Genomic DNA, 72089 nt, shown 5'->3' with positions numbered 1-72089 from the left:
GCTCGTCTCTCATTTAAAAAATCTGCACCTCTAATCAAATCTACAGTTAGTTTAGGTATAATTACGAAGTTAGCATGAATCTTTTCAACTTGACACGAAAGAGTTAACCTTGTTTGTCTCGTAACTTACGCAGCATTGTTTCTAATAGGACCTCTTACTTTAATCTTACGTGTTTTCAGAACTGGCAATTCCTCATTGGCATTACACTGTATGAATAAATTTTCTGAGATGGCAGTCAGTTCACTCCCGCTATCAATTGCAATATTGACTGGGATATACTTTACCATGACCTTCAAAATTGGTTGAATTTGAAAGGGTTGGTTCTGTTCTTCTATTTCTTACATCAACGAATCCTTCCTGCCGCGCCCAGTCTTATCAGTGACGTATATTGCTAGGCAGGCAGCTGCACGCTCATTTCACTCGAGGCAGCCGCACTCAGCACACAGCCATGCCGTGTAGGAGGAGAAGATATACAAGACGATCAAGATTGCCTGTTTACAAGACAGTGGATACATTTACTGTTACGCTTAATAATGTAGCACAAGAAGAGCTACTAAACGGACCTATAACTTTTGTTGAAGCTAAGATTCATTTTTCTTGTACAACTACAGAGGTTGTAACTGGTAATAGTTGGTTAACTATTGCAATTGTAAGGGGCAGTGATAAGCCTCTTTTCAGGACTTTCCCCTGTGAATTCGAACTTTCTGTAGGATAAGCTTCGACTGCTACTTCTCTCTCTTTTAATTCCTGTTCTCTATTTCATCCTTCATTTACGCTTTCTTCAACATCCTCTACTTTTCCCTCATCCTCGTCTATCTTCTCCTTCTTCGTCGCTACTTCCACATAATCGCATCTAAATGCACTAATTATCGCTTCATAACTTCCTTCATTATATACGTTGGGTTGTGTACCCACTAGTAACTTATTTTCAACTTCTGTCGACTGCGCACTATCCTCATTGAATTCGCTTTTCCTGGTTTCCATCTCAAATAGCTCTGCAATACTCATTACTTCGTCTTTTCCTCCTACATTCGTTGTGTATGCCTCTGGTAATTCATTTTCCTCGTCAGTATTCTCCCAATTAATTTCGTCCCAACACGATATTGTTATTTTCCTGTCCTCGTTTTCATCTGGTCCCTGCGGATTTGTTTCTTCCTTCTTCTCTTCTCGTGATAAAGTATTTACTTCTCTGTTCAAGGTGCTGCAATTGTCCCGGGTCGGTGCGTCATTCTCTTTGGCATGGGCGCTTAGCTGTCAGTTCGAACGTTTATCGGGGTTTGGTGGTCTTACCTCCACCTCTTCTATCTGTATTCACTTTTCTTGCTCCGCTTGCTGTTATTGGTTTCTTTATTGATAATTTGTCGGTCTATTGGCGCTCCAATACCCGTTCCGGTTGTCGTTATTCCCTCTGTAATAGTTGTTGCCGTTCCTGGGTGAATTATAGTTATTGCCATATTCTCTTCTAAATCCATAACCGGTTCTTTGTTGAAATTTATTGTCGTTTCTTGGTGCGAAGTTATCACATGGTTCGTAATTATTGTTTCTTCATACTGTGTCTTGTGGATTCCACTGCTTTTTGCTTTCGTTTTCACGTGTGCTTCGTCTTTTTCTTGCGTCATCTTCCGAAAATATGAACTCTAATTCCCTTAGAATACCTTTAAATGCTTCAACTCATTGCCTCCACGACCTACTAATGATTGCTGGTATTTCAATGGTATCTTCATCGCGCATAATTTAATCAAATCTCCGTCACTGTATGGTACATCTAAGCATTGATTTTTCTTTGCCATTAATTCGAAAAATTTCACGGGACTCTTCTCTCCGGAATTTTCAAAATATGGGTTCTGTAATAATTCGTACTTCACTCTGTTGTGTGCTTCGCTGGACCAATATCTTCGTACGATCGGCATGTCGCTGCAACATTCTGCATGGTTTCTGCGACTGTTCCTGACATGTGTGCACATATAAAGTCTAATTTGTGTGCTAGCGTCCAGTGTTCTGGTAATCCTACTACGTTTGTTCGTCAAGAATTTCGAAACGTGTTTGTTGCTGTGCAGGCTGTCTGATTTCACGTATGTTACTTTCCGCCTGTGATTGGAATCGAAAATGCATATCTTCGTTAATTGCTTGTTTTTCCGTTGCTGTTACAGATACGGATGTGGTTGTAGACTCTGTGCTTCTTCGGTCCTGTTCACTACGCTCTTCAATGGTTTGCAACAACTCTGTTCGCAATTTCTGAAATTGTCGCTTCGTTTGCGCTTCTATTTTGACTATAAGGTTATCGTATCTTTTCAGCGCTGCTTTTGTGATACGTTTGTGTAACACACTGTTTTCAACAATTTCACGCGCTGTACATGCTGCTTGTCTAGTAATTACGTTTATCTGTTTCTCTAGTTTCTTGACTTCTCCCTGGGTGTTGTTACGTAATGTTTTGATTTCGTCCTGAATGTCATCACGCAATGTTTGTACGTCCGCTTGTACCTTGTCAATATCTGTTCTCAATTGATTGTGACCTGTTACTAAGTTTCCTATCACATCTCGAGATTCTTTTACCTCGTCTTCAATATGACTTAGGTGTAACTGAATTTTTTTGTTTTGTTCTTTAACCTCGCGCGTTTGTCTCGTGGTTTCTGCAATTTGTTTCGTCGTTTCTGCACTCTGAATTTTAATTTGGTTCGCAATTTCTTTATTTTGTCTTGTCATGATTTCCGTCATTAATTGTAATAATTCTGCCAGATTGTTTGGTCCTATTGCGTTTTCTTCCGACGTCCTATGCTCTGTGTTTTCGCCCAATTGTTGGTTTGTAACCGATTGCATTGAACTGTGCGGTGACACGTTTCTGCTCGCATTCCTTGTACTCTGAGGTGAGGGAGCTCTGATTAATTGTACTATGGGTTCTACGTATTCAAGACGCAAGTTAGAATCCTCATCGGCTGTCTCTCTACTTTCCTGCTCCTCAGTCGTATGCTGACCTAGGTTTTCTGTGCCTTGGCGTACATTATCCTCGTTATGGTGCGTTATCTGTCCTATATCTCGTGATACTGCATCGTCTGTTGTACTGTCCTCTATTCTCTGCCCGTCTTCATGCTGGATCTCTACCTCAATTCGGTCAGTGTCTCGATCTGCCATTGCTAATCTTTCCGAATCCCTTATTTTCTGTTTTAAAAGCAATTCACTCGCCCTACTTCGAGTCAACATGCGCACATATGGTCTCACGCGTTTCATAAAGTTTTTGCACCCACGACTTGACAATCAATTCACTTACTTGTTGGGTCAGAACCAACTTGTCAACGATGTATCCGCCACCTGGGCGCTTGCATTGGAGAGAAAACTTAATTCGAAAAACATTAAAATTCATAACTTAATTATGCTATTGTCTGTGCCAGAATGTCTCACTTTCTATTGAATACTATCTTACTATCTATCGCTACAGCTACTGTTTTCGACTATTTATAACTTAAGGAAAAAGTTTTTTACTACGAAAATTTTTCAATAGGATATTTTTCTGACCTAGTTAGGCATCAATCATGGTGTTTTACCATCCTGGCAGGGTCGCCATTCTCTAACATTCTGTGTGATGTCTGTTTCCTCTAAGTCGTGTCTCCCTACCTTTTTCGCGCAACGACGATCTGAGCGTGTTTTTTAGGGAATTGACCAGTTTGAACCTGGGACCTGTTGTTGGTAAGGAGACGCCAGACCACACATGACATATAGACTTCAGAAGAGTTCAGTGAGACTAGCGATGATATAACCAAATACTTAATGATTTCAGCGTCAGCTCCACCGCACTCGCTGTACGACGTGCATTCAAGTTCTAAGGCCTCCGATTTTTTTCTGATTAACTACTCACCCGAAATCGATGAAACTGGCGTTACTTCTCGAGGTAATCGCCCTGTAGACGTACATATTTTTCGCAACGCTGACGCCATGATTCCATGGCAGCGGCGAAGGCTTCTTTAGGAGTCTGTTTTGACCACTGGAAAATCGCTGAGGTAATAGCAGCACGGCTGGTGAATGTGCGGCCATGGAGAGTGTCTTTCATTGTTGGAAAAAGCCAAAAGTCACTAGGAGCCAGGTCAGGTGAGTAGGGAGCATGAGGAATCACTTCAAAGTTGTTATCACGAAGAAACTGTTGCGTAACGTTAGCTCGATGTGGAGGTGCGTTGTCTTGGTGAAACAGCACACGCGCAGCCCTTCCCGGACGTTTTTGTTGCAGTGCAGGAAGGAATTTTTTCTTCAAAACATTTTCGTAGGATGCACCTGTGACCGTAGTGCCCTTTGGAGTGCAATGGGTAAGGATTACGCCCTCGCTGTCCCAGAACATGGACACCATCATTTTTTCAGCATTGGCGGTTACCCGAAATTTTTTGGTGGCGGTGAATCTGTGTGCTTCCATTGAGCTGACTGGCGCTTTGCTTCTGGTTTGAAAAATGGCATCCACGTGTCATCCATTGTCACAACCGACGAAAAGAAAGTCCCATTCATGCTGTCGTTGCGCGTCAACATTGCTTGGCAACATGCCACACGGGCAGCCATGTGGTCGTCTGTCAGCATTCCTGGCACCCACCTGGATGACACTTTTTTCATTTTCAGGTCGTCATGCAGGATTGTGTGCACAGAACCCACAGAAATGCTAACTCTGGAGGCGATCTGTTCAACAGTCATTCGGCAATCACCCAAAACAATTCTCTCCATTTTCTCGATCATGTCATCAGTCCGGCTTGTGCGAGCCCGAGGTTGTTTCGGTTTGTTGTCACACGATGTTCTGCCTTCATTAAAGTGTCGCACCCACAAACGCACTTTCGACACATCCATAACTCCATCACCACATGTCTCCTTCAACTATCGATGAATTTCAATTGGTTTCACACCACGCAAATTCAGAAAACGATTGATTGCACGCTATTCAAGTAAGGAAAACGTCGCCATTTTAACTATTTAAAACAGTTCTCATTCTCGCCACTGGCGGTAAAATTCCATCTGCCATATGGTGCTGCCATCTCGGGGACGTATTGACAATGAACGCGGCCTCATTTTAAAACAATGCGCATGTTTCTATTTCTTTCCAGTCCGGAGAAAAAAATCGGAGGCCTTAGAACTTGAATGCACCTCGTAAAAGAATCTTAATACTAACTAAATTTAGTGAAAGGGGTTCAAGGGTTTCCTATTTTTAGTTAGCTGGTAAAATAACGTCGAAAAAGCAGTTAAGTTTACCATTTGAAATTATATTCTACTCACTAAACATTGTTTATAAATTGCACTATTGATGAAAGGAAAAATTTTAATACATGATGATAAAAACCAACTGCGTTCAACAAAATGTGAACGAGTATTCCTTGAGTGGGTTTCCAAGTTCTACAATGGATCGAAGGATGACCTATGCCATATCACATCTATAATCTAGGTTTAAATTAAGTTTCACAAAAGAGAAAACTATCAAAATGGTCAACAGTGACCCTCAATTATCTTTAATTACTTGTCTAACTTGTCGTAAATTACAGTGGCTGATGTGGCTTCTCAATAATTATAGAACAGAAAAATCATCACGTTTCAGATCTTAACTTCATGTAGCAAATGTGAATACCATGAGATTTAATTGATGATCGAAACTAGTATTAGGTGAAAAGGGGATGTAACAGATGAGACTTCTGCAGTTCTGAGTGAAGCTTTATGCGCTCAAAAATGCGGCATCGCGTGCGTTCATTACCTTGTCTGCGTTCGTAAGGGGTGGCGGCCGGCGTAGCCATACCGCTCGCCGTCTCGGAAGCAACTATCTCTCCTCACTTCTCCTTACTACAATTTACCGAAGTTGGTTTAAAAAAAACTATCTGGCTGTGTTTTCATCTGACCAATCAGGGTCTCAATGTTAACCTTAAGCTCCGCCTACAAAAATTCTGTCCATCCAATGAGAAACGTTATACTTTTCGTGGTGGGGCAATGTTTTTAAAGTTTGCAACGTAACAGAGACGCGAAAAAGTCTCACGCTAAAACTTCCAGCTGGTGTGGCCCTTTTAGTGTTATCGTAAGATCTATACTGTTCTTCTGGAGGGCTCTATCTTTTAACGTTGGCTGGGGGGTGGTCTTGGTTACTTTTCGTGGCAGGGCAATGTTTTTAACGTTTGCAACGTAACAGAGACGCGAAAAAGCCTCACGCTAAAACTTGCGGCTGGTGTGGCCCTTTTAGTGTTATCATAAGATCTGTACTGTTCTTCTGTAGGGCTCTAGCATTTAACATGGGCTGGGGGGTGGTCCTGGTGGTTAGCTGGCAAAGTGGGTGTCCGTCCATTATCGTAGGGCCTTCTAGCTTAACACGGTTCTGCTCTCGGCTTCTGTTCTCGTTTCTCGCCTCTGAACTGCGTCTGTCTCACGGTGGGAAGGTATAACATGCATTTATGCATTCTTGTGTTAGTCTGTGGTATTCCATTTGCTCACTCGTTACTCGTATTACTTTGGTTAATTTAATGTCACGATTTATTCGGAGCTATGTGACATGGTACTGGATTTGCTTATCATGTCAGGGTTTTCATGGAAGGTGTTGGATTTGCCTGACGTCTTACATAGCATGGAGAGCTGCATTAAACCAGTCTCAGGACTGAAGACCACAACAACTAGTCGTTTGCAGACTGTATAGCAGCTTCCATCGTTTAGGTTAGTAATGATCATGTGCCTATTAGTGTTGTTTGCATGCTAAAAAGAGTCTGCACATCACATGGAAGGACGATACCAGAAAGCTTCATGGATCAGCATATGTACTACAGAGACTGCCTGCAGTACACTTGTCAGTCCTCTTCCATAGTGCTGCTGTATAGTATGGAATCTCTACTAGACAGACTTGATGGTTCCCTACAGAGAAGGATACAACAGATTTACCATCCCATCCTTACCTACTCCGCACTTGCAACCCTTTACTTTTTGCAATAGACAACATTCGATTCTCATTTTATAGTACGATTGATATGAAAGCAACTGCACGTTTTCAATAAAGGAAAAAGAATGAAGCAAAAACTGACGCATCCAAATCATCACGAATAAATAGATATTACAAAAATGTTTCAAGTGGCTCTGAGCACTAAGGGACTTAACATCTGAGGTTATCAATCCCCTAGAACTTTGAACTACTTAAACCTAACTAACCTAAGGACGTCGCAAAGATACATGCCCGAGGCAGGATTCGAACCTGCGACCGTAGCAGCTGCAAGGTTCTTGACTGAAGCGCCTAGGACCGCTCGGCCACCGCGGCCGGCAGATTATTACACGAAAAACGCATTTCAAAGTCTGAATCATTTCTCAAGACGCACCATGCAGTCCATATATAATAATAAAATCGTGACTGGTTATACAATAGAAGTTATTTTGTAACCAAGCTCATAATTTACATTACTGAACACGGAACAAAGTTTACTGCTAAATTAATTGAAGGATAGAGCCTGTAGGTGACAAATGCATAGAGTTTACGAGAGGTTATTTGCGCGCTGGTCTGACAGAGAATTGTTTTAGGTTGTTTCTGACATTCACTTACGCAGTTCCGGGGCTGGTTACTTATTCCTGCAGTAAACAGATTCCACGGAAGACAGACAATGTATTTCTCCAGAAACTCTATTTGGCAAGATTAGGGAGCGGTCGTTCGAAGTAGACTGCGTTACAATTCCACTGCAGGAATCGTATACCTTGCACAGAGATCATGGGAATATGGTAAGAGAGGTTAGAGTATGCAGGGGAATACAGTCACTATTCCGTTGCTTAATATGCATATATAGGAGAAAAACCGATAAAACAGCACACGTCATACAAAAGTTACTTTTCCTTAAGTTGTGCACATCTTTGCACGTCGGCGTCACTCCCTTTCTTCAAACTTTCATGCTCACCTTCAGTTATAGACTAGACTGATTACGGACTTTTGACTTGAATAAATTGTTCTAAAATGTTGTTTTTCCCACTGGTTCAGCCAATTAATTCCGTGGTAACCTCTTTGATCTGTGTAATATTGCCACGTTATGCATATTAGAAGCACACGTCGAAGTATTAAATAAATATTAAATCCATGTCTCATCCCATATTCTGTGCAAGGTACTGTAGATGTGGAAAAGTACCTGGTTCAAATATTAGCAATTTTTCTGCTCTACACATATACTGTGCAACAGAGTGACTGTTTGACTGCCTCAGCACGCACTCGTGTCTCTTTATCTCATTCACATGGTCCCTATGGAAGCTATGCTAGGGTGGCTGTAGAACTATCGCGCGGTCTATCGCCCGTTCTCTAAACAGAATTTACTCAGAACTACGTTGTCTGTGTTCCGGGGAATCCCATATAATACAGGGCTGAGAAACCAGCCCACGAACTGTATATTGTCAAGTATAGGCTCATGAAACGTCCGAACATCAACAACAGTGTTATTAAACACTCTAATTATTTTGCACCATATTTTGCTTCAAACATTTTACCCTAACCACATGACAGTCTTTTGCAGTTAACATATCATCCACTACAAAATAGATTTTCTCATAGACGGGGACAAATGTGATTAACATTACATGAGTCATTTTTGATTAATAATTTCGTTGCAATGGAAATGAACTGTGAAATTTCCTGGCAGATTAAAACTGTGTGCCCGACCGAGACTCGAACTCGGGACCTTTGCCTTTCGCGGGCAAGTGCTCTACCATCTGAGCTACCGAAGCATGACTCACGGCCGGTCCTCACAGCTTTACTTCTGCCAGTATCTCGTCTCCTACCTTCCCAACTTACAGAAGCTCTCCTGCGCACCTTGCAGAACTGTGTTATCACACACAGCTAAAGGCAACGTCTATTTTTAAATCTATCACTTATCGTTAACCACCGTATTATGCATCTGAATTATTATTACTCGAAGCAGTATTATGAAATTCATCACAAAGCACTGACGTTGTCAGTGGCCACATGAATTTTGTTTAAACCCATTAGTCCCATAATGACCGGAAGCTAAATGAAAATAATAATCAAATCAGGTACATACTTCTTTGGCACTTTACTCGTCACTCTTCCATGCTGGCATTCTTTCGTGAGTATAATACGTCACCATAGATCTTTTAATGTCTCCGCAGTTTTTCACCTTTCTCATTCTTGTCATTGTAGCCAGTCTTAATCAACTTCACACACTCTTCTTCGTTCTGATAACAACGCATATTCAAATAACTTATTTTCTACTTTCTTTTTCCCCAACATTCTTGAAGTACATCACTTCAGATATTTCCTCTGAATTTCCCTTATTAATTGTCCCAGCAGGATCATACTGTAGCCTAGGCAATCCGTCTGCAACACGATTGTCTACACACTTCACATGACAAATTTCACAACTGAATTGCTGCATGTATTGGCCTATGTTCTCAATGTACCGTGCAACAATCTACGGCTTTTTAAAAACGTCAAGAGTCTTATGGTCAGTACGCACTATAGCTTTGAGCCCCCATAAGAAACCTCTGAATTTTTTGAATCTCCATACGATAGCTATAGCTTCTTTTTCCGATACGGTATCATTTCAGTCGTATTTCGTCAAAGACCTACTAGCGAAAGTTATGCATTGACATTTCTTGTTTTCACTTTCCCCTGATTCTTGGAAAATGTGAACTGCGGTGCCATAGTCGCATGAACTGGTGCCCGTATGAAATGGCACTGCCAAATCTGGTCGTAGTAAAACTAGGTCTCTCATAAGTTCTTCTTTTAACTTTTCGAATGCTAGTTGACAATTCTCTTTCCTAACTCGCTATTCTTCTTCAGTAAATTACTAATCATCAAAAACTTGCTCCTTCGCATACCTGCGACAGAACTTACAAGGGAAATGAAACGCCTGCAACTGTTTTTCAGTTGTTCCGACAGTTTCTACTCGCCTCTAATTCCACATGTCTTTCGTTATTCCAGATGTAATAATATGGCATAAATACTTTTTTTTTACAAATTCAGATGATGTGAACATTTTTCTTTTTCTTTTCAATGTCCGTCCTCCGCGTGCTAATGCATGGAAAACCTCATTCAAACATTCACAATGCTACTCCCATGAAGAGGTCGCTATTACCAAATCGTCAACATAAATCTAGCACCAAAGTATTTCCCTGGTTCACTGTCCAGTGCTCAGATGAACACTGACACAGGCGTGTTCAATTCGAAAAAAATTACTTTGTACTAGTACATTTTCCTGCAAACAAGAATTCGGACAGTTATCGCGATTCTTGTTCGAGAGCGATCTGCCAGTAGCAAGTTCATCATACGGCACGATATGGAATTTGCGCTACAACGCGGCTAAAGACTCAGAACGATCTGTCTCACCCTATACAACCATGTTAAGATGGTGTGCATCAATCATGTTCCTAACGCTACTATCTTGATTCTTTACCAAAACGAGCGGTTTATTATATTGGCTCCTAGAGCGTTCTGTTATTCCCCATTCTACCATATGGTTCACTTCTTCTTGTACTGCTTCTTTCCTTGCTAATGGTACCTGACAGACTGGTCCAAAAAATGGCTCATGAGGTATCGTTTCCGTTTCGTACTCAATGTCATGTACCGACCGGGACTATCTGAAAATGCCTCTCCATTATTGATCAAAATGTTATACAAATCGTCCTTCTGTTCGGCAGATCTACCCGAAACACTTTCCACTATCATTGCAAATTCATCTTCGGAGAGAGATATCAAGTTCACATTTCTATCCAAGTAAGCCTCAGACCCTTCACTCAACCCTTCATTCATGGATAACATAATTAACTCAGTCTTGTATCCTCAAAATTTATTTCTAATTTATTTTCTGCTAGAAAACACGTCATTACTTACTTCTAGCAATCAACAGTTGCCGGAACGAAATTTTCACTCTAAAGCGTAGTGTGCGCTGATAGGGAACTTCCTGAAAGATTAAAACTGTGTGTTGGACCAAGACTCGAACTCGGGATCTTTGCCTTTCGCAGCTCGAGATCGAGTCTCGGTCGGACACAGTTTTAATCTGCCAGGAAGTTTCAGTCAACATTTACTTGACGTTTCATCATGCAGTACATACGAATGATGATTTCAGTACTGAACTGATACATCACTAAAAATTTATGCTCACACAAAATATATTTAGTATGAAATTGCAGGAATACTTGCTTCTTAATCGGCTAGCTATGGACACCAAAAGCATTCACAACTTTTACTCCCATAACAGGTATATATAAAATATGTATTACTCTTTTTATACAGGGTGTTACGAAAAGGTACGACCAAACGTTCATGAAACATACCTCACACACAAATAAAGAAAAGATGTTATTTGGACATGTGTCCGGAAACGCTTAATTTCCATGTTAGAGCTCATTTTAGTTTCGTCAGTATGTACTGTACTTCCTCGATTCACCGCCAGTTGGCCCAATTGAAGGAAGGTAATGTTGACTTCGGTGCTTGTGTTGACATGCGACTCATTGCTCTACAGTACTAGCATCAAGCACGTCAGTACGTAGCATCAACAGGTTAGTGTTCAGCACGAACGTGGTTTTGCAGTCAGTGCAATGTTTACAAATGCGGAGTTGGCAGATGCCCATTTAATGTATGGATCAGCACGGGGCAATAGCCGTGGCGCGGTACGTTTGTATCGAGACAGATTTCCAGAACGAAGGTGTCCCGACAGGAAGACGTTCGAAGCAATTGATCGGCGTCTTAGGAAGCACGGAACATTCCAGCCTATGACTCGCGACTGGGGAAGACCTAGAACGACGAGGACACCTGCAATGGACGAGGCAATTCTTCGTGCAGTTGACGATAACCCTAATGTCAGCGTCAGAGAAGTTGCTGCTGTACAAGGTAACGTTGACCACGTCACTGTATGGAAGGTACTACGGGAGAACCAGTTGTTTCCGCAGCATGTACAGCGTGTGCAGGCACTATCAGCAGCTGACTGGCCTCGACGGGTCCATTTCTGCGAAAGGTTCATTCAACAATGTGTCAATCCTCATTTCAGTGCAAATGTTCTCTTCACGGATGAGGATTCATTCCAACGTGATCAAATTTACAATTTTCACGATCAACATGTGTGTGCTGACGAGAATCCGCACGCAATTGTGCAATCACGTCATCAACACAGATTTTCCGTTAACGTTTGGGCAGGCATTCTTGGTGATGTCTTGATTGGGCCCCATGTTCTTCCACCTACGCTCAATGGAGCACTTTATCATGATTTCATACGGGATATTCTACCTGTGCTGCTAGAACATGTGCCTTTACAAGTACGACACAACATGTTCATGCACGATGGAGCTCCTGCACATTTCAGTCGAAGTGTTCGTACGCTTCTCAACAACAGATTCGGTGACCGATGCATTGGTAGAGGCGGACCAATTCCATGGCCTCCATGCTCTCCTGACCTCAACCCTCTTGATATCATTTATGGGGGCGTTTGAAAGCTCTTGTCTACGCAACCCTGGTACCAAATGTAGAGACTCTTCGTGCTCGTATTGTGGACGGCTGTGATACAATGCGCCATTCTCCATGGCTGCATCATCGCATCAGGGATTCCATGCGACGGAGGGTGGATGCATGTATCCTCGCTAACGGAGGACATTTTGAACATTGCCTGTAACAAAGTGTTTGAAGTCACGCTGGTACGTTCTGTTGCTGTGTGTTTCCATTCCATGATTAATGTGATTTGAAGAGAAGTAATAAAATGAGCTCTAACATGGAAAGTAAGCGTTTCCGGACACATGTCCACATAACATCTTTTCTTTCTTTGTGTGTGAGGAATGTTTCCTGAAAGTCTGGCCGTACCTTTTTGTAACACCCTGTACACTCATGAAATGATTGAGACATGACACGAATTTGGCCAAAACTCTCAATAAATTCTTTAGTTTCCATACTGTACACCTCAAAAGGGATCACAATCAGCTCATAACGCTTCGATTCGTTACCTTTATGTTCCCACAACAAGTCTTGCTTCACTTTCAGATCGTTCTATTAAACGTTATCTCTTGCAGCTATCTTATCCATTTTTTTTCCGTCTTCGCCTACCTCTTATCTCCTTTTAACACAAGGTATGTTCAACCATCGATGTATTAAAGTAATCAGCAGGTTCACTTTCGTTATCACTGTCATCTGAACGTATCACATCAACCTTGACTTCATACACATTGCAACCATCGGTTTCGCTTGCTAATTTCATTCGATCGTCAGACGCTACGTACTCTTGTCCTATATTATAGTTACCGGCTGTCTGGTTAAATCTGGGAGTGGAACGTCAATGGCATCTGCAAAATTCTTATCAGTCACACTTCACATGCCCCTCTTCCTCACTATATTTATTAATATCATCGACATTACTCATTACATACTTATTGATTTCATCTACATCGCACAACAAATCTCTGATAACTCCCCCCCCCCCCTTTCGCCTCACACACTCCATAATTACAACTACTCTTAATTATCTTCCCACAGATACTTATTTTCCTACTTCTGTTCCATTCTTCACATCATACATTTTACATAACTGCATTAGCCATTTCTTCTCCTTGCCTTCTGATTCGATCTGCTTAACAACGAAAATATGCTTTTTCGCCGTCAGACACTGATTCATTACCGGTGCCGCTGTACAGCTTGTACGTGCAAGACCCTATGTCGCTTCGACAACACCTCTGATTTCATTTACTCCCGTAATTGTTTTATTTTATCCTCGAAATTCATCACCCTTGCGTTGATATTCATGTGCATTATTTCTTACTTGAATCGGCTTGTATTTGCATTCTTTACTTCGTTGGTTACTGAGCAATATATTGTTATTGTTACAGTAACATTGTTTTCGACGGTGGGGCTGCGTACTGCTCCCCGCATCAGTGTACCTTATTACTGTTGCGGATTTCGTTTTACGAACAGTGAGTTCCGCGCGTTCGTCCATTCTGTTTTCCTCTTCTGCGGCAGCTACCTCTTCCTCTGTTTCTATCTCTTTCTACGTGACCACATCTCACCCCGTAATCATTGTTACGGCCGTTGCTCTGATTGTTGTGAATAAAGTTGTCCCAGTTTTGGTGATTATTGTCACCGTGGTACCGGTTTTCATTATCTTGGTACTAAGCATCAATGTCTCCTACTTTTTTCAGAAATGCTGTGTTGTCATTTTCGCTCATTAAGTAGCCTCGGACACTCCACGGTAATTTTCCGCGCTCCACCGTTAACATGCTCTTTTCTGATATCTGGCCATTTACGTACTCGACTGTTTTAAACAGTTCCTCGCAATACGATTTCGTGTTTGTTTGTTTCTTGCCTGGTCAGCATGGAGAAACTTGCATAAATTCCTGCAGTACTTCCTGTTTACTTACAGGCCAGTATTTGTCCTCAAACTTATTTAACTAAAGTCTGGCAAATGTCCGTATTGTTGACTACGCAGCTCCTCGAGTCCCAATTAATTTTGTTCATGCAGTTCTAATTCGATCCTCTTCAGGTAATACTGAAAGGATTATTTTCCTGTATGCGTCCATTAAAATAGCGGGTTGGACTCCTCCTTTTGCGACGAAGTTTACGATTTCAAAATTTACATGATTAGGGTAAGCACCTCTTACTATAAATGTAGCAGACGAATTATTCACATTCTCTAGTTTTTTTATTTGCTCTTTGATTTTATTATTTTCAGATCTGAAACTCTCTACTTCTTTATTTTAGAATTCCACTAGTTTGTGATACACGCTAACTTGTAACATCTGAGTTTCACCCTGCACATCAGTGGTAATAGCAGACACGATTTCTTGTCATCTGGTCTCTGTCTCGTTTCGAACTTTCACGATCTGTCCCTTCAAACATTTTACAGACCGATCTAGTGTGCTACGAATTTTTTCCTGTTCATTGTTTACAATTTTAATTTCCTGATCTACTTTCGTCTTTAAATCCACGATAATAGCATTAAGATCTTCAGCTTTTTTACTGCTAACTACATCCTACATTTCTCCTGCGTACTTTTAGATTTTATCGCTTACCAACTTCTTTCAAGCCTCCATCTTACTGTCACATTTACTGTCTAGCAGATTTATTTTCTTAGTTGTTTTATCGTTTGTTTAATGGGACAGTGCTCTTATCTGTTCATCAATTTTGGTTTCCAACGAGCTTATTTTATCATCCAATATCTGACTTGAAAGTATTTCATTTTTGAAATAATTGATCATCGTTGATTTCATTTGTGTTAATCCATTCAGAACTCCCTATTGCGCATCGTTCATTTAATTCAGTACAGTTTTTATTTCTGTTTTCGTTTCGATCCCATCTGCATGAGCTACGCCCTCTGAGAACATCTCTTCCGTGTTTTCCGGGTAAGAATCGTCGGTCTCCTGTTTTGTTGTCACGTTACTTAGATCTGCCATGTTTATTAAGTTACCCACTCCACCGTCATTAGGCAGCTGAACGTCAAAGATTTCCGACCTCAGCTCATGCTTTTGTTGCTGCCGCTGCGCCTGCAGTTTTGCTTTATCTAACGTTTGACAGAAATTTCCACTAACTAATATTATTTTCACAACTGAAATTTGCGAAGTTCGGCCACAGTAGAGTCCCAAGATTAAGAACAGTCCTATGACCAGGTCGCCACGTATAACGGACCTACAGTTTCGGATAATTGAAACAATTTATGACACAAGTTCCCAATGTCCTTTTCATTTGGGAAAGAGAATCGATTTCGAAGAACAAATTAAATAAAAATAATTTGTAGAATCAGTTATAACCGAATCGTTATTGCTCCACAGCTTTTACGCAATAAAGCTCGAAAAATTTTGTAAAATAAAAGAAAACTGCAATGTAGTTAGTGAAATTAATATTTTTAGTTTACATTGAAATGGTCATAGAAGATGTTCTCCACTTCACTTTCATTAAATAACTACTGATTAATTTTTGCATAACGCTGTTACATATTTTGTATACGAGAGCAGAAATTTTTGATAACACAGAGAAATTCAATATTCTGATCTACAGTAATCTTTAAAAACGCTCTGACATTACTTTGCGATAATAACTGAATATTAATACTGATTTTTAAAGAGAAGATTTCGCTGATCATAATGTTTAACTATGAGTCTTAATCATTTCTTTAGTTTTTCATAACTTTCACTTTTTTAAACAAATTATTAAAATTACATTATCTCAGAAATTTTAGTCTTATTGTTAACGATTGTGTCACTTGGTTGTAATTAATAATAGTAGGATGAGAACCTACTTGGTAACTGTTCGGGTTTAAGCACTTGTAACACAATGTTAACATTAAGCTGATTATCACCCACAAAATGGAACTACTAGCTTGGCTAGCCTTGATACACTTCTAAATATTAAAGATGGCCTCGTATTACTTCAGTGAGTGGCTGCTGGTGCTGCGTAAGGTGATAACAGCCGACAGGCTCATCTTAGAAACGATTTGCAGTAAACAATTTTGGTCCCTCAGTACTCGCCTTGCATATTAATTCGTCTTGATGATTTTTGCAGTGTGCCCAGTTAACACCGTAATTATGCCTGGCCTTAATGTACAGTTATTCCTGTTTGGTACCTTACACTGTGCTGCACTACTTGCCGCTAGGAACCATTACGCCTGAGCGCTTCTGTCACACTGCACTGCGCAAGACCTTGCGCCAAACTCAACTGCACTGTGCGCGTCCGCTCCCAGCGACAGTGTTCCCTACTTAAAATATATTCTTTGACTGTTCACAATAGCAGATCACTCTGACTAGATCAATGCGTTTACTACATGCTATTATGTAATTCATTTTAGATATTATATTTATATTACTTAATCATTAGAAAATATTTACAAAATAATGACATAATATATCGTATAGAAGATTAATCCGTTACTCAAAACTGCAACATTAATACTGGGTAAACTGTTATATTAGACACTGTAATGTTCTGTTGCAACACTAGATATCGAGCACCAGGCAACAATCTTCGGATTACACAACGGCTGTTCGAAGTACTGACGGAGATTTTCTGGTGCATAGTGACGCATGAACTGTGACTTTGCCTACGCTGACAGGCTAATCCTGGCTTCAGCTGAAGGAACGGAAGAATGAAGATGCAGAATTCCTTATTCCACTTCCCACAGAAGCCGTCGTCAGAAATCACAATCGAAAGTTCGTTTGGATGCTTTAACTCATGCACAGTAATAAATTTGTAAGAATGTAAGTCCTTTTTGATAATGTTTCCATTCAACAGACCCTATTAGCATTTGTGCAGATAAACAGCGTTGAGATTTCGTTGGATTTTTTCCAGGCCTTCCATCTCTCGAACAATGTTTTCTGTTGTTTGTTGAGCAAGTCAGTAACGCGCTGGTTCAGTTATTCGTTTTGGCATTGAGTGATTCAAAGAGTTGTTCGATGTCCTCCTGAGAGCTATGCTGCCAAATTCTGTTCAACTGGCGCGTTAGATCGTCAAAATCCCGATATGGTTGGGTTGCCCTGCCCGTAATCCTCCAAACGTACTCAGTTGGGGAGAGATCCGGAGACGTTGTTGGCCAAGGTGGGGTTTGATAAGCACGAAGACAAACAGTAGAAAGTCTCGCCTTGTGCGGGCGGGCATTATCTTGCTGAAATATAAGATCAGAATGTCTTGCTACGATGGGCAAAAGAAGAGGGTGAAGAATATTGTCAACGTACCGCTGTGCTGTAAGGGCACCGGGGACGACAACCGAAGGAGACCGTTAATGAAAAGATATGGCACACCATTTCTACTGGTTGTCTTCGTGCTTGAAAAACCATACCGGATCTCTCCCCAATTTAGAACGTCTGGAGCATTACGGGCACGGCCATCCAACCACCTCGCCAGTTTGACGATCTGTTGCACCAGCTGGATAGAATTTGGCACGATATGCCGCAGGAGGAGACCCAACAACTCTATCAATCAATGTCACGCCGAATATGGGACAGAGGTGGGCCAAAGCGGTAGTGACTCGTTCAATGTTTGAGTCTCTTTCTCTTGAATAAATCATTCAGTTTCTCTGAAGCTGTAATAATTTGTTTGTACATTTACGTCACATCTCATAGAGTGTATTTCGTATAGCACTCAACAACGAACACACGCTGTTTTATCCGAGCACCATTTTGCATGTATTCAACTACTCACTAAGTGCATCTCCCTCTGTCACTCACTCAAACATAATGACGTTGGGAAGTATTCCGGAAAGAGCATATGGTGTATGTTCTTGTCAGAGACGTGACAACAACTGATTAGTACATTGAAATAACAGTCTATTGTTCTCTGTCATGGACAGTTCTCCTACCCATTAACAATGGTCCGTTCCTTGTGTCTTACAAATATACTAGGGGCCACTCTTAGTTTGAACACCCTACAATTATTTTCTATTATCCTGATTGCTCGCTTTTTTTAATTTACATATATAGTTTTGCAGTACTTAACATTTTCTCAGAGCGGCACATCACAGTTCAACAGGTTACGCTATTCTGTATAGTGAACACACAGTACATCCGGAAGGGATGACCTTACATTCACAGGGGTCACTCTTGCCAGGGCAAGCAGAGAAACTGGATTATAGAATAACTCTTGACCTTCATTTGTTGTTTCCCCGCTTTATTCCTTTCAGACCTTAATTTTTTTTAGAGGAAGGAAAGTTTTTCTGTATGCTTTAATGCTCTCAGGTGATTTTTAATGGTTTTAGGTGCATGGTTTACACAAATACCGTGTGCACCCGTTTTCAATACAAACTTAGAATTTTTCGCGTCTTGTTATGGATTAAAATAAATAATTTTGAAATATTAATTGTTGTAATAAATAAACCAGTAACACGATAATAACCAGGTAAAATGAAAATAATAATATTCAGTTACAGAGACGAATATAATTAAGCGACAACCTACATGAATTCTGGCGTTCACAAGCTGCTGCGCATTGCTACAAGCACTTATTAATATTTTTACAGTGATGCCCAACAGGTGGGAACACTTGTGCATAATGAAAAGATCGAACCTTCACACAGGTGTACTTGAGAATTCCATTGAGTGAAAATATTTCTGTTGCAGTCAATACACGCAAATATAGCCAGAGTGTCTGAAAGGTTTAAGTCGCTGTACTAGAGTAAAATGTGACTCTTGTCGGAACTCGCGCTACCGCTGCGTGTAGTGCTCTTTGCAGCGGCACTAGAGCGTCGACGAACATACCCGCTGTCGGTCTTAATGAAGGCGTGTCGTCAACCTGCCATTCACCAACAGCTCCGCTATTAACGGTCGCCTTATCTACCTCTCTGGTCTTCCGTATCTTCTATCTCTCTCTCTCTCTCTCTCTCTCTCTCTCTCTCTCTCTCTCTCTCTGTGTGTGTGTGTGTGTGTGTGTGTGTGTGTAATACAGCGCCTGCTCGTTGAAAGGCCAAGGCTGGTGGTGGGAGAGCAAGCTGATCCAATCGCTTATTGTATTTAGCAGTACCCGCCGCAGCCACGGAGCACGATTCTGCGAGACCCTTCTTGTTGCACACCGAGGAAAGAGCATGCTACAAAATAAGAAGAAATGTAAAAAAAAATACAGTGAATCCAGCAGAGACAAGTATAAACGAGGAGAACGAGAACTATCCCAGCCGGGAGAGCGGTGGAAGGGGAGAACAGAGAAGAGGCAAGGTATGGAAGATAAATGAGGGGAAGCAGGACGAGGAAGGAGTGGATCAAAGTAAAACAAAAAAGGAACGGGCTGAGTAAGGAATAAAAAAGGTCTCAGTCGCACAGCATCTTTCCAAGGTTGCTGATACAAGATCTGCGAGAAATATATTAACCTTTAGCGAGCGAGTTATAGAGGCAGTGCGCCGCGTTCAGGGCCGAGGCGGGCACGCGCGCCCGTCACGCCTACGGCGGCCGCTGCCCGCTGCCCGCTGCCCGCCGCTCCTCGCTGCTGGCCGCTGCTCCCGGCGAGCGCCGCGCGACCTGCCACCGCGACTGTGTGACGTCAACGCCAAGACAGGTGGCCGCGTCTCTCACTGTCACGCGTGCTGCCTCGACTGAGCAGAAAATTAATTTGAGACACATGCAATGTTGAAGACAGGACACTCCTGTCTCTATGATGACTGAAAGGAGAGTAAGGCGCCAAGTCCCATCGATGTCGATATCATTACTAATTTATTCAAAACCTCGTAATGAAGGAAGATAGTCACAGCACTTGCTGTCCACCTGTTTAGCCGGGTGGTAATGTGCTTGCCTCCCATGCACTGGCCCCTGGTTGGATTTCTGAAGGGTTCTGATATCGAGAAGGCTATTTACACCTACAATGAAAATTTACTTAATTCATTAAATAACAAGTTACAAGCAGCAGGTATTTTCTGTGATTTGTCGAAGGCATTGGATTGTGTGAACCACAACATCCTTTTAAATAAATTAGAATTCTATGGTGTCATGGGCAGTGCTGCAAAATGGTTCAAGTCATACCTCGCTAACAGATTTGTCAAAGGCATTGGATTGTGTGAACCACAACATCCTTTTAAATAAATTAGAATTCTATGGTGTCATGGGCAGTGCTGCAAAATGGTTCAAGTCATACCTCGCTAACAGGAAACAAAGGGTGTCAGTGCAAGGGACTAGTGAATTAACTCATCAGTCATCATCAGAATGGTAAGAAATTACATGTGGTGTCCCACAAGGATCCATCTTAGTGCCATTGCTTTTTCTTGTGTACATTAATGATCTCTCATCAGTTACACTGCCAGAAGCAGAGTTCGTTTTGTTTGCAGATGACACAAGTATTGCAACAAATAGTATGTCACGTGTAGTTCTAGAAAGATCTGCTAATGATATTTTCATGGATATTGATAAATGGTTTAAAGCCAACTCACTGACATTAAACTTCGAAAAGACTCACTTATGAAATTCAGAACGTGTAAGAGGTTTCCACCCAGCATAAGCACAAAGTATGAAGAAGAGCAGATAGAAGAGGTTAACAGTCTTAAATTCCTGGGATTACAACTTGATAATAAATTCAGTTGGGAGGAGCACACCACAGAGCTGCATAAACGCCTTAACAAACCTATGTTTGCAATTCGAGTGTTAGCAGACATAGGTGACATAAAAATGAAAAAGCTTTCATACTTTGCCTACTTTCATTCCATAATGTCATATGGTATAATATTCTGGGGTAACTCTTCAAGTCAAACAAAACTTTTCACAGTCCAAAAGAGTGTAATACATATTATTTGTGGAGTAAATTCACAGACGTCCTGTAGAAATCTCTTCAAAGAATTGGATATACTAACTACTGCCTCTCAGTATATTTACTCCTTAATGAAATTTGTCCTAAATAATGTATCTATTTTTACAACAAACAGCTCAGTTCATACATACAATACCAGGAAAAAAATGATCTGCACAAGGACTTAAAAACACTTACTTTCGTTCAAAAAGGGGTCCACTACTCAGGAACACTCATCTCCAATAATTTGCCAGAAAACATAAAAAAATTGGTTACAAATAAACATCAGTTTAAAAGGAGCCTGAAGGACTTACTAGTGGCCAACTCTTTCTACTCCATTGACGAATTTTTTAATAGAAACAAATGATGTATTGAATGTATATTCATACTATTCTACTCCATTAACTAATTTTTTAATAGAAACAAATGATGTGTTGTATATATATATATTCATACTATTAGTATTGTTATTTCAGCTTTTTATAAAAAAATTTGACTTGTTCCACATCCACGAGGATCTCCTCAGCACGGATCTATGGAACGAAAAACTAATCTAATCTAATCCAATCTCCCGGCCGAGTTTGAGATTTTCTCCACTCGTGGACTGGGTTTTGTATTGTTCCTATCATTTTTTCCTCATCATCGGCCGCAAGTCGCCCAATGTGGCGCCAACTGAAATAAGAGTTGCACAAGGAGGCCGAACTCGAATGGAACCCCCCGGCCTACAACGCTGTACGATAATTTCCTGCCGGCCGGTGTGGCCGTGCGGCTCAAAGCGCGTCAGTTTGGAACCACGTGACCGCTACGGTCGCAGGTTCGAATCCTGCCTCGGGCATGGATGTGTGTGATGTCCTTAGGTTAGGTTTAAGTAGTTCTAAGTTCTAGGGGACTGATGGCCTCAGTAGTTAAGTCCCATAGTGCTCAGAGCCATTTTTTTTTTGATAATTTCATTTTTCCACAGCACTTGAAACAGTGCTTGGCCCAGAACTTCTTGATAAAGCTACAGTTTTCATAGATGATAAGCTAACTGCCACATCCACGTGTGAGGACGACCTTGAGAACCTAGGAAAGATACTGCAAAAGTCCACAGAAGAAGGTGTTATGGCGAATATTCGGCCAACAACAGACGGAGTTTCTAGGGTACATAATTTCACCTGCCTGATCCCTTTTTTGTCATCAGTCTTCCGACTGCTTTGAATTCCTCTCGTTGGTCAAACTTTTCATCTCGGAGCAGCAGTTGTTTGAATCTGTGTTGTTAGAACCTACGTACTCAATTATTTGCTGTATGTATTTCCACCTGTGTCTTCCTCTACAGTTTTCATCCACTACAGTTCCTTGTAGTACCATGGAAGTTATTCCCTGCTATCTTAACACGTGTCCTATCGTCCTGTTCCTTCTTCTTGTCAGTGTTTTCCGTAAATTCCTTTCCTCGCCAATTCCGCAGAGAACCTCCTCATTCCTCACTTCATCAGCCTACCTAATTTTGAACACTCGTCGGTAGTACCACATCTCGAATGCTTTGATTCTCTTTTTTTCCGGTTTTCCCACAATCCATATATCACTACCTTACAATGCTGTGCTCTAACGAACATTCTCAGAAATTTCCTCCTCATATTAGGACCTATGTATGACAGTAGCAGAATTCTTGGCTCAAATCGTTCAAACGGCTCTGAGTACTATGCGACTTAACTTCTGAGGTCATCAGTCGCCTAGAACTTAGAACTAATTAACCCCAAATAACCTAAGGACATCACACACAACCATGCCCGAGGCAGGATTCGAACCTGCGACCGTAGCGGTCGCTCGGCTCCAGACTGTAGCGCCTATAACCGCCAGGCCACTCCGGCCGGCCAGAAATCTCTTGGCCAGGAATTCCCTCTTTGCCCGTTAGTCTGCAACTTATATACTCCTTGCTCCATCCGTCAAGGGTTATTTGCTGCCTAGGTAGCAGGATTCCTTAACTTCATCTACATAATGATCACCATATCGGATGTTAAGTTTCTCGCTGTTCTCATTTCTGCTGCTTCTCATTACTTTCATCTTTCTGAGATTTACTCTCATTCCGTATTCTGTATCCATTAGACTGTTCCTTCCACTCAACATTCCGTAATTCTTCACTTTCGCTGAGGGTAGCAAATATCATCATCTTACCATTGAAATCCTTTCAACCTGAATTTTAATTCCACTCCTGAACCATTCTTTTTATTTCTGTCATCCCTTCTCTGATGTATAGAATGAACAGGAAGGAGCAAAGACTACATCTCCTTCTTACACCCTTATCCGGAACTTCGTTCTTGGTCTTCTACTCTCCTGTTACCCTCTCGGTTCTTGTACATATTTGCATATTATCTGTCTTTTCCTATGGCTTAACCCTATTTTTCTCAGAATTTCGAATATCTTGCGGCATTTGACACTGTCGAATGCTTTTCCTAGGTCGACAAATCCTATTAACTTGCCTGTATTTTTCTTTAGTCTTGCTTCCATTATCATCCGTAACGTCTGAATTCTCTCTCTAGTGCCTTTACCTTTCCTAAAACCAAACTGGTCGTCATCTAAGCTATAGATACGAAGCTTTTATTGTCTTGAGCACGGTGTCGTTACACTGAATTACTGGTTTCGACCAGACTAGGCTGCCATCCTCAGATCTGCAAGGTTACAAAAATTACAAAAATGTCACACTGTTGTACCTGTAATCGTGAATTTACGTAAGTTCTTTTTGACATACCCTCAGGAAATCATGCGATAAACCGCACGTGTCATAGTAACGAACAAAAAATAAGATTAACTTTGCACAGACATATACAAGTATAAAAAATAGTATTACCTCACGATGAAAAGCGAATCAAACATGAAAAATAGGAAAAATAGGAGAGACGGCAACGAATATGACACGTGAATTGTGGTAGCAATCATTAAAACAAAGGGGTTTTTCAGTGCGGAAGGATCTTGTTATGAAATTTCAGTCACCACCTTTCTCCTTAGAGTGTGAAAATATCTGATGACGCCCACCTACACAGGGAGGAATGATCATCATAGCTCGCACAGAAAAAATTAAGTGCTATTTTTTCCAGCGTACTGTTCGAGAGTAGAGAAATAGCTTGTAGGTGGTTCGACAAACCCTCTGCAGGTACTTAATTTGAACTGCAGAGTAATGATGTACATATTGATGTAATTGTAGATGTAACTCTATCCACACGGCAACACAAAGTCATTCAGGTGTGGCAGACCAAAAAGTGTCGCTTCTGTCTGAGTTGACTGCCGGCTATATACTGCTCTAGACCTCATATTATTTGAATGGATAAGAAAATTGTGTGAACTCATTTTGGAATACGTAATTGTCCACCTTAAATCAGTAACCTAGGCCTCGGTTTACATAACATGGAAAGACATGTTCGAAAGAGCAGACACCATATCCATATAAGTATGTAGTTCTGGCAGTACCGGCCATGACCTTCTTCTTTCTGCGGATGCACACATATTACCCGGACTCTTACGGGACATGATAAGAATGTCTGTCACGAGTAATGAGTGTGTTGGATAGGGACACTACGAATGTAGTGTGTGGACAGATACGGTGAGAATGTGGGTCTCGCAGGAGGCGTGCACGAGATACTCCCTGCAGTGACACTATAATCGGTGGCTCAGATGGATTCGAGTCCTCCCTCGGACATGGGGATGTGTGCGCTGTTCTTACCGTAGGTTACTTAAATAGCCGGCACGGTAGCTCAGCTTGTTCGGTCAGAGAGCTGGTTGGCCTCTGTCATAAAATAACTGAGTGAAAGGATCAACAACGAACTTAAACGGATGTCATGTGACGTCCGCAACGACCAAACACACACAAAAAAGGACAGAGCGTCTGCCCCGTAAGCAGGCGATCCCGGGTTCGAGTCCCGGTGAGAGCACATATTTTCTCCTGTCCCCGTTGATATATATCAATGCCCGTCAGCAGCTGAAGGTATTAATATATAATTCTAATTTCGTTCTAGACGGCTGCAGGTCATTACTTATACCCATATAAATACAAAATTTTCAACTGTCTTCTGTAGCACCACGTCTCAAATACTTCGTTCTGTTCCAGTTTCGCCGGCCGCGGCGGTCTAGCGGTTCTAGGCACTCAGTCCGGAACCGCGGGACTGCTACGGTCGCAGGTTCGAATCCTGCCTCGGGCATGGATGTGTGTGATGTCCTTAGGTGAGTTAGGTTTAAGTAGTTCTAAGTTCTAGGGGACTGATGACCTCAGATGTTAAGTCCCATAGTGCTCAGAGCCATTTGAACCATTTTTTTTGTTCCAGTTTTCTCACGGACCATGTTTCACTCGCATACAATGCTGTGCTCCACACGTACATTCTCATATATTTCATCCAAATATTTAGACCTATGTTTGATATTAGCAGACTTCTCTTGGCCAGGAATACCATTCTTTTGTCGGTACGAGTCTGCTGTTTATGTCCTCCTTGATCTGAGGACGTAAAAAGCCAACTAGTACTTGTAAAAAGGGCATTCCTGGCCAAGAAAAGTCATCCTAATTTTAGATAGTTGCCGAAAAACACATTTCACATCATATTTTCGCACATTACGACCAGTCCCTTCGAACATTCTGCCTGCGACAGGCAAAATATCCGTAGACACTGGTGCAGCCTCGGTATTATCATCAGCCAGCCAGTGCACTGTTGGTCGATCGCTCAAGGCACGTTCTATGTGTATTCCTCTATAACCATTCTGACGAAAGATTATCTCAAGATGGGCTAAATCAGCTGTCAGAGTCTGAAATGACATGGATCCCGTGAACCAAAGTAAAAGTACCCGTCCACTCTGAGACATATTGTGTCAACTTTACCAGCCTGAGTGTGACAAGGTTTCCCATAATAAACGCCATGTGCTAAATTACTATCAACTTTCCGTCTGACCAACATAAGGAAGACAAGGCAGCCGTCCTTTTTCACCGCCATCTTGAAAGAAATATTTGGGTGGATTGAATCCCGGTATTCATTCACACTGCCCCGAGATCAAAGAATGTTAGTTTTGAGAATGAGATTTTCACTTTGCAGCGGAGTGTGTGCTGATATGAAACTTACTGGCAGATTATAACTGTGTGTCGGACCGAGACACAAACTCGGAAGTTGGTGTCTCGGTCCGGCACACAGTCTTAGTCTGCCAGTAAGTTTCAGTGATAGTTTATGCCTTCTAATCTGAAAAAAAACACGCACGACTAAAATTCGCCAACCAAATGGATGTTCCGAAAAAAAAGAAGACATTAATAGGTGACGACAGGATTGCCATCGCAGCTCCATCTGCCTCCTGATAGTACTGGTCACTGAATAAGAAGTAAGTGAAAGTCAACACATGTAGAACTACGTTTACCAATTGAATACATAACCTAACATCAATTCGCGGTTACGAATCCGACAGATGTACGCGACTGGAGAAAGAGATCACATCAAAACTTACTAGATTGTCGTTCAGACACATTTCCTCGAATCGACGTAAGAAATTCGCCGAGTTCTTAATGCGATGCTCGCACCGACCTACTAGATTGCTCAGCAGAGTTCAAATGGTTCATACGGCTCTAATCACTATGGGATTTAACATATGAGGTCACTAGCCCACTAGAACTTAGAACTACTTAAACCTAACTAACCTAAGGACATCACACACATCCATGCCCAAGGCAGGATTCGAACCTGCGACCGTAGCAGCAGCGCGATTACAGACTGAGGCCCCTAGAGCCGCTCGGTCACAGCGGCCGGCTACTCAGCAGAGTAAGAAACCATTTTTTTACACGACTTGACGGAGCACCGATCTTAGCTACAACTGGCCTGAGATGAAGTCTTTCGTTGTGGACCTTCGGCGGATGTTATAACGTAGGGTGAACTGCACAATGAGATTTAAGAATCTTGATAGCCTACAGCCACAAAGAACGTATTCCTAGAAGGCTCTCAACACTTTTTGTGTCGTAAACACCGATCCCACAATAAGCTGAATCAGACAGTCAACTCTGCTTCTATAGAACAACTGTAGCATTGCTCCTGTCCGCAGGTAAAATAACTGTACCCGGGTCAGATCTAAATGAACGTAAGACACACCTTTCAGCTGCTGTTATAATAATGCTGGGTTCACGTGCCCCAATCAACACACGACATGCCTTCCTATTAGCCTCCGCTGCAATATCGGGTGGTAGCTTAAAAAGAGCCGAACTAATATTAATCAACCACTGGCAAAGCAACAAACACCCCACAGGTTACCACTTTCACATATAGATGTGTACATGATTCCAAAGAGTCATAATTAATGTGAAGATTTGTATGTGAAAGAATTAAGCTGTGATTTGTTTGTCACAGTCCTCTGAGTGGCGGACCACTAAACTGCGAACAAAATGATTCTGTTTCAACATACAGTCTCACTTAGACACGCAGTAAATGAAGTTAATCACACTTCAGATAATGCGCATTTAACTGGAATGCACCTAATGATGACAGAATGGTCTGAAACTCATCGTGCTAATTAAATATTAGTACAACCGTATCTGAAGGAGTAGAAATTATTTCGTAAATGCCATACTTAGTCTTCGCTTGCCACGATACGGTTTTTCTATGGACTCTGGTACCAATACGGCATGCTCTGCTCTATAGCAGTATTAAAACAGGTGCGTCTAGTGAAGATTGGGCAGTGCGGGGACTCAAACCAGGAATTAGGTTATTTTCCATTATGATATTATATGTGTGACGTATCACATTTCTAAAGTCATAGCCAGCCGCTGTGACCGAGTGGTTCTAAGCGCTTAAGTCCGGAACCGCGCTGCTGCTACGGTCGCAGGTTCGAATCCTGCCTCGGGCATGGATGTGTGTGATGTCCTTAGGTTGGTTAGGTTTAAGTAGTTCTAAATTGTAGGGAACTGTTGGCCTCAGATGTTAAGTTTCAAAGTGCTTAGAGCCAAATGAATCATTTTTTCCTAAAGTCATAGCTACTGATTTGTTATAGCAATGGCGTACAGTTGTTTGTAGATCCCTTACCTATTACTGATAAAGCACTGGAAGTGTGTAATGTTAGTTTCCTTAGAGTTGAATGCAATTTCATTGTCAACTCTTACGATGGAACCAACTAATATAGATCACAAGATCGTAGTTTGTAGCGAACTAGGTACATTGCTTGCTGTAAATGTAATATTCGTGCCGGCCGAGGTGGCCGAGCGATTCTAGGCGCTTCAGTCTGGAACCGTGCGACCGCTACGGCCGCAGGTTCGAATCCTGCCTCAGGCATGAATGTGTGTGATGTGATTAGGTTGGTTCGGTTAAAGTAGTTCCAATTTCTAGGGGACTGATGACCTCAGATGTTAAGTCCCATAGTGCTCAGAGCCATTTGATTTTGTAATATTCGTGTCATACATCACGTAACAGCTGAGCAGAATGATATACATAAAATATTTGCATCTGTTGCTAAGTCCTGGTAGTTTAAGGTGTGAAAAGGAATCATACTGTGTGTCTCGTTCACATATCGAGTCGCTAAACAATCTGATCTGCTGATTTTCTTCCAGCTGAATTTGGTCACAAACCGTATTAAATTTAAAGGTGTCTTCTTTAGCACAGATTATAATTTCAGTTCACAAAAAAGAGAGTATGTAGTAACGATAACGTATCTGGCTTAACAGGAATAGTGTAACTCACTCCGCTGAAACGGAGCACCAGTTGTATGCTCCGGGGATGGAGTCGATTGTCAACCAGAATGGAGGCGTCCCGTTGAGCGTCACCTGTGGCGGCGCGGCGTCGTGCGGTGCTGACCGGATCAATACACAGATTAACTGCGGGCTCGCATTGTCTGCGCTGGCAACGGTATCGGGCGGGAGTAAACACACGCGCGTTCGCATACGCACCTATGCAGCCGGCGCTGTCCGCAATTTCCTGCGACCGGTGCTTCCTGCGCTAATCAAAACACCTCACTCTGCGAGATGGTCCACATCAAACGTGGTGCAGCGCGGGTTCCGTGCAGGCGCTATTCGCGCACACAGGCGGTCGCTTTGAGTCTCCGCGTTTCGGATCGAGAGCCTACCGGAAATTACAGAGACGGCAAAGCGTGGATAAAGATACAGGCGCAGCGCGCAGAAACGCCGCCCGTGGATTAGCGAACAACACAACATGGACACATGTGACGTTTAGTAACACGTAATTGGACCAATGGGAGACATAGTAGTTTTCAAATATCAAGATCTAGGACACACAAAAAGAATTAATTACTTGTGTAATCATTTTTTATTTTGTAAAACTTGTTCGTGACTTGTTAAGAGAACCTAAGACCATCATTTGCTCCTCCACACAGCGAGGGCGTTAAGTAAGTAAGTCTCCCTGTTTCATAAAAAAAAATTACACAACATTTATGATGGTGAAGCAATTACATTGACATTGTAAAATTCTTCTGTTAGTTTTCCACATAGTTGCCATGTTTTCCAAGCATTATTGGTAAGGTGACGGAAGTTTCTTCAAACACGTATTGTAACAGGTCGGGTCCTATGTTTGCAACCTGTTGCTCACTGGTCGAGGTGACTTCGTCATCGGTTTGAAGTGCTTGCCTTCAGATGATCTTTGAGGGGATCACATACGAAAATCACATGGGGTAGGATCTGGTGAATTTTAAGGATGCGGGAACGATTCCAGGTTGAATCTTCCAAGCCCCGCCAGGGTCATTCGACCTGTATGAGGCCGAGCATTGCCATGAGGGAAGAGAACTTCATCTGACAGAAGTCCAGGAAGTTTTATTCTGATGGCAGTTCGCAAATTGCTCCAGGCATTACAGTAGCGCCCAGCATTCACTGTGGTGTTGCGAAGCAGGTAGTGAACGAGCAAAACTCTCGACAATCCCAAAAGACGGTTGTCGTAACTTCCCTGCCTCTTTTGGGGCAGTAGTGATCTTCGCCTCTTTTGGGGCACTTCCGCAAGTTTTCTTCCACACTGTGCCTTGACGTTTTGTCTGGAGAGTCGAGTGATGGACCCAGGTCTTAACTCCTCGTAGCAAACAGTTTGAGAATCAGATTTCCCTCTCTCTGACACATTTCCAGAAATATTCTGGCCGAATACATCCGTTGCTGCTTGCGGACTTCACTGAGGAAACGTGGCACGTACCTTGCACAGACTTCGCGGCAGTGTAGATGGTCTGTTAGAATCTCTCAGAAGATCGTCCAATTTCAGCCCCAGGAAGGTAGCCGCATTGGGTTGTTGTGAACGGTAACGGGATGATCTTCCTCCACAATACCTGCAGACTGCTACAGTGGCATTATCACACGTCGCTGTAGTTGCAATCCCTAAGTATTTAGTTGAATTTACAGCCTGTAAATTTGTATGATTTATCGTATAGCCGAAATTTAATATATTCTTTTTAGTACTCATGTGGATGAGTTCAGATTTTTCATTTATCAAGACTCACTTGCCACTTTTCGCACTGTATACATATCTTGTGAAAATTATTTTGCAATTTGTTGTGATCGTAAGGGCGGCTCAGATCGTCTGCTAAAACGTTTATGTTGATCAGGAACAGGAAACGGCCTGTAACATTTCCTTTGGGAACGCCAGATATTACTTCTGTTTTACTCTATGACTTTCCGTCAGTTACCACAAACTGTGACCAGTCGCACAACTGAGACAATATGCCGTAGGCACGCAATGTGATTAGAAGTGGCTTGTGAGGAACACTGTCAAAAGCCTTCTGGAAATTCAAGAATATGGAATCAGTTTGGCATCCCTTGTTGACAGCACTCATTACTTCGAAGAGAATAAATAGCTAACAGTGTACTGGCAAGATATTGCGGTATGCATCGTAAGCCAGTGTGAGCGTTGCTAACACCTACCAATCAAACTCGCCAGCCCTCATATGTCGGCGGCCACTGTGGCCGAGCGGTTCTAGGCGCTTCAGTCTGGAACCACACTGCTGGAATGGTCGCAGGTTCGAATCCTACCTCGGGTATGACTGTGTGTGATGTCTTTAGGTTAGTTAGGTTTAAGTAGTTCTAATTCTAGCGGACTGATGACCTCATGTTAAATCCCTTAGTGCTTAGAGCCATTTGAACCTCATATGTCACGTGCACAATTTATCTTGCAAACAAATATAAAAGAGCAACTTATTTATTGGACAACACTCGTACTTAATGATTGTGTTGGTCTTTGTAATGTCAAACTTTAGAACAGGTAAAATTTTGTTGGTCTTTGTAATGTCAAACTTTAGAACAGGTAAAATTTTGTCGGCTGCTAAATCTGGACAATTTTATTGTGTTCCTCTAACTTTCAGTGAGTTCCATGATTATCGACATTATCGACACATGGTATTGAAAACTACCGGGGGAATCACATAAGCAGTTCAAATATTTAAGAAAGCCAAATTATCCGAGGATATATAGCAATAGGAGTGTTGCATCTCTTCAAGTAATGTAATCCATAGACACGGAGGATAACCATCGTTAACAAATTAACAGCATTTTAAGAAGTTCTTACTTGTAGCAAATATCTACGAAGTGGCAAACAGCACAATAACGAAAGGGTGATTAGGGGTGGAGGTAAATCATTTGGGCACAAACTGTATGGAGTTCGTAAAATGTGTATCGGTCTTCCAAACTGAAAGCTCCCTCCGCAAGGATCATATCACCACAAATGGCAAACCTGTCACTTGTATTTAAAAAGAACTTATCGTAAAAAAAGAAATCTTAGACTCTTCCAGTCCAGATTTAAAGGCTAAAAAAAAGATAAATTAATTTTTCGCACTTCACGACAAGATTAAAATGAAATTACACTGCTGTTGGCTTCTCTGAACTCGATTGTACCTTCATCTACATTTTTACACAATTCGCAGCCGTACAATATGTAGCCGTGGGCACAGGGTATATTCGAATAAATTCCCTCTTTTCCCCAACCCCGCATCCCCTTTCCCTTCACTTCCCACGCTAGCTCCTTTTGCCAGTCGTGCCTGGTGATTGGAAGGACCTTTGTAAGTACAGTGTATTGTTGTAAAGGTACAAGTTTTAGCAATTTTACAATCGTTTTTCTTACGATTTATTCGTGTGTAAAATGGAGGAAATCATGTATCTGTTGACTCGTACTGCAACTGCGGTACTCTAGGAATTTTCTGAGTAGTGTTCCACACAATACGCAGTGCATTAAGGGTCTTGTACTGGAGTTCCTTGTTCTGACCCAAGAAAACTTACTCCGAGTCAGAGAGTACTTAGGAGGCATTAGGTGGATCACGGTCCGAGCTGTGGTGATGAAAACGAATAAACTATCGCTGCAGGCTTATTGCGACAAACAAGTGGGGCTTTGACGCGCACGGGCGACCTCGCTTCACCAGGGCTCAGAGGCGTACAGTACTGGTTTAACACTGTGTCTCCCAGCGAACTCAGAAGTGATTTTTGGCTTTGGGATAGATCAGTATTCTTACTTTTTTGTGTTTTAATCTCACGAGAACTGTAATATCTATAATACAACATGACGACTCCAGACGAAATAATTTTGTATTTACGTTTAGAGGACACAATATCTTCCTTAATTATCTCAATAACCTATTTGTGTTATTTACCACTCAAGACAAAAACAACAGTTGGGTCATATTATGGAATTTCGCGGAATTTCGATCGTTGGTGTTTCGTGGGCCCTGCACTTGAATACTTGAATCTTAATGCGACTCTTTTTCAGAAACACGTGGACGTCTTTTATTCCCGTACTTTTCTTTACGGCTTCGTACTTTCTCTCTCATATGTGTTTTCTCTTTGCATTTTGTAACTGTAATTGATGAATGGGGTCGTGAGACTCGTGCATTCAATAACATGTGGTCACGCATTGTGTGCCTTGGTATTTGGCCATATGTGTATCTACAATAACTGTAATTTGTAACTGCCATTTATTTTCATAATTTAATTTGCCATATAGTGTTTTATACCAGATCATTTGGCGGTTACTTTAAATGAATCCAGAATAGTTTTGTTCAAATTTGTGTAAAATCTTATGGGACTTAACTGCTAAGGTCATCAGTCCTTAAGCTTACGCGCTACTTAACCCAAATTATCCTCAAGACAAACACACACACCCATGCCCAAGGGAGGACTCGAACCTCCATCGGGATCTGAGTAGTATTCCGTAGCTTTATTCGCACGGCTCCACAAACATGTTTTACTCATGTTTGCGACAGTTACCGCTACGAACAGTGCAAGTGTAAGAATGACTTATGTTGCTTTTCAGCGTAACAGGTAGGTTCGTCGCTGTCCGAGTCCATGAAGCGTAAGCATAGGTCCAACAAACAAAAGCATTTAGCTACAGAGCATAATTCTGTCAGTAAATTAGTTTTAATGTCAAATTTTCACAAGGACTAAGTTCAGAGCATTCAGATAATGTCGAGTTCGGGTCTGATCTAAAACTAGCAAGGTCCCTTTCCGAGTGTTGCATTCTTTATTTTCAGGATCTGCAGTCAGACTTCGCTCAGACTGCCCTTAAATATTCACGTCCTCCTGCATTTCTTATCAGTTTTGTAAGGGCGGTCTGTGTAAAATTATAATTACTTATTTAGTTACAGGTTTCGTAGACCATCTGAACGATTCATTTATCGGAATGACGTGTAACGAGGCAGAGAGTTTTTCCACATCATTGCGTCGACGTATGCGAAATGGGTGTGAATACAGCCTCCGAGAGCTAAATCTATTGTTGGATACAACGTTTACATATGTTTAACGCTGAGTGTGTATCTCCAGTTTCCATTCTTGTCTCTGTGGACTTAACACATGAAAAGTATTCCAGCTCAGCAAGCAGTTGAGATATTCATGTTGAGAATTACTAGAAGAGAACGGAAACCAATCGAATGGATAAAGGAGAAAGGTGTGATAATGATTGAACTGAATGTGAAACGCAGATGGCCGGCCGGAGTGGCCGAACGGTTCTAGGTGCTACAATCTGGAACCGCGCGACCGCTACGGTCGCAAGTTCGAATCCTGCTTCGGGCATGGATGTGTGTGATGTCCTTAGGATAGTTAGGTTTAAGTAGTTCTAAGTTCTAGGGGACTGATGACCTCAGAAGTTAAGTGCCATAGGTGCTCAGAGCCATTTGAACCATTTGAAACGCAGATGGATGGGACATGAAGCCAGGGGAATGTTTTGTAGCAAAGGATGAAACAAAAATCGAACGACGAACTTCAAGGAGGTGTAGATGAATTCCTTAGAAATAAATTACAGACAGAAACCACGCCCGGAAATGTCATCCGACGACGCTACAGGGCGACGAGTTCAAAGGAGAGAATACCTGTCGCCAAGCCATCCCTTCGGCAGCAAACGTTGGTTTCTGCTACTCAACGTTCCTTAGGTCTGTTTGGTGACAGCATGTAAACGAAACTCCTAGAAATTGACTTGACGTCATTTGGAACATTAGATGGGGTCGAACAGCTCTTGGAAGCCAGAAAAATTCTGCTGAGTTCAATCAGTTATCTTTAAGTTCGACTATCTGCCCTGTACCCGTCCTGATTTCATTTTCACAGCAGTCGTAGCTGCAGCTTCCTCTCTATTTTGCTCCTTCATCTATTTTCCTTGTCTCTTTCAACAATACCCAGTTTGATTCTCTCCAATTATTGAGAAAAAAACCAACAGTTTCTCAATGATTTTAGCTGAATATCCATGTCTTACTGGCATACGTAAAAACTGGAAACACAGATTGAAATTGAACTTTTTGTTTCAGATACATGGGACACTTGTTTCACCGGCTAAGTGGCCGAGCGGTTCTAGGCGCTTCAGTCTAGAACCGCGCGACCGCTACGGTCGCAGTTTCGAATCCTGCCTCGGGCATAGATGTGTGTGATGTCCTTAGGTTTGTTAGGTTTAAGTAGTTCTAAGTTCTAGGGGACTGATGACTTCAGCTGTTAAGTCCCATAGTGCTCCGAGCAATTTGGACCGTTTGACATTTGTTTCCAAAATTCTATTTTGACTCGTAAGCACGCTCCAGGCCATTTTTATACTTCTGTTTAATTCCTGTCCCGTGAATTCAGCCGTTGTCTTCATCTGCGTTAACTGGTTTTCTGTCTTACTTTCAAACTTACTCTTTTCACTTCATTTCGTTAACATTTACGGTCCTAACACACTTTCATGGGATACATCAGACGCAGCTTTCGCTTACTATAACGTCGCTACACTCACAAGGGCTACATGAATTCTATTTGCTATGCTGTCTTTAGTCCAACAGTAAACCTCCTCCGATATTTCGTAAGCATGTACTTTGTTGTCTAGGAAATACTGCGAAAGGACGCAGAAGTAAAAGAAATAAAAAGAACACGGTGTCAATATAAGCTTCACTGTTTACAGCCTTCGACAGTGTATGGTCTTCACCATTACGCTAGTAATGTCGCGGAATCGAGACAGACCCGAGGTTAATAAAGAATACGACCTGTTGAAATAAGACGTGTACTTGTTAAGATGAGATTCAGAATATGCAGAGGTTAATAAAGAATACGACCTGTTGAAATAAGACGTGGACTTGTTAAGATGAGATTCAGAATATGCAGTACGGAATTTATAACAAATGTCAGTTGGTTACTGCTGCAGACTCATTGTGGCAGTTTAATCCATACGAGCCGAGCTTGTCACGTCTATTTCCATTCCACGTATAGAAGTCACGGACGCGAGTCCACCCTCCCTCTTTTGCATCGTAACAGTGAGACGCGCACGGGAAACGAAAACAGTCAGAGCGCACGCGAGAGTGGATACTGAAGCGCCGTTACTCACGGAAAACGTTACGAGTATTGCGGAACGTGAAATGTGAGGCTGCAGGAAAACGGGGAAGAAAGTGCCGGCCGGTGGAAGGGCGGGCAACATACGAGCTGTATAACAACTGGGCCATTCTCACGAAGCGGCGTCTGCCTGGTGGGCATACAAGACCAGCCCGGCGCGTTCCCAGGGCGATGCCTCGGCTGGCTGCAGAGCTACATCGGTTCTGCGTGACCACCTGCGGCCGACCCCGAGCACGGCAGCAACAAGCCACGCCAGTTCCGCGCCCCAGATTGGCGCTGCGTTAGTTGGGCAATGCTTGTTGCAGGCAACGTTTACGAAGTCCTGCCACCGAACGTGTCTCCGGCTGTCTTCCTTTATAAAAGGAAAAGTTGTTAAAACATTCGATTCGACTATTTGACTTTTGCGTGATTGATGAGCAAGTACTGTATGTCACACAAATTTAATAAGCAGTTTCGAGCATTGAGATATCTAAATCCAATCTGTTTAGCGCTAACACCCAGGGAGAAGCTTTAAGAACTTTAGAAAAAAACCTACGAACCATAGGATGTGGCAGGCGATTAAATGAAATGGAACTTCCTGGCAGATTAAACTGTGTGTGGACTGAGACTCGAACTCGGGACCTTTGCCTTTCGCGGGCAAGTGCTCTACCAACTGAGCTACCCAAGCGCTATTCACACCCCATCCTCACAACTCCATTTCTGCCAGTAACTTGTCTCCTACCTTCCAAACTTAAGCCATGTTTCCGCAATATCCTTTGTTTCAGGAGTGCTAGTTCTGCAAGGTTCGCAGGAAAGCTTCTGTGAAGTTTGGTAGGTAGGAGATGAGGTACTGGCAGAAGCAAAGCTGTGAGGACGGGGCGTGAGTCGTGCTTGGGTAGCTCAGTTGGTAGAGCACTTGCCCGCGAAAGGCAAAGGTCCCGAGTTCGAGTCTCGGTCCGGCACACAGTTTTAATCTGACAGGAAGTTTCATATCAGCCCACACTCCGCTGCAGAGTGAAAATCTCATTCTACAAATGGAATGGAGTTTGTTTATAGGTGGTAATGTGCACCTGCTTCCCAAAAATCACAGATTCAATCTTCTCCGTTCCAAGAATGTCTAATGTAACTAATGGTGTTTTCTAATACACTGATCAGCCAGAAAATTATGACCACATACCTAATGGCCAATATGTCTACCTTTGTCACCGGTGACAGCCGCGACGCGTCGACTCGTGGAAGAAATGAGGTGTTGGTGGACCTCTGGAGGGAGCTTGCAACACGTCTGCACACACAAGTCACGTAATTCCCGTAAATTCGGGGGAGGGGGGCGATGAGCTCTGACGCCACGTTCAGTCACATTCAAGATGTTTTCGGTCAGTTTCAGTTTTGCGAGCCCATCAATTGGAAATCGCCGCTGTGTTTCTCGAACCACCCCAACACACTCCTGGCCCATTTGACACGGCGTATTATCTTACTGAAAAATACCACTGCAGTCGGGAAACATAATCGTCATGAAGGGCTGTACGTGGTCTGCAGTCAGTGTACAATACTGCTTGGCTGTCACGGTGCCTTGCATGAACTCCACCAGACCCATGGACGCCCAATTGAATGTCCCCAGCGCATAACGCAGCCGCTGCCAGCTTGTCCTTATCCCACACTACAGGCGTTAAAAAGCTGTTCCGTAGGAAGACGACGGATTCACGCCCTCCCGTCAGCATGATGAAGAAGATACCGGTGTTCATGAGACCATACAACGTTCTGCCTCTGCATCGAAGTCCAGTGCCGATGGTCACGTGCACATTTCAATCGTAGTTGACGATTTTGGCAGATTCATGGTCGTCGGCTGCAGAAGCCGATCGTTAGAGGTGTTCGGTGCACTTCGTGTTCAGACATACTTGTGCTCTGTCCAGCACTGAAGTCCAATGTTAGTTCCGCCACAGTTCGCCACCTGTCCTGTTTCGCCAGTCTGCCTACCTACGACATCTGACATCTGTAATGAGGGGCGGCTGTTCAACCCTACAACGTCTGGACGTGGTAGTACAATTATTGTACTGACCTTGGTTTTCCCAAGTGCTGAAGACACTCAGCACAGTACTCCTAAAACACACGACAAGTCTGGCAGTTTCCGAAATACCCGTTCGAAGCTTCCGAGGCCGTCACAAACTACCTTCGGACAAATTCAGAGAGATCGCACGCCTTCCCGTGCTACACATGGGCACCGCGCTCACTGATACTGCATGCGTCGTGCGTGTGTCTGATTAACAGTCATTCGTTGCCTAATGACACTACTATCTCCTGGACGGGTTTATATCGACAGAAGGTCAATGGTCATACTGTTCTGGCTTACCGATGTACATCATGCGTATTGTTTTCAAACATTATTACACTCGCCAGTAATTGTGAAGGTTTTCACATTATTTTGTGGGGTGTACATGTCCCAGCAAATATCGTAGAATGCAGATAACACTGAATGTCAATAGTTAAAACCATCTTGAAATTTTATGTTAAAAATATAAGCACCACAGTTCACATTTTTCACTGCCTCGAGAACAGATGTGTTTCGGTACTGATTTGTTGTTTCTATGTATTCCGTCTTGATAAAATAACTCTATAAACAAAAATTTATCTCTGAAAATCATAGGTTCAATTGAAGACGTGTAATAAGTTAAGATCCTGGGCTTCATGTGTCCCATTTTACTGACTCTAAAAATTGGTACATTAAAATTATTTTGGTGGTCAAAGTGAATGTTGACCAAACAAAAAGACAGTTTTTGACATTTTCTTTTTCAAATATACGTGAAATTAATATTACCCACGAAAGATTTAAATGCTATGACCGCATTCCTCAAACATTATTGAAATCATGTTGGAAAACACGTCGACAACTGTTACACGAGTACGCATCCAGCATAATCTACAGAACCGTCATTAGACTATTTAAATCACCTTACAGGAACTGTCTTAACTTAGAGACGTGTACTATAAAATGTGGTATTGAACTTCCGTCTCTGAAACGACGGACGCGATTAAAATTTGGCTACTTTTGATGGATATTAGTGAAAAACGCAGCTCGAAGAATCGAATAAATTTTTTAGTGACAGCAACTCCTACATAACTGTTCTGCAATTATCATTTAAGTTTTCTACATAACTTCTAGGACAAAAAATTCAGTTAAAGTCGCATACGAAAAGAAAAAGTAAGATAATTTCAAGCTAGTAATAAAAATGCAGAAGGAATGATTCCATTATTTACGAACTTGGTAAGAGGTACTTCAAATTATTGTACTGACATGTTTATAAAAAAAATTTGGTTAAAGAACAAAGAAATCGAAGTGTCACAAGTTTGTTTGCGGGGAAAATTCGAAGTGTAGAATACGAAGTAAGAAAATAGTGACTTACTACACATTATAATCGCGGAGCAAAATGCAAAGAAAATAATCAAACACTTTTGCTTCGCTATAACACATTAAGACGTTTTACGAAAGTTGATCGAAGGAAGGACAATGTTACAAAAAGGTAGGAGAAAGAGATATCTTTAGTTAAAGAGAATCTATAGATAATCAAACACTGGTACAACATTGAGGAAATTATTTCTGAAACTCCTATCTCAAGGACAGTATTCTTCTTACTCTCCATACTTATTACATACATTGGTAAAATATAAATATTATCTCAAAGATTTAACGGCGATTTGGAAAATACAAGAAGAATTTAATGAAGACGTGGTGTTTGTACATGCTATTCACCAGAGAGACTAAATATCAATATTTTTTTGCGTTTTATTCTTTTGTTGTACCCATCACAGTTATTCATCACTGTATTCAAATATTATATACACATCTCTCTGAGTGTAAATGGTTATACGTACACTATCTGATCAAAAGTATGTGGACACCCCTAACTATTACAGAATTGACCATTAGATATCACGAGAAGTGGACCCGCCATCACGAGAAGTGGACCCGCCAGTATAACAGGATGTGGGGAGTACTTAGTTGTCAATAGAGACACAATAATAGCAAAATGGGAGTTCAGGGCCTTCGAAACTGGAGTAGTCACTGGATGTTACAAACCTATCAGTGGCGCACCTGCCCATCTTAATTATCTCAAGTCGACTGTTGCTGATGGGATTCTGAAATGTAAATGCGAAAGGACAACCACAAACTAAGGCCAGGCAGATCTCGTATACTTGCGGAAGGGGACAGTCGGTCATTGCGCACGATCGTTGTAAAATTGCATGATATCAGTGGAAGGAACAACGCACATGTTCCAAAGTACTGCCAGCAGACCAGTTAGCACCATGACTCTGCTTAAGGAGCTAAAAAGGATGGGGACAATGGTAGAGCAGCTCCTCATAAGCCGTACATTTCTATAGTCAACACTAAACGATGCTTGAGGTGTTGATAAGAAAGATGCCACTAGCCATTGTATGAGTGGAAACAAATGAGTTGGAGTGATTAACCACGCTGTATCCAACCGCAATCCAATGAGAGGGTCTGACTTTGTCGAACACCTGGACAATATTATCTCCAAACATGTCTGGTGCCAACAATGAAGCATAGATATAGACACATAGTGTTACGATATGAGAGTGTAATTCATGGTTAGGGTGCGGTTCCCTTACTGCGCTTATAAAATGCTAAATGCGGAAATATATAGACACATTTTACATCACTGTATACTGTGCATGGTAGAGCAACAGTAGAGAGCCGATGACTGTAGCAGCATTACAATTTACCTTCTCATAAAGCAGCATCTGTGAGGCATTGGTTTGTGGCAGTAACATTCTAGAAATGTAGTGGTCTGTGCAGTTCCCGACCTGAGCTCAATGAGGATATCTTTGGGATAGGTCATATTGTCAACTTCACTTAAAATCCTCTTGTCCATCATCACAAACCTTTCTGGTTTCTGCCCTTGGGGAAGATTGTCTGACCTTCCTGCGCAGACTATCAGACACCTCATGGAAAGTGTTCCTAGCAAAGTTCAAGCCGTCATAAAGGTGAAGGGTGGGCACACACCACGTTAATATTCACTATTAGGTAGCCAAGTGCTTCTGTCTGATAGAGCATCATTGTGTATCTTTGCTGTAAGAGAACCTATTTCAGTCAAAGAGTAGGGTCACTGGCGACAGAGACGATTGTTGTTCATGTGATGGCTTGGCTAGTGGCTGCTTTTCATGTAAAAGGACACAGTTAACCATTTAAGTTAATCCATGAATCTTATCTATGTGAACGACGTAAACAGAGTGATTACTATTGTGTAAACTGTGAACTGTGCGCGGTGCTTTTATTTTTGGATGAACTACGACAGATTTGTGTGTGCAGTAGGTATCACTGGGTCTGTTGTAAAATAACGCATTTGCACAGTATCAGATATGAACATTTACAAATACTGTGTGTTTATGTGAATACGCCATGGAGTGTGTCATGTCACCCAATGATCAGAAACAGTTTCACAGGTGCTACAGAGTAAAATCCATAAATACATCCATACCAGTTGTTTCCAATTATGGATACTCTGGTATTGCCATACCTCCACAGCAGAAACCAGACGATAGCCAAAACAATGCAGGAGACATAATTGCCAGGAAACAGGTACACAAGACAGAATCGTCAAACACTAACGTCACATATCATCATCCCCACACTACCATGGGATCCTGCTATGAGGTGAGATGCATCCCTGCTGAATAGTTCAGAATGCTTTTGAGTCTTCCTGCTGAATCAGAAACCGGTGGGGAGAGAACTCCCTGGAATTTCTTATCTTGTGTAAAACGCATGGTCAGTTTTGGGCTACTGGTTACAGTTTCACAGCAAATTTTTACATTTATGGACAAAGTTGTCACAGTTGTGACATAAATTGCTACAGTTATAGGGCAAGTTGTTACTGTTTTGGAGGGGCAAGTTGATATGGTTTGAGGGCAAGCTGAAACGGTTTTGGGGCAAGTTGCTACAGTTGTGGGGCAAGTTGTCAGAGTTTTGGGAAGGGGGGAGGGGGGTAAGTTATTACAGTAGCAAGACAAGATACAACTTGTTACAGTTTTATGGCACATTGTTCCAGTTTCAGCACAAATTGTTACAGTTGCAGAGCAAGACGTTGCAGTTCAAGTTGATAGATTTTTCGATCGAGGTTTTGCAGTTTACGAGCAAGCTTTTAGAGCTGCAGAACAAGTTGTTAGCTATAGTTGTAGTGTAAGTTATTACAGCTTCAGGGAAAGTCGTCAGTTCATTACAGTTTCATGGCTAGTTGTTACAGTTTTTGGGAGCAAGTTGATACAGGTTTGGGACAAGTTGTTACAGGCATGAGGCAAGTTGATACAAGTGTGGGACAAGTGTTTACCGTTTCTGGAAAATCTGTTGCAGTGCTGATGGTAGGTTTTTACAGTTTTAGGGGCAAGTTGCTCCACTTTCACTGTAACATGGCCCAGCTGTCAGAAAAGTCTCAGCTTGGCTAGTCAACATCACGATTAGGCTTGCTCACATCTTTACATGTTATCTGAACCATGTTTATGGACAAAATCATTCCTGAAATGGGCTAGCCAGCCCTGAAACCTGACCTGAACACAATGGAATATCTTTGGTATGAGTTATAATGTTGACTAACTCCAGACTGCAGTATCCCATGTCAGTGCCTTCCCTCGTTTTGGCCTTAAAGAACTAAGGGCTGCAATTCTTCTACACACATTCAGACATCTCACTGAAAGCATCCCTAGCAGAGGTCAAGGCATTGAAACAACCTCTATTAACTTTATGATGTTGCAAATCGGCTGTAACATGGAAGTCAATTTAGTTCTGTAACAAGGCAACTGTGGTTACTTATGAGAAACACTTGTTTGAACATAAAATGATGACATATAGACAATTTGTTACAGTTGGTTGTGATATTTGTGGCATAATAGTCTGATCCCCCTGTGAAGGCAACATCAGAAATTACAAACGGAAGATAAACAGAGGCATAACAATACAAACATAAATAGAAATGGCAAGAGAAGTAATAGCTCGTCTTCTGAGAGAAAGAATAAATATGGAATAAATTTCATGATGCTATGACACTTCTGTTGAAAAATTCTGATGAAAATAATATTTATAGTTACACAATATTCTTCATCTGAATTAGCTTGGAAAACTTTATTTTATGTCAAGTAAGTGAGTGAATATTTCACCAAGAATTAATTTTATAATTTATTCCTATTATTCACAGTAAACAAAGTTAATCAATATGTAAAAGGAAAATAATATCAATATCTAATAGTTTCTTTACTATCAGTCAATGGCTATATGATATTATTGTTCATTTCTTACCCTAATTCAGCTATGCCTAGTGTTGGATATAAAATATCTTACCTAGTTGTTTTAGTAGACAAAATCTGTAAAAAGACAAAGAAGACTGAGCCGAAAAAAATTCCAAAGCAGAAAGTGGAAAAGAATGTGAAAAAAGATGAAAATGAATTTGACTAGGATGGTGATGGTGGTGTTGATGTTGACAAGGGTGAGGACAAAAAATTCTTATGGCTTCCAAAGCTCACAAGGGAAGCTATCTCTTCTACAGACCATGAAATAAAATCAAGTGCTCTAATTATAACAAACTGAGAAGTGTGCTTTAGGTGAAAGTGCCAGATCATTATATTGAGCTAATGATATACATATTTGAGAAAACAAAAATGCATTTTTGACAATCACAATTGAAATATTCCAAAGACGCCAGTGGGGGAACTACTTATCTTGCCAGTTTTGAAAGAAGTCAGCAATGATTATCCTGATTTTGCAATAATATACCCTGAAGAGGAACTTGGAGTTTACAATGCCTGTGGAAAATAAAATGAAAGACTCAGTTGCAGAATGGGAACTGTGTATAAGAGCATTAAGTCTTTCTTAGACAAATTAAGTTCTCAGGAACCTAATGACGAGCTTACTCTTATTTTGATAAGACACAGTACATTTAGTTCCATACAGTAAATGGTATGACTCCATTAATAAATATAGACCTTAATCAGAAGCATGTAGCTAAGGTAGAATATTCAAAATTTTTAGGTGTGTCCATTGATGAGAGATTAAAATTGGAAGAAACACATTGATGATCTGCTGAAACGTTTGAATTCAGCTACTTATGCAATAAGGGTCATTGCAAATTTTGGTGATAAACATCTTAGTTAATTAGCTTACTACGCCTATTTTCACTCATTGCTTGCATATGGCATCGTATTTTGGGGTAATTCATCACTGAGGAATAAAGTATTTATTGCACAAAAGCGTGTAATCAGAATAATAGCTGGAGTCCACCCAAGATCATCTTGCCGACATTTATTTAAGGACCTAAGGATATTCGCAGTAGCTTCTCGGTATATACACTCTCTTATAAAATTTGTTATTAACAACCAAACCCAATTCAAAAGTTAATAGCAGTGTGCATAACTACAATACTAGGAGAAAGGATGATCTTCACTACTCAAGATTAAATCTAACTTTGGCACAGGAAGGGGTGAATTATACTGCCACTAAAGTTTTTGGTCACTTACCAAATAATATCAAAAGTCTGACAGATAACCAACAAGTATTTAAGAAGAAATTAAAAGAATTTCTGAATGACAACTCCTTCTACTCCATAGAGGAATTTTTAGATATAAATTAAGAATAAAAGAAAAAAACCAAACAAAAAATTATAAAAAATTATAAAAAAATAAAAAAATAAAAAATAATAAAAATAAAAAAGTTGTTGTATTAACTTAATTATGTTGTTAAATTAACTTAATTATGTCATGTATTAGAAAATTTGAATTGTTCCACATCATTACGAAATATCGTATTTATGATCCATGGAACTAGTATTAATATAATCTAATCTAATCATCTCCATTGAACTGGGCAGATGATAATACTGACGAGATATATTCCAAAATATTCACCTTCCCAGATGTTTTTTATGTGTTTTGCAATATTACAGATCCAATTTTTATGCCTTTTTATGAATTTAATGCAAGGTATAATGATCGAACTATGATAATTGACTAATCGATAATTTATTTAACTAGTGTCAAGTAACTGTTTTTAACCCTAGAAGTACCGTATTTCACCTTAATATGTAATGCAGACGACTTAGATGTAGAAATATTTAACCTGAAGATCAGTTGTGCTTACGATGTGAAGCAAAATAATCAACCTTTGGTGTTCAACCAAGACAGGATAAACTATACAGTTTATGCAACAATAGCCGGCCGGAGTGGCCGAGCGGCTCTAGACGCTACAGTCTAATACCGCGCGACCGTTACGGTCAATGGTTCGAATCCTGCCTCGGGCTTGGGCTTGCGTGATGTCCTTAGGTTAGTTAGGTTTAAGTAGTTCTAAGTTCTAGGGGACTAATGACCTCAGCAGTTGAGTCCGTAGTGCTCAGAGCCATTTGAACCATTTTTTATTCAACAATAACATGCAAATATATGTGTTAAAAAGAAAAATTAAATTGCGAAGTTGTGCCATGTGTCTTTTATGCTCAAAGCCTTCCATATTTCACCGAGCGAGGTGGCGCAGTGGTTAGACACTGGACTCGCATTCGGGAGGACGACGGTGCAATTCCACGTCCGACCATCCTGATTTAGGTTTTCCGTGATTTCCCTAAATCGCTTCAGGCAAATGCGGAGATGGTTCCTTTCATAGGGCACGACTGACTTCCTTCCCCATCCTTCCCTAATCCGATGAGACCGATGACCTCGCTGTCTGGTCTGCTTCCCCAAAACAACCCCAACCCAACCCATCCATATTTTGGGAAGTAATACAGTTTCGTTTTGATGCGAAGTTAGAATTTTTTTTCATGATCTGAATTCTGTAATTATATTTGTGTACTACGATAAGCAGCCTGTGTGTGTTTTATGTTCGAAATAATTATTTATCATTCATATGTTTTTATTTTAGTGGTGAAGATTAGATTTACAAGACAATGGCTTTTAATTAGTGTGTTTTTGCACCTTTATCTTTGGCTATATTTCTTCTCTGTGTTGTTCCAGCACTGTAATTGTTCGTGTTGTGATGAATGCAAACATTGCACAAGATTTTCTTGTGTATTACTAAAATATTCAGATCGAATGATACATCACAATAAAAAATTCAGAAAATTTCTTACTTCTTTCTTTACTGAAACCGTGTTTCGTCGGTTCTTATGTCTTTAGGTTGTATTGTGTGTTTGTTTCTAGATCACACATTATCATTAGATTTTGGTGATAGTTAGTAGCTGGTAATAGAAAATGTAAACTTCTGTAAAACTGTTATTCCTATTGGAAAATATTGCAGCATTCCATGAAAATTTATTTTCAACATAGCCTCCAGTATGTCTCCTTCATATACAAAAAAAAGCACCATTAGGATGTTAAGAACATTGATGGTATTTTATTGTGTAGGACATGATGCATTATCTTCGAAACCCCTAGAAATGGTGCATGGTAAGGTGTAACATGGCTGAAGTACTTGTAAAAACGCTACATGAAGTCAGTTTGTTCTACAAACCACCAATAACATAACCTCACACTGAACTTCTCGTATACTTAGACATTTTAGGAGTGTAAATACCACTGTAACACTTCACAAGCATTACAGAACAGTTTAGATGTTGAAATATTTAGTTTGAGGTTGTGTAGGATTGAAAAAATGGAATTTGCTTCAGTATACCTCTAGCGGCCAGTAAAAGGACTGTCTATTGTTCATGTGCTTGCCTGCTTAGCACAGCATTTAGCCAACATATGTTCTTTGCAGTTATATAGTTGGTCAGGTTAGTTTTACTACGTTGCCTGAAGTAGGGGTCAACATGAAGTTTATCTGCCGCTTTTAAGTTATATGTGTTTAAGCACGAAAGTAATATTGGTGCATTTGAGAGTTCACGATAATTTTTAGGCAGAACGTATGACAGATATTTTGTGTATGTGCGCATGTGCGTACTACTTGACAAATATTATAAACAATCTAGATGCGGAAACTAGCTAATTTGTGGTACAACTGTGCCTTATAGTATGTATGATACAGAAACCAAATTTTACATTCACCAAATTGGCTTAACTTGTAAGTTCATGGCATAAACATAGTGTGTGTCCATGCATGCGTGTAGTGTGTGTGTGTGTGTGTGTGTGTGTGTGTATGTGCTTTTATGAGCTGCTGACGTAATTTTGATGTGGAAATACTGAAAAATGCCCATTACATAATTTTTGGATAACACATATGAACATATCGCGAAAAAGAAATTCAGATCATTCAGACAATTTTGAGCACACTTAAGATAGCTGCTCTGGGGCTACATTCTGATTAAATTTTAATGTCCACTAAAATAATATACTGTAATTGAATGTTCCATTGTAATACTACGCTGATATTATTTGGAGAAAAAGGTGAGAGACTGGAGGAGGAGGAGAAAGGGTGTAGCTCCTCATGTGGTGATAGTAGATAAAGGGAGTGGGGATTGTAACGTAATTTGCGTTAACGTAGTGTTCACTTGATTGCCCTTAACAAGTTTCAGCAGATGGTTGAAGGTCAAAGAGCACCAGCTTCCCCAGCGATCTACTACTGTTTATCATCCCATTGTGTTGATTCGTGCAGAACAAAGTTACGGATAATTTGCAAGACAATAGAAATAACAGTGGGTTGTAAAGTATGGAGAAGAAGAAATGTCAGACGGAATTTTTTTTCAGAAGAATTGAGAGATACTTTTCATATGTATCAGACTATCAAGGAAAACAAAAACCTGGACCATAAAAAGAGAGAAAAATTGTGAGGTTGTATAAATTGTAAGCTTTTCGTGATGAAAACGTCACAGATGATGGACGAAATGGCGCTGGTAGAAACACTGATGTATGAACAGAGACCATAACCACGGTGAACATCAAGGTAGTTCAACATTTCCTAAGATTCAAATCAGCTCGTAGTTGGAAGATCCGTTACCGCTTGTGTTTCTTGTCAACTTGGTTGAACGTTTATTCCGTGGTTCCTGTAGTCTTCGTTGTACAGAATATGTATTCTTTATCACTCAATAAGATATGGAACAGGGAGTGTGTAATTAATGGTTTAATGAACTTAGAATGGTGTTATATAAATAGATAATACGAGAGCACATTGTAAGTTTTCTTTTCCTTATAGTGTTACGGCATCGTATAAATAAATGAGAGTGTATGAAAGGCTGTGTCTTTATACACTGAAGCCGCAAAGAAACTTTTATAGGTATGCGTATTCAAATATACTGATATGTAAACAGGCAGAACACGGCGTTGCGGTCAGCAACGCCTATGTAAGACAACAAGTGTCTGGCGCAGGTTTGAGATCGGTTACTGTAGCTACAACGGCAAGTTAACAAGATTTAATTGAAACTTCCTGGCAGATTAAAATTGTGTGCCGGACCGAGACTAGAACTCGGGGCCTTTGGCTTTCGCGGGCAAGTGCTCTACCAACTGATCTACCCACGGACGACTCACGCCGCGTCATCACAGCTGCACTTCTGCCAGTACCTCGTCTGATTTAATTGAGTTTGAACGTGGTGTTATAGTCGGAGCACAGCATCTCCGAGGTAGCGATGAAGCGGGTATTTTTTCCGTACGACCATTTCACAAGTGTATCGTGAATATTAGGAATCCGCAAACCATCAAATCCGTGCCATCGCTGCAGCTGGAAAAAGAGCCTGCAAGAACGGAATCAACGGCGACTGACGAGAATCTTACAACGTGGTGGAAGTGTAACCGTTCCGAAGATTACTGCAGATTTAAATGTTAGGCCAGTAACAAGTTTCAGCGTGCGAACCACTCAACGAAACGTCATCGATGTGGCTTTCGGAGCCGAAGGTCCTCTCGTGTACTCTTGATGTATGCACGACGCAAAGCTTTACGCCTCGCCTGGGCCCGTCGACATCGACATTGAACTTTTGATGACTGGAAACGTGTTTCCTGGTCGGACGAGTCTTGTTTCAAACTGTGTCGAGCGGATGGACGTGTACCGGTATGGAGACAACCTCATGAATCCATGGACCCTTCATGTCAGCAGGGGGACTGTTCAAGCTGATGGAGGCTCTGTTATGGAGTGAGGCGTGTGCAGTTGGAAAGATACGGGATCCCTGATACGTCTAGATACGACTCTAACAGGTGACACGTACGTAATGATCCTGTCTGATCATTTGCATCCATTCACGTCAATTGTGCATTCCGACGGACTTGGGCAGTTACAGCAGGAGAATGCGACACCTCACACATCCATAATTGCTACAGAGTGGCTCTAGGAACATGGGGTGCCGCAAGGTTCGGTCTTGCGTCCTCTGCTGTTCTTAATATATATTAATGACTTGCTATTCTATATTCACAAAGATGCAAAGCTGGTCCTTTTTGCCGATGATACAAGTATAGCTATCGCACCCAACGAACAAGAATTAACTGGTGAAATTGTAGGAGATGTTTTTTCAGAAAATCATTAAGTGGTTCTCTGCAAATGGGTTCACATTAAACTTTGACAAAACACAGTATATACAGTTACACAGAGTAAATGGAATGACACCATTAATAAATATAGACTTTGATCAGAAATCGGTAGCTAAGGTAGAATATTCAAAATTTCTAGGTGTATGCATTGATGAGTGGTTGAACTGGAATAAGCACACTAAGGATCTGCTGAAACGTTTGAGTTTAGCTACTTATGCTATTAGGGTCATTGCAAATTTTGGCGATATACATCTGAGTAAATTAGCTTACCACGCCTATTTTCATTCTCTGCTTTCGTATGGCATCATATTCTGGGGTAACTCATCATTGAGTAAAAGAGTGTTCATTGCCCAAAAGTGTGTAATCAGAATAATTGCTGGAGCTCATCCAAGATCATCCTGCAGACACTTATTTAAAGAGCTATGGATCTTCACTGTAGCCTCACAATTTATACATTCACTTATGAAATTTGTTATTAACAATCAGAACGAATTCAAAAGTAATAGCAGTGTACATGGCTACAACACTAGGAGAAAGGATGACCTTCGCTACTCAAGGTTAAATCTAACTTTGGCTCAGAAGGGGGAAAATTATGCTGCCACAAAAGTCTTTGATCACTTACGTAATAGCATCAAGAATCTGAAAGAGAGTCATATAGCACTTAACGGCAACTCATTCTACTCATTAGATGATTTTTTGGATATAGTAAACCGGTAATTTCCCCAACCCCCACAAAAAAATTAAAAATATTAAGTGTCATGTAATATTCTGTGTAATGTAATACCTTTTATAGACACCTATTATTAACCTGACACGTTCCACATCATCAGGAAGTGTCGTATTCATGATCTATGGAACAAGTACTAATCTAATCTAATCTAATCTAATCTTCTTAGTTTCATCATTTCCGCTGGCCACCTATCTCCCCAGACATGAACATTATTGAGAATATCTGGGATGCCTTGCAACGTAGTGCTCAGAAGAGAGCTCCAACCTATCGTACTCTTTCGCATTTATGGATAGCCCTGCAGGATTCATGGTATCAGTCCCCTCCAAGACTACCTCAGATGTTAGTCGAGTCCACGCGACGTTGTGTTTCGCACTGTTGCGTGCTCGCAAGAGCTCTGTAATGTTTTAGACTGGTGTAGCAGTTATTTGCTTCTTTAGTGTAATTTTACATAATAGTGGTACTTATTTTGGTCTGATGTTTTATGTCGCTCATATAGAATGTGAAAATGAAGAAATGCAGAAATGACAGTTTGTCTAAAACGCCTTGTCGAACTTAGTCATTTACTGAATTGCAGTCACGTCGAGCAAAGCTCTTTCTCAGAGGCAGACTCCTGAAGGCTCTTGAGCGGAACGAATGAGAGAGCAAGTGATGTAGTCTGGCTTGCAGCTGCCCGTGGGAAGGGCAGCGGCACATAGTGGCGCCCGTTCCACTCTGCTAGGTGCGGACCGGTGGCGCAGGAAGCCGCTGCGAATTAAAAATAATAGGCGCTGCGTCAGCGCGCCTGGCCGGCCGTTCACGCGTCCTGTCCACCTGTCGACTGGCAGGTCGCTGAACGCCGCGGGCTGTTCCTCTGAGTGGAACGCTGCATGCGCCAGTCTAGGACACTGCCGTGAAACCCGAACACGCACATACTCTCTCGAGAAAATACAATCCCAGGGGTCTACATCAACATCTTTATGGCTGCTCTGCAATTCGCACTTAAATGCTTGGCAGAACCACCTTCAGGCTATTTCTCCGCTGTTTTACTCTCGAACAGAACGTGGGAAAAACAAACACTTAAATCGTTCATTGCGAGTTCTGATTTCTCTTGCTTTATTACGATGGTCATTTCTTACTCTGTAGGTTTGAGTCACCAAAATATTTTAGCATTTGGAGGAGAAAGTTGCCGACAGAAATTTTGTGTGACTTAACATCTACATCTACATCTACATCCATACTCCGCAAGCCACCTGACGGTGTGTGGCGGAAGGTACTTTGAGTACCTCTATCGGTTCTCCCTTCTACTCCAGTCTCGTATCGTTCGTGGAAAGAAGGATTATCGGTATGCCTCTGTGTGGGCTCTGATCTCTCTGATTTTATCCTCATGGTGTCTTCGCGAGATATACGTAGGAGGGAGCAATATACTGCTTGACTCCTCGGTGAAGGTATGTTCTCGAAACTTCAACAGAAGCCCGTACCGAGCTACTGAGCGTCTCTCCTGCAGAGTCTTCCACTGAAGTTTATCTATCATCTCCGTAACGCTTTCGCGATTACTAAATGATCCTGTAACGAAGCGCGCTGCTCTCCGTTGGATCTTCTCTATCTCTTCTATCAACCCTATCTGGTTCGGATCCCACACTGCTGAGCAGTATTGAAGCAGTGGGCGAACAAGCATACTGTAACCTACTTCCTTTGTTTTCGGATTGCGTTCCCTTAGGATTCTTCCAATGAATCTCAGTCTGGCGTCTGCTTTACCGACGATCAACTTTATATGATCATTCCATTTTAAATCACTCCTAATACGTACTCCCAGATAATTTATGCAATTAACTGCTTCCAGTTGCTGACCTGCTATATTGTAGCTAAATGATATGGGATCTTTCTTTCTATGTATTCGCAGCACATTACACTTGTCTACATTGAGATTCAATTGCCATTCCCTGCACCATGCGTCAATTCGCTGCAGATCCTCCTGCATTTCAGTACAATTCTCCATTGTTACAAACTCTCGATATACCACAGCATCATCCGCAAAAAGCCTCAGTGAGCTTCCGATGCCATCCACAAGGTCATTATGTATATTGTGAATAGCAAAGGTCCCACGACACTCCCTTGCGGCACACCTGAAATCTCTCTTACTTCGGAAGACTTCTCTCCATTGAGAATGACATACTGCGTTCTGTTATCTAGGAACTCTTCAATCCAATCACACAATTGGTCTGATAGTCCATATGCTCTTACTTTGTTGATTAATCGACTGTGGGGAACTGTATCGAACGCCCCGCATAAGTCAAGAAACATGGCATCTACCCTGAGAACCGGTGTCTATTGCCCTCTGAGTCTCGTGGACGAATAGCGCGAGCTGGGTTTCACACGATCGTCTTTTTCGAAACCCATGCTGATCCCTACAGAGTAGATTTCTTGTCTGCAGAAAAGTCATTATACTCGAACATAATACGTGTTCCAAAATTCTACAACTGATAGACGTTAGAGATATAGGTCTATAGTTCTACAAATCTGTTCGACGTCCCTTCTTGAAAACGGGGATGACCTGTGCCCTTTTCCAATCCTTTGGAACGCTACACTCTTCTAGAGACCTACGGTACACTGCTGCAAGAAGGGGGGCAAGTTCCTTCGCGTACTCTGTGTAAAATCGAACTGGTATCCCATCAGGTCCAGCGTCCTTTCCTCTTTTGAGCGATTTTAATTGTTGTAATCGGAGGTCATCAGTCCCCTAGAACTTAGAACCACCTAAACCTAACTAACCAAAGGACATCACACACATCCATGCCCGAGGCAGGATTCGAACCTGCGACCGTAGCGGTCGCGCGGTTCTAGACTGAAGCGCCTAGAACTGCTCGGCCACCGCGACCGGCAGAGGCGTTGGAGTTCACCCAAATTTGTTGGGAGGGGAGTCTTTGGCTAGCCGGAGAACCCCGTAAATGGTGCCATCTGAGCTCCGGACGTCCCTTACGGCCGACCCATTGTTGATACTGCTCTCCGTTAATAAATGCTCTCACATGCAGGTGCCAGTGCGGTAATGACCCATCCTGTTGGAAATCTTTCGCTTATTCTGGAAATAGTGGAAATAGTCGCTTAACGGACGAGCGAGATAGCTGCGCCACGAAGATGACTACCGAATCAGCCGTTAACTTCCAACTGATGCTGAGGTGAAATTTAATTTCGATGCCTAAGTTGCGATTAACCACTAGTTTCCGTCCTCATTCATATGTGGATATCGTTCCCTGTATAATTTCAGGTTCCTAGCCGAGTTTTTATGTTCTAAATTTTAAGGGTAGATCTGAACAAGATGACTCAGTCTGTGGTCGAAATGGCATTGCACCCTAAACAGAACCGTCATCTCATCTAAAAATATAAAAATTTTCGGTCACTCAATCCAATAAAACCACAAAAATGAAAGTAAGCATCCGTTTCCTTCCAAATGTATTTCGTTCTCATCGTATCTTGAGATCTCCAGAAATTACGATCAGTGTAAAGACGCAAGTCGTAAAGTAGACACACGGGCTATGGCCATCAGATTAGAGTGTATTTGACGTCTCTTCGCTATGAAGAGATATCGCAGCATTAGCTCCTTATCTGAACTAGCGGGCAACTAGTAAATCAGAAATAATGACAGCTAACTGCGGTTAAAACTGATCGTAAAGCCTCGAATTTACTGCCTTACTTCATAAAAGAGATTGCACTAAGATAAACAACGTACGACACTTTGCAATCACATCATCACACGATAACAACAACAGACGTAAGTGACAACTGAAGCGCAATATTCGAAGGCTGTTTAAAAAATTGCAGTGAGAGGAAAACGCGATTCTCAAGCAATGAATAAGACCAAATACTTTTTATCTTGTTTATTTGCTTGCACTCACTGTTACTTTTTATTGATTCAATTGTTTATTGCATAGAAAGAGCAACGATTCAGACTGGACGAACAGTGTATCACGCATGTACAATGCAGGCACGGAATTTGTTTTTTTTTTTTTTCTCTCAAGAAATTTATTTCCCTGTAAATGAATTCTAAAATGGCACAACTGCGACTAATTATTCTTTTGCACACAGAAGCAATAAATTCGGTGGTTTAATGAAATGTTTCGGGACATCGTGTAAGAAACGGGACTACTCATTCGATGATCCTCTGTTCGACTCCACATTTCACTGCATATCGCGGACAGTATGCTCATACTTAATTAAGGACTGTTTTCCAAACATTTTTGCTTCCTTATGTCCGACAAGGCAAGATCACGTGAATGATTCAAGATAAAGAGATATGGCCACAAAGCGATTTGCGCTTGGCGGCTGTAAGTTATAGTAAGAAATAGAAGACCTAGCCGGTTACTACCACGAGAGTAGTTCTGTTGAATGGCGGCAGTAAAACGAATAACAATGAAACAGTTTTGTGTTATAATTCTTGTTCAGTTTGTTTATTACGAGGTTATTATTTCGATCGCCCGTACTTTTCATTCATCCTATCATTATTAATTGCTGTATCCTTGAGTACCTCTAAAATGTATCGGGAAGATTAAACTTTGAATGTAGAAAGTAATTCTCAGTATTGTGTTTCAAGGTGGCTAATGACTTCGAAACATCATTACACGGATGTCAGTGTATAAGAGTAGTAAGAATTCTCTGATAGACGGAACAAGATAAATTCGGAGAAGAGGAGATCAGAAACAGAATTTCACTGACGTAATGTACAGGGTGGATATATTTAAACTTCCGCTGCTTGAGAGGGCTCCCGGACAGACGCATGATCGTAGGACAAGAAAGCGTTTGTAGGGACATGCAGAAGAGAAATAACGAATAAACGAATGAAAGAAACACATTTTAATTTCAACATGAGAGGGTGACATTTGTTAATTATGTACAATGTCTATCTTCAGTATTATAAACGTTGCTCAATGTGACGACCACCTGAACCCACGACAGCCTGAACTGCAGTAGAAATTGCGCTACTGTTGCCAGATACAACAGCAGACGGTGAAATGATCGGCTGTCGCCACACATCTCGTGCACTGATTGAAGATTTCACTCCCTTTACTATTCTCAGTCATTGAAACTGTAGCTTTTGCAACGATTTGTGGCGCAGTTGGTCGTCGGCCTCTCCTAGGGGCAATTCCTAAATCACCAATTAATTCAAACTTCTGAGTCTTGTGCTTCAAAGACGGTGTGGAAAGAAGACCTCTTACTATCTCTTTAATGCATCGATACTCGCGGAGAGCAGCTGCAGCTTTGCTGTTGTTTCGATGAAACAGCTTTACGATTAAGGCCCTGCTCACTTCTCCAAGAATTACGTTGACTGCTAACGACTGTAGTGCACACTGATATTTGTGTTTCAACCCTGCGTTGTCGTACCAAGAGCGCACCTAACGGCAAATCATGCCACTAACACTACATGCAACACAAGATCTCCTGCGTACTGTCTGAACACCATTCCTACGAAATTGGGTACCCATACGGTAAATACACTGAAGCGCTAAAGCCTATATAAGAAAAGTGACCGGCGCAGTTGTTAGATCGGTTACTACAGCTACAAAGGCAGGTTATCAAGGTTTAAGTGCGTTTGAACGTTGTGTTATAGTCGGCACACGAGCGATGGGACACAGCGTCTCCGAGGTAGCAATGAAGTGGGATTTTCCTGTGCGACCATTTCACGAGTGTACCGCGAATATCAGGAATCCAGTAAAACACTAAATCTCCGAAATAACTGCGGCCGAAAAAAGATTCTACAACAACGGGACCAACGACGACTGAAGAGAATCGTTCAACGTGACAGAAATGCAACCCTTCCGTAAATTACTGCATATTTAAATGCTGGGCCGTCAACAACTGTCAGCGTGCGAAACATTCAACGACAAATCATCGATACGGGCTTTCGGAGCCTAAGGCCCAGTCGTGTACCCTTGATGACTGCACGATACAAAGTTTTACGCCTCGCCTGGGTCCGTAAACACCGAAAATGGACTGTTGATGACTGGACACATGTTGCCTGGTCGGGCGAGTCTCGTTTCAAATTGCATCGAGGGCATGGACGCGTACAGGTATGGAGACAAACCCATGAATTCATGGAACTGTTTAAACTGGTGGAGGCTAGTTAATGGTGTGGGGCGTGAGCAGTTGGATGATATTATGGGACGCCTGATACGTCTAGATACGACTGGAACAGATGAACACGTACGTAAGCGTCCTGTCTGATCACCTGCATCCATTCGTGTCCATTGTGCATTCCGACAGACTTGGGCAATTTCAGTAGGACAATGCGAAACCTCAAATGTCCTGAATTGCTACATAGCGGCTCCAGGAACACTCTTCTGAGTTTAAAAGTTTCCGCTGGCATGAACATTATTGAGGATATCTGGGATGCCATGCAAAGTTTTGTTCAGAATAGATCTCCATCCCGTCGTACTATTATGGTTTTATGGATAGCCCTGCAGTACTCATGGTGTCAGTTCCCTCCAGCACTACTTCAGACATTAATCGAGTCCATGCCCCTTTGTGCTGCGGCACTTCTGCACGCTCGCGGGAGCCCTATGATATATTAGGCAGGTGTACCATTTTCTTTGGTTTTTCTTGTAGTTTTCCTTACATATGTATGAGATGGAGTGAATTCTTTGGGCCGATCTGACTTGTTGTATTTTTATCAAAAAATGAGGTTTGCCAGGATCGCTTGTACTTTTTATTGATTATCGATTTCGACACTTCTGTTCTGTCAACATCTGGTCTGAAAGTTTAATGAACAGACATTCCAACTCATGATTTCATACAAACCCTGCAGGCATTAGTGAAGCACTGGAAAGTACTTTGTAGCATATAACCAGAAGCTCGTGATCTTAACAACCTTGCAGTGCATATAGTGTTGTTTTGCCATTTTACAGTGAAAGGTAGCAAGGGACATGAGCACGTCAGGCATATGATACAAGAAAAATAAAACGCAAATCATGTTGTGCTACAGTCGCAGCACACTTGTTAACACCACAATGGCGACTGACCTAATGCGAAATTTGCACAGACAAGTCTTCATACAGTTGTTTACATTCCTGTACCCGACAATCGATATCTACTCGTACAAAATTCCAGCTGCCAGTGGCACAATACAGATTCTTTCTTTACTCCAATCTCACTAAAATCACAACCAGCTTGAACAATTGCTGCTGATATGCAGGATCCATGGATTCGTCGAGTTTTCTCCAAAACCGTACTCGTCCATCCGCTCGATACAATTTGAAACGAGAATCGCCCGACCAGGCAACATGTTTCTAGTCATCAACAGTCCCACTGTCGGTGTTGACAGGGCCATACGAGGTGTAAGCTTTGTGTCGTGCAATAATGAAGGGTACACGACTGGGCCTTCGGCTCCGAAATCCCATATCTATGACATTTCGTGGAATGATTCGCACACTGACACTTGTTTATGGCCCAGCACTGAAATCTGCAGCAATTTGCGGAGGGGTTGCCCTTATGTCTCGTTGAACGTTTCTCTTCAATCGTTGTGGGTTCCGTTCTTGTAGGATCTTTTTCTGGCCGCAGCGATGTCGGAGATTTGATGTTTTAGGGAATCCCTGTATTCACGGAACACTCGTGAAATGGTCGTACAGGAAAATCCCCGCTTCATCGCTATCACGGAGACGCTGTGTCCTATTGCTCGTGAGCCGACTATAATACTACGTTCAAACTCAGTTAGATCTTGATAACCTGCCATTGTAGGAGCGGTAACCGCTCTAACAACTGCGCAGAACACTTGTTGTCTTACATAGGCGTTGCCGACCACAGCGCCGTACTCTGCTTGTTTACACGTCTCTGTATTTGAATACGAATGCCTATACAAGCTTCTTTGGGGTTTCAGTGTATATAGGGACTCATTCGTGCATATATCGTACTAGATCAGTCGAAACTGTAGTGTTAAGTGAATGGAAATCCTATGACATCTGTACAACGTTATTCGTGCATTATATTTGTGGTATTTTGCGTCTGACAAGCTGATCCTTTCAACTTTTTGTTGTGAAATGGCAGCACATCACTATTTGGTTTGCAAGTTTGTAAATATCATGAACCTCTGTTAATATGCTACAAGGTATGTTCTAAAGCTAAATGCGCTTTTTATATGAAATCTTACATGTATTTGCTGCCTTGACTTGGAGTGTTTACATATTAAATGTTCAGATTCGATGATGATAGGATATATCTGTTGAAACCTGTAATAAATAAAAAGATTTACATGTGATCTTGGTGAATATGATATTTTAAAGATAATATAAATAGTGTTCAGTCTGCACTGCCCCAAGTATCGGAAATTTAGTTATAACCACCCTGTGTATGAGTCCAATATCATCAGTCCTTAGCATGGAGCAGACGTAGAAGTGTGTTGAAACTGCACGTCTGATGAACGGTGTTATGTGGAAGACAATGCGGTTAATGTGAGAACAGATGAACCAGGAATAACTTAAATAGATACGCTAGAAGTGGATGTTAAATTTTCGTGGCTTTACACATTTTGAAACGACGTAGTACTAAAGAAATCATCGAAGGGGTATTTTTACTTAACATAATTACTACAAGAGGGTGAGACTGTTTAACTTAGTCTTCCAATAGTCGGCGCTACAGAGAGTAACAAGAGGGGTTGGGGGATGTGGTACCGAATATATTGCTTCCCCCTACTTATACCTCCCGAGGAGATCACGAATGTAAAATTAGAGAGATTCGAGCGCGCACGGAGGCTTTTCGGCAGTTGTTCTTCCCGCGAACCACAAGCGAGTGGAACAGGAAAGGGAGGTAACGACAGTGGCACGTAAAGTGCCCTCCGCCACACACCGTTGGGTGACTTGCGGAGTATATATATATAGATGTAGATGTAGATTAATGAGAGATAGATGACAAGTATAGAATGAATCTTTCACTCTGTATTGGACTGTAACCCCTTTGGAAAATTCCTTAGAGATTAAAACTATCAAATCTCCTTCCATTAGGAAAGTGGAATGCGCTCCACACCTGTGGTATAACTTCCGAAATGTAAAGAGCAGCAATCAGTCGTCGATTCCGGTAAACATTACTAGAGCACATCCAGATTTCTGCTAGCAACTATCCGTTACCAGTATTTCGGAGTTGTTATACATACCATCGTGCGTCTATACTACTTACACTTTGATTAACTGTGACTAAAGCCTGAACCACAGGTGTAGACGGAATAGGTCATTTATAACAAAGATTAAAACCGTGGGCCCGATCGGGATTCGAATTCGGAACCTTGGCTCTGTCAGGCAATGCATTTAACGACAGCTGACCAGTCACGACTCTCTCTTTCTCTCTCTTCTTCTCTCTCTCTCTCTCTCTCTCTCTCTCTCTCTCTCTCTCTCTCTCTCTCACACACACACACACACACACACACACGCACACACGCACTTCACAGCCCTATTTCGGCTAGTTCCTGTCTCCTAAACGTCACAGAGGTTCTCTTGGATACATTGCATGACGATCAGTCCTGGAAGGAAGGATATGCTGTTAGATGAATAAGTCATGGATTGCTCAGTTGGTATGAGCATTTCCCGTGAAAGGAACGATTCCATGTTCGGATTCCGAGGTGGCAGACGGTTTTAATCTCTGGAAGTACAACGTTCAGCTGAGTATGTCAAAGTAACAATCATACATACTGCAGGTAAATGAATAAGATGCGAGTAGCTCTGTCAATAAGAGCATTTCCCGCCAAAGCTACGGTTCCAGGTTTAACTTACCATGCGTCACACAGTTTCAAAACACGCTATTTGGCTGAGTACGCCAGCCAGAGTGGCCGAGCGGTTCTAGGCGCTACAGTCTGGAACCGCGCGACCGCTACGGTCGCAGGTTCGAATCCAGCCTCGGGCATGGCTGTGTGTGATGTCCTTAGGTTAGTTAGGTTTAAGTAGTTCTAAGTTCTAGGGCACTGATGACCACAGCAGTTAAGTCCCATAGTGTTCAGAGCCATTTGAACCATTTGGCTGAGTACGCCAAAGTAACTCTCACAAAACTGCAGTTACAGTAGATAAACTATAATCACTGAAATCTGATACTCCAGCTTTCATGAGAACCAGTTCGAGACACCAGACGTGTTGCGGCTCAGTGAAGTCGAAGTGTGATGACTCAAAAGGTTCTAGAAATGGGCCCCAATCCACAGGCGACAGCTGTCGAGTGTCGTGCTACCTGAGATCAGTACGGATGCTGAAATAAAGCCGCCATATTTTCCGTTGACCTTTCAATAAGAGGAACGTTATTGGAGGCTCGCCAGTCGTATGTGGTGTCGGGGCACCTCCGGAGACTTGTTGAGGCTGCCGTGCGTCTCCAGGGGTCGCCGTTCGAGAGAAGCAGGCGGCAGCGGCTCGGCGCGCCAGCCGGGAATAGCAGAGGGCGCTTCACATGCAGATTGCGCGCCGAGATGAAGACAGCGGGCTGAAAACTTTATTTCCCTGGAGGGATTGCAAGGGAAATCACAAAGAAGGTGATACAAAGCCGACCGGAAAATCGAACATCCGACCGCCGAATACTAAACAGCAGCTCGCGGGGGGCGGAGGCGCCAACACTTGCAGGGAACGCGCCGACCTGTCTTCACGGCAGGGCGCCGCTACACACGCAAGGCCTTCGCCGTTTGCTCTGTACAACGCCGTCTCTTCCTCGTCCCTTGTTAGGGGAGTGCTACAATTTTCCCCACTTTATTGATTCCTTTTGTAACATTTCCAGTTGGAGCATAACTGAAAAGCGTGCACGAGAGAAGGGGAGTGCTTGAATTTGTTTATATTGCAAAATGCTGTATTGTTCTACACTCTCAAAACTTTCCATACTCTGCTTTTACCAGTGACTGGAAATATTTCCCTACTTGCAGTTAGTAGCTACGTACGCTGAACATCAGATTACTGAACCGCCATTTGGACCTTGTGTTCAATGTGTCTCCCTCCTTCCAAAACGCAGTTCGCGGTTAAAATTGTCTCTACTCCTATATCACAAAGACATACGCTGTGGCAACTGAGCGGGTTTCTGAACAGCTCCTGCATGCGCAAACTAGATTTGAAAACGTACACCGCCAAAAGTCCCCAACTGCCTCCAACTGGTTTCTAGAATCTTCTACGGAAAATCTCCTCCCAAAAACTTAAACAAAATAGAATAACAGATCGATATAAAAAAAGTCACAAATCGAGGATCCACATTCCAAGTTTCCATAGAAACATATTTCATTTTATGCCTTCAATTAGACTTCATCAAGAGCTCTTCGTTCATTAAACACCACTTGCACTCTACGCTCAGTTATGCGCCCTCTTCCTAAAGGGGATGTACACGCCCAGTCGCCCAGTAAACCGAAGAATTAAACAGAATTCCACTCCTCTGCACGTGGACGCACTTGCTAATTCTTTCAGAGCTTTCTGGACTGTTAGAAAAAGTTTGAAAATTACTGGGTCGCGGCTTCATACACTCAACTCGCTCAAAACATCACCTCGCCTCCAACTCCACGATCAATGCCCCCGCCGCGTCTCCTACAACTATGAGGGCTGCCGACCACCTCCTTGATTTCACGAGTTCAAAGCAAGTGCACGAAGGGGCAAGTCCAGTACTCCTAGCAGTCTCTGAAGATAAAAGCTTGCTACCCCCCACCGACAACACCACTCTTCAAAGTCTTGCTTCTTATCAGATCTTTTAAGAAGTTAGCTCCTAACAAGTACTGGAAAACACTTGACCACATGGGTAAGACAGCACAGTAGGACCCGACAACTAACCATTTAGTAGGATTGCCGAAAGACCGACCCATCATCTCCAGGCTGAACAAAACTTCCTTACCCTTATCCCAGATTTGGCGTCTATGGCGGCTAAAGGACGTGCCTGTATATAGGAATTGTGCGTCTGAAGTAATCAATTTTTCTTCAATGATTACGCTTATGCAGGTTCTGTATAATGATAATTTAAAATCGTTCTAGCAGTAGGTATAACGATAATGATACTCAATGTAAAAAAAATACATCATAAGTTGATCTGACAAATCAAGCTGAGTACAGTAAACATAAAATGAAAAAGTTTTCTAGAATTAGCATTAGCTGTACTGACAATCGACTTCATTTCGGAATCCAGCGTGCATCACAGGAGACTAAAATAAAAAAAGGGAGAACGCTGCATGATAAAAGTACGTTGAATGTAAGTGTAATACCTAATGATTCCTAAGTTCGGGACCGACATTATATTACACTTTTCATCCGTGCCCGACTGGTAATTTTTTTTGTCACAGACAGTTTTTATTACGTTTTTCGGAGTCGATGTCCAGAACAAATAAGCAGTATTTCTTTAACATACTTATCTTCTTTTCAAAGAATACGTAGATACGAAAAGTTAAAGGTATCTAGACAATAAGTCCTTCAAACTGTGTGTCTGTCTACTTTAACTGGACGTGTGAATATTTCACGGCGAAAACTCCATCCTTAGTATTTCATTGACGCTTTCCATCGGAAATGAAGAAGCAGTCGTGCCTGAGAGAATCATATTGTTAAGCAAAAGCGAATGACATGGTAACTTTAATTAAATATTATGACGACATGTTAGTAATTTCCTCCAATTTTTCTTGTTTCAATAAAACCATTTTATTTTGGACCAAATAAAATAGTCTGACTACTGATGTGTTATATGTGATGAAGAACAAACATCTGCTTAGCAGATACGCAGTCATAATGCGTAAAGTCTGAAGTAACCAGTTTAGAAAACGTTACCGTAGTAAAACAATATGCGTCTTATGTCTGACGTTCTTCACACGTAACTTCCCTCGTGACCTTTCCTTCTCCTATCTCCGATGTGTTAAGAAGTACGTATCAATGTAATTTTCTTTAAGTGCAAATAATAATCGATTATACTTAAAATTGAAAAACTTTATTTCATTTTGTACAACTAATACCCTTGCTATATTGTTGACAGGTTTAACAATGGAAATGCATGTCAATCTGATTGTATAAAGGCGAATAACCGGCTTCCGCGATGTTTTTTTAGCCGCCATTAGGGCCCTTTCACAGAGATCCCTACGTAATGTAGTAATTCTTAATGACCTGTCTGCTTTTTAATCTTCGAAGTCCTATTTGATAGTGCGGAGAGATTCGAAGATAACTCGGCCATAAAAAAAAAAAAGAATCAAAGGCAGATATTCCCGCAATTTATCATATTTCGTACAAAGTTAACATTCCTATTCATCGACAGTTTAACTCTTTAGTCATCGAGTTAAAATATGCAGAGCTATTAGATACATGCTTTATACGAAAACCTGCCTTTCTTCTTGATCACCATATATTTCCTTTACGTTGTCTAGTCTTTAGCATACAGACCCCCGTTACAACACACTCTGTAATTTTGGTCACATTAGCCGTCTATTTTCAAATACAAGTGTTCAAAGTAACTCTGTTACACAGACATTCCAAGTTATGAAAACATGATGAGGAGGTACAGCTTTCTCACAAATGTGATAAATGAGGTGGAATATAAGTGAAGTAACGAAGAGATTACAGATGTAAGTAGGCTGTTTAGGTTTTTATATTGGTAATGCCATGTAGCGCTCTGTATGAAAATCACTGGCTGTGCTGTTTGCAGTCTGTGGCTAGTTTGCATTGTTGTCTGCCATTGTAGTGTTGGGCAGCTGGATGTTAACAGCGCGTAGCGTTGCGCAGTTGGAGGTGAGCCGCCAGCAGTGGTGGATGTGGGGAGAGAAATGGCGGAGTTTTGAAATTTGTAAGACTGTATGTCATGAACTGCTACATATATTATGACTTTTAAGGTAAATACATTGTTTTTTCTCTACTAAAATCTTTCATTTGCTAACTATACCTATCAGTAGTTACTGCCTTCTGTAGTTTGAATCTTTTATTTAGTTGGCAGTAGTGGCGCTCGCTGTATTGCAGTAGTTGGAGTAACGAAGATTTTTGTGAGGTAAGTGATTTGTGAAACGTATAGGTTAATTTAGTCAGGGCCATTCTTTTGTAGGGATTTTTGAAGGTCAGATTGCGTTGCGCTAAAAATATTGTGTGTCAGTTTAAGCACAGTCATGTATAATTTTTCGAAGGGGACGTTTCATATGGCGACCCTGCCAGGATACTTCACTGGAATCTTCTGATTTTTTCTTGTAGTTTGTGTAATTAGTGCAGCCTTTGTTTATTCCTAGCGCATAATTGTAGAGAGAATATCCTTTGTAGTTGTAGTTTTTCATTCTTGTACAGTAAAACAGTTGGGGCATGCATGTAGATTTGCACCAAGTATTTCACAGCTGCACTTGCAATTAACGAGATATTATTTTCAATGCTATGTTAATGTGTCTTCTTACTTTGCTCTTCAAATTGTGGTTTTCTGTGTTGTCGTGTGAAATATTGTGACAATAATGGCGTGTGAAAAACGTAATACTAGGCTCCAAAGTAAACTAAGAAGTGGCAGTAAAGAAGAAAGCAGTGCGTTAGCGCCGCCGAGTAATGAATTAACTAATGTTCAAAGTAGTAATTTGGTAATTGCGCATAGGGAAATGGAGTGGGCTGCAAATAATGGTGTAGGCAGTGAAACAATTAGTGAACAGGGAAGCATTATCGATCGATCAGTCGGCAACAGCTCGCCTCAGGAATTCGAAATGACAGGACACAATCTTGCAAACACTGTAGATTCAGGTTTTGCATCCTCACCGTTTTCTCAAATAAGTCAAGACACATTTCCTGCTTGTCAAAATGTGAATGTTGCCGGTGCAAATGCACTGCCGAAAAGCATAGAGGAACAGATTCCAGACACGAATACATTATTATTGCAATTAATGTAACAAATGAAACAAAATCAGAGACAAACACAGCAACAGTTAGACACAATGGAATAAAATCAGAGACAAACACAGCAAAAGCTTCAAAGGTTAGACACAATGGAACAAAAGCTTCAAAATTTACACTCAGTGGAACATATGCTTGAACAAGATTTAACTACTGAGTTACATGAAATCGAATCGAAATGTCAAAAAGTCTGTAATGACGTAAAAACACAAATTTGTGAGCATTTAAAACCTATTTTTTTGCGGCTTCAAAATACATTACAGAATCACGAATTAGCCTTAAAAGAACTGCAAACTATTGTTCATGAAAATCATGAGACCTGGCAAGCTACAATTGACCCAGTTGCATCTACTGATTCGATTATGCAACTTGCAAAAACTCAGGAAAACTTAAAGGACACAGTAGATACGATTTCCACACAAATGGACACTCTGAAATTTGGTTCAGAAAAACACACTGAGGAAATAAGTACACTATTGGAGAAAGTAGCCGAACTTTCGGATTAGTTCACTAACATATCTGCAAAGGTAGATGATGATCTGAATGACACAAGACCTGTAGCCATCACTGACACAGAAGAGTATGAACAAATTAAGAAATTCAAACCAAATCAGAATCAAATTAGTACGCAACACAAAAGAGATATCTGGGAAGTACAAGATCAGTTGGCACAAGTAATACAAGAATTACATATTTCAGAGGACACTCGCGCTCCAACACGGGAAGACGGACTTAGAAATGCGGAAAAGCCACAAAATAATAATACAGGGCATTTCGGAAATTATGAAATAAATTTGCAAGGTGCACCGAATTTTGAGATGGAACCGCCGACACGACACAACAATGACCGATATGCTACTCGCCGACATGATGATTTTGACTATAAGCTGTTAATTACTCCACGTAAATTCAAAACATTTAGGAATTCTGGCAACGACATTCATCCGCAAGCGTGGCTCCATCAATTCTCTCATTGTTTTCCTCCCAACTGGTCATTAGAGCACAGATTAGAATTTATGTGAGGCTACTTAGAGAATGAACCAGTGAAAGAATGCGATTGGTCATTCACGATTGTCACAGTGAAGGAGAATTTTATCATGCATTTCTCTCAGCATATTGGTATCAAGCTACACAAGAGCGAGTTCATAATGATGAAACATTTCGAACAATCTGAATTTTCCAGTCTTGTGAAATATTTTGAAGACATGTTGCACAAGAATCAGTACCTGTCAAACCCATACAGCCCCTCAGAACTCATCCGCATTTGCTTAATCAAATTGCCTGAACATTTACGACATATTATTTTGGCAGAACGTTGCAAAGACAACACTGAAGCTTTTCAGGGACTGTTACCAGAATTGGAAATTGACACTGACAATCGCGGAACTCGAAAACAGGAGCACAACAATTACAGGTGACATCCGCCACAATTCTGCGATGACAGAAATAATAACTGGACATGACAAGGCTATTCTTACAACGCAAATCGTGAACAAAATAGACACCACCCATATGACAACCACTTTCAGAGTAATAGTTACAGAGAAAGATCGCATTTCCGTAGTAATGAATATGGCACAGACAATCATAGAAACAGAAAATATGGCAACCAGAACTATCATTATCACGGGAGACAGAATAACTTCAGACGCAATGGTCCAACGTGCAGTGATAATTCAGGGAGAAATTCTCCACCACTTAACCGACAAGAAAGAAACTACAGGAACTACCAACATGACGACAGACGATATAATCATAACGGCAGACCTGAATTTCATCAGAACTGGCGGGATTTAAACAGAGCAGGGCCCTGTCGACAAGGTGAATTTGTAGAAGTTAGGTCTCCTAATTCCAATAACGACGCGCGCCAACAAAGAGACAGACAATGACTCGCACCGGAGGCAGCCACGTGTGCCAGCTGGCTCAGTGAAAATAACAAAGACGCTAACCTTGAGAAAAATTTTAGCATTCTTTACCGACATATACCGCATAATTGCGTTCAAGTTGATTTACTGCGTACTGAGGAAAGGCAAAGGATTACTCCACATTTCACATGTAAAACCGTTTATTGAGAAATAATTTGCTTTTTAACTTAGTCTTTCCTATAAAATTTTTCACCTCACGTTACTAGTATGCTTTGTCAGACTTTGAATCTGTTAACTTGCAACAATGTTTAAAGTTAAATATCCAGTCAAGGACCAAGAGAACTTATTTAAACAGAAATTACGAATGCATTGTTATAGTGAACAAACGATACAGTGTTGTTATTAGTACATTCTTGCTTGTTAGTTGCATGATTACATAACGAATATACAGCTTACATACTTAGAAGATATACTGCTAATGAGATTTTAATGCAATATTTTGGTTTACTTGAAAATATACTCTTTATTTGAAGTACATTTGGTGAGATTAAAGATGACTTAGCATTTGGTTTCTTTGATAGCTACACGATTATATCATGACGCCACTGGTATGTGAGACGATTTGCATTGTTGCTTTTGCGGTGTATCTCTTTTACATCTGCACAGTTTTTCTGAATTCTTCTGGAAAGTAAAACATATTTTAGTAGTAACTTTTGTGGTATAGCTACAATGAGACAGCCTTTTTCTTGATCACGGCAAGGTACATAATAACTACGATATCTATACGCAAAGCATTTCACTTTCGTTTATGATGAGGTAAGTACATTGATTTCAGCAAAACTTTGCTTACAGAGGACGATAACTACGACACTTCCACAGAGATTGTCTTACAACAAGACGCACAGTTTAGCGCTACAGTACACGTATTTGAGTGATTAATTTTGTACATAAAGCATTTATTTTTAAAGATTTTTGAATTACAAAGATACAAAGCTTTTCCACGATACATTTAATTCCATTGCTGTAATCTGTAACACATGAGGGTATAATTACATTAATCCTCAGGGGGGGTGCACGCTTACTTTTTGTACCATGTGTTTGGCAAGCACAAGGAGCCCTAGCTAATATGATATTTGCTTATACAACTTTACACATCGGTACCATATTTCTCTAACACACAATTACACAGCTATCTGATTATTTAACAGAGAAACAAAAATTTTTTTACTACATCAGTGACAGATGTTTACACAATTACACAGTTGGATAACTTCAGACTTATGAAATTGTATTTTGTATGTACTTTGTGAACTGTTCATATATTTTTGGAACCACTGTGATACTATGAGAGCTTTGAATGATGTATTTGGTGTGGGATCATGATTTTTAAAGTACGATTGAGATAGATGACACTATTGACATGAGCAGAGAATTTTTTTAGGTTTTGAAATTATTGCAGAAAGCTACGACGGTTTTGAGATTTGGCTGAGTTTTTATGATGTTATTATTATGATGATAATGTGTATTATACTGTTGAGGTATGTTTATGATCAATAAACTGATGCTATACGAGGAATTTGATTATGCTATGTATTTATTATGATGAAAGATTGAAGAAGTGTCGACGAATATGTATATGTGTAATAAGGGAAGGAATAATGAGCAGTGGTTAGGGACTCTGACTTGTGAAAAAGGATGTTCGAAACCAAGAATCGTACTTTAAGAGTTATGAAATATGTGTAAATACGTGAATGTATCACAATACTGGCGAAAATGTTTTGACACTGTTATATTTATAGGATTTTGTTTCTACACATTTGTAACATTAATTTCTAACCTTTGAATTTTTTATTTTATATGAGACTGCCACTGTAGCGGAAACTGCTGTCGTAAATATTTCAGTAAGAAAGGTAAGTGACCTTGACGTAACGTGTTTTGGCCACCCAGCTGAGAGATAGTCGTCTGAAAAAAGAAAGCCATTAGGTGGAGAAAAAAAGAGGCCATTATCCTCGCTATTGACATTCCTTTGTAGAAAGCATCACAAATACGACACGCTCATTACTTGGAAAGATACTTACATCTGCACACCTGATTATGACAAGGGTCTTTCTACGAGAATTGAGTGAATTTCTACTAACTTATGAAATGTCACATGCCTATTGAATGATATTTTTATGCTTTGCTTTTCATAGTTGCTTATTTCATTTGATATCTGGTTTCCAGCTGTGTTGCAGCATTGGTTTTATAAAATAAAATTAAATGCATTTGCTAATGTGAACACTTTCTGTCAGCAGATCTATTAAATAATAAATTTATGATCCATATTCTTCGAAAAAGGAGCACTTGGAATGGAAAGAACAATAAGAAGGGATTAATAACAGTAACTGCATACATAATTTTCTTATCAACTACTTGGTAATTTTTTTGGTAGAGTAAGTTATCGTGATGCATCACTCTAGTGTTAAGATGTGACATAGGTATTAAACATGGCCATTTTTACTGTAATATTTTTTCTGCTTGAGCTTTGTCATGTTTAGATATAAGTTCTTGCGTTTTCTGCTGCTGTTTGCCAGGCATAGTGCTACTAAATTTCACTTTGTATTACTCTGTTAAGCTAGTTTTACTACCGATTTATTTTTCTTGTTGCTGCACATTGGCTCATATTAGTTTTAATGTTGCATTTGCTTGGTAATTTAGATTTACTGTAGCTTGCTTTGCCAATTTCCATTTTTTTATTGTTGCTGTTTGTGTTAATTGTTTTGCACTGCTGCATTACTGCGTCCCTTAGTTTAGCATCTGAGCTCAGTAGATATAAGTTGGCATAAGATGGGGTAGGATAAGCGAACGAGTTGTGATGAATGGAAAGAAATGCATTGAGAGGCTATAAGAAAATGGTTTGGCCAAAAAAGTATTTTGAAAGAGGATATGGACAAAAAATTAGGATTTAGGGACAACAGGTTTAGGTAGGATTTTCTTGAAAATAAATAATGAGGTAAGAAATATGTGAACATATAAATACAGCAAGCATGCTTGGATAGGATGTTTTGGTGGAAACAAATGTTGAAATAAGACGAAAGATCTATGGAATGAAGTTTTGGGTTGGATTGCAGTACCAAATGTTACACTGAAAACAAACCCTGCCCTTTACTCTTGTGTTATCCCACTATGTGTTTGTGTTCCCCTAGGGTATTTGTGTTCTTCCTGTCTTTATGTGTTAATCTGATGAGAGTTACGTTGTAGAATTTTTCTGGTAATATATTATTTACTTTGTAAAGATGTTTAGACATTATTTATTCTGCTTTGATTTAATGCTCATGTGTGAAGTTGATGTTTCAAAAGTTATTCTGATCTTTTATGTATTTACGTATGTCATAATTCCTGTAACACTGATGTATATGTTTATTACTATTATTTTGTAAATCCCCGATTACTACAAATGTTATCTGTATTGGTATGTTCTTTAATGATGTATTTTGTACCTTTGTTATTGTATTCTTATGTTATAAAATTGTAATTGACACCAGTTCATCCAATTAAGTAACTTGTAAGTTACATTTCACTGCACACGTTTCTGTTGGTCATAGTATATGGACAATATGTGAGAATTAGGGGCTGATAGTGTTTGCACGTGTGTTAATAATTCAGCAAGGGACTAGATAACAGCATTGCTGGTTCTAAGGACATTTAAAAAAAAATTTTTGTGAATGCACAAGTGGTGGTTCATGGACTTGCTATATTGTCCACAAGACTCTTCTATGGTGATTGTGCACCTGCACAGTCGCAACGGATGGCTGCTAGCCATCTCTACAAGGACTACAGTGGGTCTACACCTTTGATGTCTCACCAACACCATTATTTCTACAAGGACTGCAGTGGGTCTGCACCTCTGGTGGCCCACCAATACCGTAATCTCTAACCAGATTACAGTGGTCTGTTCTGTGATGGCCTACCTGCCAACATTCTTCAAAACTTCGACTGACTCTGCGGTGGGTTTGCTCTCTTGTGGCCCATTACCTGTCTGCATGTCAAGAGTCAGCACTGTCTTTCCGTTGGAAGGACAACACTACTTCTTCAAGACTGCATGGAAATCCACTACTTCTGTGTGCATTTTCTTTTATTGCTCAGACTTTGAGAAAAACACTGCAATGTTACTGTGATGAATGATCAGGACTGTCTTTATGGACTGTGAGAAAATTTTAGCTTTTGACCAACATTGTATCAATAAGGGTGTGCATTTGATATCTTTGTTACTGTAATTATGAAAAATTTTATCAAATAATTATTGGCCACTGCCCAAAACCATTTGTAAATTTTTTGTGGGGAGCATGGGGGCTATGTAAGTAGGCTGTTTAGGTTTTTATATTGGTAATGCCACGTAGCGCTCTGTATGAAAATCACTGGCTGTGCTGTGTGCAGTCTGTGGCTAGTTTGCATTGTTGTCTGCCATTGTAGTGTTGGGCAGCTGGATGTTAACAGCGCGTAGCGTTGCGCAGTTGGAGGTGAGTCGCCAGCAGTGGTGGATGTGGGGAGAGAAATGGCGGAGTTTTCAAATTTGTAAGACTGGATGTCATTTACTGCTGTATATATTATGACTTTTAAGGTAAATAAATTGTTTGTTCTCTATTAAAATCTTTCATTTGCTAACTATACCTATCAGTAGTTAGTGCCTTCCGTAGTTTGAATCTTTTATTTAGCTGGCAGTAGTGGCGCTCGCTGTATTGCAGTAGTTGGAGTAACGAAGATTTTTGTGAGGTAAGTGATTTGTGAAACGTATAGGTTAATTTAGTCAGGGCCATTCTTTTGTAGGGATTTTTGATAGTCAGATTGCGTTGGGCTAAAAATATTGTGTGTCAGTTTAAGCACAGTCATGTATAATTTTTCTAAGGGGACGTTTCACAGAAATGCTGACAACTTAATTTAAACGGAGCAGAAGGAGTAGAATATGAGAGGCGCATGGAACAGGGGAACAGCGGTACATAACATTCTTAACGGTTTTTCCTGAAAGTAACAGAGCACCAAGCGCAAGGAATGTTACTATTGGCTAGGGGAAACTGAAGTAATCTGGTATTTGGATCTTTTGTTAAGAGAACTGATAGTAAAGGTGTTACAGAAAGGATTATAGTAATGAGGTACACCGCAAAATTTAATGAAAGTAGAAAACTAAATGTGCACGAATTTCATAATTGGAAAATTGAAAGCCAGAGAGTTACAGCGAAAATAATTTTATTACTACGCTCATCATGTTTTCTTAACTTGGAGTATTTGTGTAATAGAGTTACTCTGAACAACTGTATTTGAAAAGAGACAGCTAATGTGACTAAAAGTACAGAGTGTTTTGTAACGAAGTGTGTGCGGTACAGATTAGACAATGTAGATGGGTGCAGTGAGAAAACTAAAAGGATATCATGTTAGGTATGGCAACAAGCGAAAATAAGAAATCACATGC

The sequence above is a fragment of the Schistocerca piceifrons genome, chromosome 5 (assembly GCF_021461385.2).
Source record: "Schistocerca piceifrons isolate TAMUIC-IGC-003096 chromosome 5, iqSchPice1.1, whole genome shotgun sequence".
NCBI classification, from domain to species: domain Eukaryota; kingdom Metazoa; phylum Arthropoda; class Insecta; order Orthoptera; family Acrididae; genus Schistocerca; species Schistocerca piceifrons.
The sequence above is the reverse complement of the archived record's forward strand: the minus strand, read 5'-3'. Positions refer to the sequence as shown.